Source organism: Sitophilus oryzae, unplaced genomic scaffold (genome assembly GCF_002938485.1).
Source record: "Sitophilus oryzae breed Bouriz unplaced genomic scaffold, Soryzae_2.0 scaffold_1203_pilon_pilon, whole genome shotgun sequence".
In the NCBI taxonomy this organism is placed as follows: Eukaryota; Metazoa; Arthropoda; class Insecta; order Coleoptera; family Curculionidae; genus Sitophilus; species Sitophilus oryzae.
The window spans coordinates 615,124-687,212 of record NW_022145842.1 but is presented as its reverse complement, the minus strand read 5'-3'; the positions used below and the strand labels follow the sequence as shown (position 1 = coordinate 687,212).

General features: G+C 34.4%; 2 protein-coding genes across 3 annotated transcripts; one reads left to right on the top strand and one right to left on the bottom strand.

Moving 5' to 3' along the window:
* Positions 1-12,434: 12,434 nt before the first annotated feature.
* Positions 12,435-13,106, bottom strand: LOC115891942 (protein GVQW3-like). Its single transcript, XM_030912552.1, has one exon. It carries the CDS (start codon positions 13,104-13,106, stop codon positions 12,435-12,437), a length of 672 nt encoding a protein of 223 aa, XP_030768412.1.
* Positions 13,107-47,744: 34,638 nt separating this feature from the next.
* LOC115891935 (protein fem-1 homolog C) lies at positions 47,745-71,066 on the top strand. 2 transcript variants are annotated; one of them, XM_030912547.1, is made up of 10 exons: positions 47,745-47,839; positions 47,940-48,233; positions 48,571-48,909; positions 48,969-49,228; positions 50,223-50,397; positions 52,719-52,972; positions 53,024-53,289; positions 53,344-53,469; positions 69,527-69,812; positions 70,912-71,066. In XM_030912547.1, the coding sequence occupies exons 2-9, from the start codon at positions 47,941-47,943 to the stop codon at positions 69,758-69,760; spliced, it is 1,947 nt and encodes a 648-aa protein (XP_030768407.1). In that variant the 5' UTR covers positions 47,745-47,839; position 47,940; the 3' UTR covers positions 69,761-69,812; positions 70,912-71,066. The 2 variants fall into 2 exon arrangements, with proteins under 2 accessions (XP_030768407.1, XP_030768406.1); XM_030912546.1 differs by having other exon boundaries at positions 47,749-47,839; positions 47,897-48,233.
* Positions 71,067-72,089: the final 1,023 nt, after the last annotated feature.

The following is a 72,089-nucleotide window of genomic DNA, read 5'->3' as shown; positions in this document are numbered from 1 at the left end:
GGCAACACTTTCAAGATTTAATGAACAAAATCAACGAATAAATTCACCACAAATCGCTTTATGGCTGTGAAAAAGCAGAGACAAATAACATTTGATTTTGACGCCAAAGCATAACCTCGAATTAATAGACCACCACAGTAAAATACTAGGCGATAGAAACCTTCCTGTGGGCTTCTCTCGGAACGTAATGATCAAGTTTTGGTGAACAAATCATAGATGGCGTTTCTAAATCCTTAATTATGGGGGTCCCGTATTACCAGCAGGGGTGGCCTACAGGGGGCAGTTATAAATATACAGTTGACGCGCTAGAATTTTTTTTTTTTTTTCATTCTAAAAAGTTGACGCGCTAAAATTCAAAATAAATGCTTAGTTATAAATCGTTTGTAAATAGTTCTATAAGTCGTTTATCGTTATTATTTTTGTTAATTAGTGTTAAATAAATAGTGTTTAAATAAATTGTAACTTTCTATCCACACGGAACCGACGAAAAACGTAACAATTGGTGTCAGGTGTGGGGTGTGTGATAGATTAGAAGAATAAAAAGACTGACCATGGCTCTGAAAAAATTGTTGAAAGACTTGAAAGTGTCCGAGCTGAAATGCATATTGGAAGAGAGAGAGTGCGAAACAGATGGAAAGAAAAGCATTTTGCAAGCTAGACTGAGAGACGTTTTGGTGGAGGAAGGTGAGGATCCTGACACATTTTGCTTTGAGTTGGAAGGTGACCTTGACTCGTGCCTACACAAATTAGACGACAACTTGAACAATTTGAATAGTAAAATGACAGAGAATTCTAAAAATTAGACGACAACTTGAACAATTTGAATAGTAAAATAATTGACTTGGAAGTTAATTTAGAAGAGAAATCAGTGATAAAATTAATATTTTAGAAGATAAGATCGCAGAAAATTCTAAAGACATACAGGCCAGCTTTAATAATAAAATACTTAATTTAGAAGAAAAGATAACAGAAAATTCCAGGGAATTAGAAGAAAAGATTATAGAGAATTCTACGGAGCTACAAGACAAAATAACACAAATTGAGGACGATGTAAATAAAAAAATCGAAATTTTAAAACAAGAAATAGAAAAGGCCAATTCACCAAAATGTCAAGAAATATCGGAGGCACCGAAACTAGTCGAAAATAAGTATATCTCAAAGTCAGTTATTAAGCCTCCACAGTTTGACGGAAAAACCGCTTGGGCCAATTATTTTTGCCAGTTTGAGGCCGCTGCGAGAGCGAACGGATGGACAATCGCTGAAAAGGCTACTGCTTTGACTGTCGCACTGGGAGATGCGACTGATATCCTGCAGACACTGTCACCATCGGAACAGGGAGATTATCAGCAATTGGTACGACATTTAGAAATGAGGTACGGCCAAGCTCATTTGGAACATGTCTATCATTCACAGCTAAAAAATCGCATTCAAAAGTCAAATGAGTCTCTGCAGGAGTTTGAAGCCGACGTAGCCCGCCTGGTTCGCCTTGCGTATCCTGCTACGCCCGAGAATGTTATGGAGCGGTTGGCAGTACAGACATTCTCCGATGGCTTACGTGACAGGGAGACAAGGCAAGCGCTTCTTCTAGCCCACCCAACGCGCTTGGTGGATGCTTTAGCACGTGCCCTAGAATTTGAGGCCGCGAAACAGTTCTCGGTCTCTAGTGAGAGTACGGGCGGTCAACCAATGTTCCGACAAATCCGTGGAAAGCATTGTACGGAAAGTCATGGAGGAGTACATGGGCAAGAAAGGACCGACTTGTTGCTGGAATTGCGGCCAGGCAGGACACGTAAGAAGTCACTGTCAAGAAAAAGACGTGGACTCGGTTTCGCCAAGTGTCGAATCAAAGGGACACATATGGAGCAGTACCCAACAGGTTCCAACGAAAACTGTTCAAGTCGCATCGCTACAACACAAGTTCAACAGCATTTTTGTGGCTAGTTTCGTGGATGGAGAGTTACGGACCATGCTGTTGGATACGGGTGCGACCAAAACGATCATCAGGCCGGATATCCTTAAAACATCAAAAAGGATTAAAACAACACAATGGCGACTACGTACAGCTACAGGAAGCTGCGCTCTCATCCATGGAGAGGTAGATCTTAATTTTGTTATCGGAAGCACCTGTTTTAATCATCGAGTGTTAGTAGCAGACATCGAAGATGAACTTATTCTCGGAATGGACATCGTGACCACTAGAGGTTTTGAACTAAACCTCAAACAAGAAATTTTGAAAATAAATGAAGAAGAAGTGGTTCTACATCGAAAATGTGAGGAGACGCTTCGCGTGGTAGTAGCAGAAGATGTTTCGATCCCTGAGCGCTGTGAGATATTTTTGGATGGTCGCCTGGAAGGTAAAACGAATAATGGGAGTATTATTCTGTTGGAGCCAAGGAACCATGACAGCGAAATAGGACGAGGGGTCGCTGTTGGAAAACCCCTGCTACGAGCGAAGAAGTCTGTACCGGTAAGAGTAATGAACACGAATTATCATTCTGTATCCTTGAAGAAGGGAACCCTGTTAGGGTACTGTTGTTCGGCCTCCTCAGTCATTCGAAGCGTGGAAGCCTCCAAAGTTTCGATTTCAAAAATTCCGGACAAAATGGTTAAGGAGTTAGTAAACGTTAAGGGATTATTTCCCGAAGATAGTAGAAAATTGAGAAACCTGATAATCAAGTATCAAGATGTGTTTGATAAAGGAGAAGCAGGACATAGAGGTCGTACCAATTTAGTACAACATAAAATTGACACCGGAGATGCACGACCAATCAAACAAAATCCGAGTAGACTGCCGCTCGCCAAACGTGAAGAAGCTGACAAAATCCTTCGAGAAATGAAAGAAGAGGGTGTCATCGAACCATCTAACAGCCCGTGGACATCGCCGGTAGTACTAGTAAAGAAGAAAGACGGTACCACCAGGTTCTGTGTTGATTATCGGCAACTTAATAATGTTACCAAGAAGGATAGCTATCCCCTGCCGAGGATAGACGATACTCTAGACAGGCTGGCGGGGTCAACGATATTCTCTACGTTAGATCTGAAGAGTGGATATTGGCAAGTCACATGGCGCCGAAAGACAGAGAGAAGACAGCGTTCTCGGTGGGCACCGGACTGTGGCAATTTACCGTCATGCCTTTTGGATTGTGCAACGCGCCAGCTACCTTTGAGAGACTAATGGAGTCTGTGTTAAAGGGTCTATCCTGGACTACCTGTTTAGTGTACCTGGATGACATCATAGTGGTTGGGAAATCCTTTGACGATCATCTGAAGAATTTGGAAGAAGTTTTCAAGCGACTAGGGAGCTCTGGTTTGAAACTTGGGACATGTAGTCTCCTCCCAAGGAGTTGCGGTAGATCTACAGAAGACCAAGACAGTGGAAGAGTGGCCAATACCTAAAGATAAACATGAACTACGAAGCTTTTTGGGACTATGCACATATTATCGCCGCTATGTACAGGGTTTCGCCACCATCGCAAAACCATTGACCAGACTTACCGAAGGCGAGAGGCGTTTCTCTTGGGACTCAGATTCTGACGAGGCATTCCGAAAATTGAAGAAGGACCTGACTAGTGCGCCCATACTTAGCTACCCTCTTGGCAACGGAAACTTTATATTGGATATCGACGCTAGCAATGTTGCGTTAGGCGCTATTCTGTCTCAGATCCAGGATGGTCAAGAAAAAGTCATTGGATATTTTAGTAAGACCTTGTCAAAACCGGAAAGGAACTACTGTGTAACCAGACGAGAATTACTAGCAGTAGTTAAAGCAGTGGAACACTTCTACAAGTATCTCTATGGAAGAAAGTTCTTGTTAAGAACAGACCATGCTGCTTTGAAATGGGTGTTGCAGTTTAAGAATCCTGAAGGGCAGGTAGCTAGATGGATTGAACAATTACAAGAATTTGACTTCGACACAGAACATCGAGCTGGGGCAATCCATCGGAATGCCGACGCACTTTCCAGAAGACCTTGCGCTAAGGACTGTAAGCATTGTTCCCGAGCTGAAGAGAAAGAAGTGAAACTCCTAAGAACAACTGTGGTTAATGATAGTTGGCAACCCGAAGATCTTGCAAATTACCAAACCAATGACCCAGAATTAGGTTTAGTAATTAACTGGAAAAACACAGGCCAAAGACCAACGTGGGAAGAAGTTTGCAGATATTCGCCGAACGTAAAGTCGTACTGGGCCCAGTGGAATTCCTTGGTAATAGATAACGGACTACTTCGCCGTGTGATCGAGAGACCGGAGGGACAAGAAGAGAGAAGGCAAATCGTCATTCCAAAGAAGAGGGTCCCAGAAGTCTTGGAGGAAGTTCACAATGGAACCAGCGGTGGACATCTTGGTGTTACCAAGACACTTGGCAAGCTGCGTGAACGGTTCTACTGGGTGAACTGCAAAGAAGATGTGAGGGCCTGGTATAAGAAATGTGACACTTGCGCAGCCCTCAATGGGCCATAAAAGCGTGGTAAAGCCCCTATGCGCCAGTACAATGTTGGCAGTCCCTTCGAACGAATACCGATCGACGTGGCTTGTCCTTTTCCGGAGACGAACGATGGCAACAAATACATTGTGGTACTAATAATGGACTAATAACTACTAATGGATTACTTCAGCAAATGAGTCGAGGCCTACGCGTTGCCAAATCAAGAAGCGTCCACCGTTGCTGATGCCCTTGTTAAAGAATGGATCTGCAGGTTTGGTGTTCCCATGGAGCTTCATTCAGATCAGGGAAGAAACTTTGAATCCAATCTGTTCCAAGGCGTCTGTGAAATCCTGAACATCCGAAAGACCAGGACGACTGCTCTACATCCACAATCCGATGGGATGGTTGAACGCATGAACAGAACTATCAACCGTTATCTGGCCAAAATAGTCTCTGACCACCAAAGAGACTGGGACAAATTTCTTCACCTGTTCCTGTTGACCTACCGTTCATCCATCCAAGAATCTACAGGGCAAACTCCAGCCAGCATCGTTATGGGACGGGAAGTGCGCCTACCTTGTGATCTGAAATTTGGTTGCCGACCGGGAGAAGAAGTCGCCGGAGAAGATTATGTCCACACACTACGTCAAAGGATGGACGACATTCATCAGAGAGTCCGCCTAAATATTCAAAGTGCTAGTGACCGAATGAAGGAACACTACGACATTCAAGCTGAGCATGGAGGATACCAACCAGGGAAGTTGGTGTGGCTATATAACCCGCAGAGACGTCGTGGGTTATCTCCGAAGCTACAATCCTCGTGGGAAGGGCCATACGAAGTCATGGATAGAATTAATGACGTCGTATACCGTATCAGAAAATTGCCAAAAGGAAAACCGAGGGTAGTCCATTTCAACCGTTTGAGCCCCTACCAAGGCGAAATAGAAGATCGTGCTGGGACCGTGAGAACCTGCAGCTTTGATCCCCCTGATTCGGAGATGTCCTTTGACGATTTCATGGCCCGATACAACAGCAGTGAGAAGGCTCGCTATGGTGTAACCAAAGAAGATCAACGAGACCTCTTTTCCGTGCCTCCTGATTATTCGCTCGCTCATTGTGTGGCTCGAGATTTGCGGATGTCCAGAGGAATCGCTGCGACGTTCAATGAGAAGTTTGGGCGTGTCGGAGAACTACGCCGACAGGATCCAGAGGTTGGAAGCGTCTTGAGGCTAACCGACAATGCACATGGTCAAGCAAGGCACATCTTCTACCTGGTCACCAAGGAATGGTCCCCGAGTAAGCCGACTTATCTCAATCTATGGAAGACCCTGATTGAACTGAGAGAAGCCCTGCTAAACAACAACATTGCACGATTAGCCATTCCGAAGCTGGCGTGTGGACTCGATGGCTTGAGTTGGCGTACAATCCGGAACATAATTGAAGTCTTGTTCAGATTTACGGGAATCGAGATCCTCGTTTGCTGTTACAACCTAAAGCTGAGATCGGGAGAGAAAATTGTAAACTGCTATTTCTATCAGACTTCGCAATGTACCAGGGGCCAGCTTTGCAAATACCTTCATTCACCGTATACATCTGGGACGAGCATGTGCCTAAGAAGGGGGCAGTGTTGCGGGCCGGTGTGGACTCGACCTAACCTCACAATATGGCCCGCCCTCGGATGACCTTAACATCGCATAGACACCGCAATGATTCATTCGTTCGAGAAGAATCGAGTTCCACTGGAATGGACTAGTACATACGAGAACATTCGAAAACCTTCTCTACGCACCTAACGATCTATGGACTATTCTAGAGTTCTTTACCTGTCGGTATAAAAGCCGGCGGCGGTGGCCTACAGGGGGCAGTTATAAATATACAGTTGACGCCCTAAAATTCAAAATAAATTCTTAGTTATAAATCGTTTGTAAATAGTTCTATAAGTCGTTTATCGTAATTATTTTTGTTAATTAGTGTTAAACAAATAGTGTTTAAATAAATTGTGACTTTCTATCCACACGGAACCGACGAAAAACGTAACAGTATTTAAATATTTTAAAAATACTTTTACTGCTTTCGATTTAATATTTTTGCATCTCTATTTAAATAAGATGAGCTTAAAGTAATAATTAATAATTATTAAAATAAATTAATTTATTGCATATAAACTACTCAAAATAATTATGGTATATTTTCTAAAAAAATATTAATTTGAAAAACAAGACACCTTGAATTCTCTGACTTTCGTTTTTAAATAGTTTGATATGCAATTCTTAGTCGACTGACTATTTAGTTGCAGATTTGTAACCAATAAAATTCTTATGGAGCCGTGCTCACATGCAATCGAATAGACGGCCGATCGGCTCCATAAGTATGTATTGTTTTCACTTTTTACAACAACTAATCTTATTTAAATAGAGATGTAAAAATATTAAATCGAAAGCAGTAAGTACTTTTAAAATATTTAAATACTTTACTCGGAAACGCATAGTTTTCCCGCGCTCATTATTTTCTGCTTAGGGTATTGCGTAAAATTCTCTATAAATCTACTTTTGAAAACATATACTCACATTATTTTAATTTCTAGGGTGGTCCAGTGGTTGGTAAAAGTTCAGTTAGTTTAACTAAAATATTGTTCTACTTGATTTAATTCTAAAATATTTACATTAAAAACTTACCTACATAAACTAATATTGAAAATGTGTTTCTTTTTAGTCTAAGATTTCTTTAGCTTGCTTGCTAATGCACTGTGTAAACTTTACCTTAGGGCGCTTATCAAAAGATACACAGCGGTAAAATGAGAAGATTGTAAAAGAGAAACCCTAACTAGAGCGGTATTTTTATAAAGAATAATTTGTTATCATATATATAACATCCTTGAAACAAACATCAACGTAGACCTGCACATTAGGGCATTAGGGTGAGCCAAAAAAACTCGCCTATGAAATTTATGGTTTAAAATGAACCTAATAACCGAGAAAAAAATATCCCCGGAAGGCAAGATTTTTAGCTCAATTTTAAAAGGTGTCGGTCGGTGAACATTCAAAGTTTTCCAGTTAAATAAACCGTAAAAAAATATTTTTCCAGTAAAAGTACCATAACTTTGAAACGGTTTACGATAAATTTTTTTACATCGCGGATTCTTGTAGAGCATAACATTTTCTAAAAAATCTATCTGAAAGTATTTTTTTTCAATTCAATAATTCGTATATTTGAAAGCTTTGAAAAGTAAAAACAAAACAAAATATGCAGTTTTAGTATTTATTTGGAAAAACAACGTTTATTAGTTATAAAGATTGGCTACTTAAAGGAAATAATTATTCCCATGTCAATTTGCTTGCTGATTTAAAAGTTGACAAACAGGATTGGTTTTTGGAAAAGAATAGACGAAGAAACTTACTTAGAACTATTAAAATTTATTTTCGCATCATACATGCACCAAAGGACTTTCTACAGTTTTTACGGCGGTGGATGAGATAAATGTTGCTAAACTGCTTAGTGTTGATGCTTATGCTTGACGAACCGGTGAGTTATCACTCGCCTGGGTCTTTTCTCTCCTTGCCGAGCAGAGGTTCTCGCTCTCTCTCTTGCCCTTTAGTGGAGATGCGCCAGACTGTTTCTTAAGTGAGGGAAGTTAGCAACTCATTGAAAGCAGGAATTATAAAATACGATTCTGCTTGGGCTGCTACGATCCTGCTTTATCCTGCTTCAAATCCCAACAGAGCAACACCTCAGTGGCGGACTAAGGGGGGGGGCGGAAGGGGCGGTCCGCCCCGGGCCCCTTCTTCTAGGGGGCCTCCAAATCTTAATAAGTAATTTTTTATTCAACTGGCAAACAGGCCAATATGTGTTCAGTAGTTATAAAGCAATTTGTAGTTAGAGTATGCAAACCATAAGTATACGCAAACTAAACAGTATAAATGGAAAGACATATTTACTTAATTATCAATTATTAGGCCCCAGTAATTGTCAATGGCATTTTTCTATTTACGAAATTAAATCAAGGGGTAATTTCTATTGTTTATTCTTTGTCTAGAATATCGAATAATTATTATTTATTCTTGGACCTATATAGGAGTATACAGCGATTTTGTAAGGGGCCCCTTACAAAATCGCGGTATTTACCTGGAACGGTCGCGAAAGTAACGCGGCTTATATGTGGAATCTGTATTCTCATCACTTTGTCATCATATATTGCCATTAAATATACTCAAACATTCGCTCGGGGATTGTTTTATTACGTCAAATTGCATTCGTTTATCAATTTAAATGTATTATTATAAGCTTTAAAAAAATTGATGTTATCGTTTTTGAGGTCTTTTTGGAACTGGGGCCCTTAATCCTCTGGTCGGGGTCCGTCGGGTCCCTACATAAAAACGGCACTACCGATGAATAAAATATTTATATCTACAGTATGTTCGCGGATTGTCTTCATAAAAATTTTGCTTGTTTTAAAATGATAATTCCTGTTTATACTTTTCAAATTTCCATACCGTTTTAGACTTTCAGTTTTAGAGAAAAATAAAAAAAACATGAAAATGTAGTTGAATTTTTGAACTAGTAAAAATAAAACGCCTTTCTATGGTAATATAATGTCGTTCTCATTTTTTGATAGATTATTATTGACAGAATTTTAATTAAAGTTATATTTTTTGCTGTTTTAAAATGTTAAAGAAGCACAAAATTTATTTAGTTCAATGCTACGGAAAGGGTGATAATAGTTATCGGAAAATGTGATACTTTAACATCAAAAAATATGACGTTAATCAAAATTAATTATAAGGATTTATCAAAAAATGAAATCGAAATTATATTACCATAGCCTTTTAATTTTTAGGACTTTTAGTTTTTTTAGGATTTTTTTTGGGGAAAAATTACGTTAAAAAACTACATTTTATGTTTTTTTTTTATTTTTTCTAAAACGGTATGGATATTTAGAAAATTATAAACGCCATTTTACAACTAGCAAAAATTCTTATTAAGAACGCATTTTTTCAAAAAGTCAATAATTAAAAAGTTTTTCCTCTTGTAATCTGTGTCTGTCTTTTCCTGTGGGTGTCCCAGAAATAAGTGCTAGTATTTTCACTGGTAGTATAGTTGAACCTCAGAAACACGCATATGAGTTTTTTTTCGCGAAAAAAAAATTGAAAAATTTTCGAAATATTTTTTGGGATTTTTTTTTAATTTTTAGTTAAAAAACATAATTTCTTGTTAATATGACAACATAGGTATTAGATTAAATTTACAAGAAAAAAAATCCAGAAAAGATCCAGTGGTTCTCAAAATTTTAGCAAATTTTCGAAGTAAAATAACTCCGTTATTTTGGACTTATTTGAAAAATGATAAAGAAAAAATATGTTTCTTTTATCTACCATCCCATAAAATACTTGCACTTATTTCTGTGACACCCTGTATATATATCGATTTTTATTACAATTATTACAGTATATAAATACTTGAAATTTGTCAACCATTATTCATACGTCATTCAATCTTAACAAAATGTGTAGACCGGGGGCCACATTTAGCTTTGCCGCCCCGGGCCCCCGACAGGCTTTGTCCGCCACTGCAACACCTACCTATTTTGCGCTATAGTTCTATTTTGGTTGCTGACTTCCCAGTTGGCAACACATAGGAAGCAAGATCGCCAAAACTAGTTCCTGCTTGCGCTGTTATACCCCTGTTGCATCCTGCTCTAAATTTCACCCCAGCAACACTTGCTGTTTTTAAGATACAGCAAATTTAAGTCTGATTGGTGACGTCACCCATACCAACAAAATAAAAGCAGGATGGCTGAGACAAATTCCTGCTTTGGCTGCTATAATCCTGCCTTATCCTGCTTCAAACCCCATACCAGCCACTCTTGTCGTTTTTATAATAACCTAACGAATCGATTCCTGGTAATCAGTCGCACACTAAGATTAGTAATGATTTTTTTTAACTTGATAAGTTTCAGCTTAGACTACTATTTATTTGCTATATTTGCCTAAAATATGTATAAGCTTCCAAACCATAAATAATTATTCCGAACAGTTGAACAAAATAAGGCAGGTTCAGTGTTCTCATGAGTAACTTTAGAGTTTTTAGTGTGACATCCGAAAGCGCCTTAACCTACCCGCGAACCATAAACTCAAATTTTCCAGTTTTCTACTATGAATTTGAATGCACAGTTCTCACAAGTGTGATTTATGTTATTTTGTGTTTGTTATTAAGAAACATCAGTATTTTTGACGGTCAATCTATTCTTAAACTTTTGTTTCTTACTTTTCGTTCCGTGCCCCAGCGGACAACTCAGCAACAAGCTTTTATATCATATACATTGTGTGATGACATTATAACTAATTATAATAATACTGGCAGTATACACTGGCAATCTCATTGTGAAAGGAATCATTAGAACCATTTTATATTTGATCTTTTACAGGTTACATGATTGGAAAACTCCAATTCCCCAATCCCCGATTTCCAGTAATCAATTTTGCTGTATTTCAAAACAAGAGTGGCTGGTATGGGGTTTGAAGCAGGATGATGCAGGATTATAGCAGCAAAAGCAGGAACTTGTTTCAGCCATCCTGCTTTTATTGTGTTGCTATGTGTGACGTCACCAATCAGACTTAAACTTACTGTATCTTAAAAACAGCAAATGTTGCTGGGATGAAATTTAGAGCAGGATGCAACAGGAGTACAGCAGCGCAAGCAGGAATCAGTTTTGGCGATCCTGCTTCTCATGTGTTGCCAACTGGGAAGTTAGCAACCAAAATAAAAGTAACTATAGCTCAAAATTGGTAGGTGTGGCTGGGTTAGGATTTGAAGCAGGATAAAGTAGGATTGTAGCAGCCCAAGCAGCATCGTATTTTATAATTGCTGCTTTCAATGAGTTGTTAACTTCCCCGATCTCTGTTTCTTGGTTCATTTACTCTCTTCTTTGTCGAGGAGTGTTTTCGCTTTTGCTGGAGCAGGTCCTTCATGGAGCAGTCGGAGATATCTCCGTACTTCTGCTTCGCTACTGCTTCCTACTCTCAGTGGATCGTCTAGCGCGCCTGGTTGACCCAGGCCGGGCAGGCGAAACGGTAGCTTCTGGGTCTAGAAGTAGGCAATAGGCTCCCGACCCTTTCTAGAGAGGGTAGTAGCTTGTATGCCACTTGTGGAGGCTGGTCTCGTGCAAGTGTCAGCCGCCTCTCCCTTTAGGATTGGTCCCTTGGAATTTGCATTAACAATGTTCCCAATGTTGGAAGGGTGTTTCCCCACAGCTTCACCGGTGGTATTTTTTTATACTTAAGTTCATAATGTTCCCACGAGTTGGGTTAGTCGCCTTCTACCGAGCCCCACATGTACAATATGATCGACAAATGGCGTCAGCGATAGCTACGAAATGAAGATCGCTGTCAATTGATATGTAAAATTATATAGGGAATAGGGAATGTCGTCGATCGTCATTTCCAAACCAACTGGACGCCATTTTTTCGATCATACGGTAGAAGTAAGGAGTGAATACAACGGGGTGCCCCCTGGTGCCCAAGTGTTAAGACCAGTGCTCTACACGAGGGTGGTCTGTGAAAAAAAAAGTGTCTGTGAAAAAAAAAGTTTCCGACCTAACAAAGATACAAGATATTTTTTCTGAATATTTGTTTTTATTTTCCAACATAGTCCCCTTGTAACTCTACACACTTTTCCCAGCGATGCTCCCATCTCTGTATCCCGTTCAAATAGTACTTGGCGTTTTTCTCTGCAAAATAGTGGTTCACGAAGGTGATTGTCTTTTCATTTGACGAAAATATCTGTCCTCCGAGCGCAATTTTTAAATGAGGGAACAAAAAGAAGTCGCTAGGGGCTAGATCTGGTGAGTAAGGCGGATGGTCAAGCAGTGCAAACCGTAATTCATGGATTTTCGCCATGGAAACCGCTGAGGTGTGAGACGGTGCGTTATCTTGATAAAACAGGATTTTCTTCTTTTGTAAATGTGGCCGTTTATCCGCAAGTTCTGCTTTTAGCTTGTCAAGTAATGATGCGTATCTAGTATGCTCCTGTGATGGTTTTTCCTTTTTGAAGATAATCAATTAAAATAATTCCATGACTATCCCAAAAAACAGTCGCTATCACTTTCCCAACCGAAATAACAATTTTTGCTTTTTTTGGAACCGGTTCTCCCTTTGCCGTCCACTGTTTGGACTGTATTTTTGTTTCTGGTATGTAGTGGTGTATCCAACTTTCATCTACAGTAATTAATCGACGCCAAAACTCGCATTTATCGCGCCTAAACTGCGCCAACATAACGTTGGAAATGTTCATTCGAACACGCTTTTGGTCTAACGTGAGCAAACGCGGCACCCAACGCGCGGACAGCTTTCTCATGCCTAAATCTTGATTTAAGATGTGACAAACACGTTCTTTTGATATGTTCATAATCTCTGCTATCTCTCTCACTTTAATTCGGCGGTCGTCTAGCACCATTTGGTGAACTTTGGCGATATTATCGTCGGTAGTTGCAGTTTTTGGACGTCCCGAACGTTCATCGTCTCCCAAGCTCTTACGGCCACGTTTAAATTCAGCTGCCCAAAATTTCACTGTGGTAAATGATGGTGCAGAGACCCCATACACAGAATCCAACTTATGTTTATTTTGTGTAGACGTATTGCCTTTCAAAACCAGATATTTAATGACAACTCGATACTCGATTTTGTCCATTTTCGCAAAAACACTCACATCAACTCACTCAAACGGCTGTTACATAACAACTGCGCATCCAAAATGGCTGAAATTTTGGTAAATAACTGTCAACAGATGAACAATGAAAATTCACTAGCTTTTATCTACGAGTGCTGCCATCTTCACGTTAAGGTCGGAAACTTTTCAGACCATCCTCGTATATCTAGCCAAGCATCGCTTTGACCTGGTCTCGCCATCATAGGATTTAGATTTTTGGTGAGGTTGTCTCCTCTTGGTCCGGGCGGTTAGGTCATCAATACCTCCCCTACATCCTCTCGCCTTGATGCATGAACACACACACCAGAGGATGCCTGGTATGACGGACAGGATAGTCCCATTATAGGTTTTAGTGCAATTCCCTTGTCACGACACTACAGCCAGGGTCAAGACAGTGAGATGCTCCTTAAACCCAGCCAAAATACCAGAGGGAATTCCCCTTAGAACCTGACTAGGAGCTTCCCCACCAACGACAAGGTTTCGCATCTTCTAGAGGAAGAAAAAATATTATGACTTATAACTTATAATGTGATATTAAATACTAAAAACAAAGAAGTTCACAGTTATAAAGTTTACATTAAAAGCCATGAAATAGAAAATAAGACACTAACACAAAGAGTCGCAACAGCAACTATCCAAAGATCAAATCTGAAAGAATTGTTTTGGAACTGTGTTTTGGAAAGTTCTTTTTCGTTTTTTACTTCCTCATTTCTAACCGAATACGTATGTTAGAATCCATCCAGCATTTCATTTTTTTAGGTCATATTTATTTTATATTACAAATTCAATTTTAGCTGCTTACTAAACTTATTAAAATCACTTAAATTAAGTTGAATAAACAAACTTTTTTCACTGGTAGTATAGTTGAACCCCAGAAACACGCATATGAGTTTTTTTTCGCGAAAAAAAATTGAAAAAACTTTTGAAATTTTTTTGGGATTTTTTTTTAGTTTTTAGTTAAAAAACATAATTTCTTGTTAATATGACAACATAGGTATTAGATTAAATTTACAAGAAAGAAAATCCAGAAAAGATCCAGTGGTTCTCAAAATTTTAGCAAATTTTCGAAGTAAAATAACTCCGTTATTTTGGACTTATTTGAAAAACGATAAAGAAAAAATATGTTAAAATATGTCTTTTATCTACCATCCCATAAAATACTTGCACTTATTTCTGTGACACCCTGTATATATATCGATTTTTATTACAATTATTACAGTATATAAATACTTGAAATTTGTCAACCATTATTCATACGTCATTCAATCTTTACAAAATGTGCAGACCGGGGGCCACATTTAGCTTTGCCGCCCCGGGCCCCCGACAGGCTTTGCCCGCCACTGCAACACCTACCTATTTTGCGCTATAGTTACTTCTATTTTGGTTGCTGACTTCCCAGTTGGCAACACATAGGAAGCAGGATCGCCAAAACTGGTTCCTGCTTGCGTTGCTATACCCCTGTTGCATCCTGCTGCGAATTTCGTCCCAGCAACACTTGCTGTTTTTAAGATACAGCAAATTTAAGTCTGATTGGTGACGTCACACATACCAACAAAATAAAAGCAGGATGGCTGAAACAAATTCCTGCTTTGGCTGCTATAATCCTGCCTTATCCTGCTTCAAACCCCATACCAGCCACTCTTGTCGTTTTTAAAATAACCTAACGAATCGATTCCTGGTAATCAGTCGCACACTAAGATTAGTAATGATTTTTTTTAACTTGATAAGTTTCAGCATTTTACATTAAAAGCCATGAAATAGAAAATAAGACACTAACACAAAGAGTCGCAACAGCAACTATCCAAAGATCAAATCTGAAAGAATTGTCTTGGAACTGTGTTTTGGAAAGTTCTTTTTCGTTTTTTACTTCCTCATTTCTAAGCGAATACGTATGTTAGAATCCATCCAGCATTTCATTTTTTTAGGTCATATTTATTTTATATTACAAATTCAATTTTAGCTGCTTACTAAACTTATTAAAATCACTTAAATTAAGTTGAATAAACAAACTTTTTTCTAACAGTCTAACATAAACGATTATAAAAAGGTAATAAATAACTTGATGGGCAGTACGAGATAATAAGAGTTAACATTTTTTTATGATTAATTAGCAGTAATTGAGATCACTGAACACCGATATCCATATTTAATACTTAAAAGGACATAATCTCTCTTTCATGGTAATTAAAAACATAAATATGTATGTAAGTGTTTCCTCTGTACCCGGTGACACTTTGATCTTTTTTTCTTAACTCAGACCTGTATGACTGCTGTACGGAGACTAAATCAATATTTGTATTTTGCATTTATCTTAAAATGTAATATAGTACCTATACAGGGTGAGTCTTAAATAAGTGCAAATATTTTTGGGGGTGGTATATTTCGACTCCAGAGAATTATGAGGTTTTTTATTAGATTAATAATATACAGGGTTGTTCACCACATACGACACGAAATATTGTAGCTAAACGATTAGATTTTTACAAATTGTAAGTTTTGGGTTCGTTGAAGGACTATTAGAGCTACAATTCAAAAATATTTTTTACAAGATACAGAGTGTCCCAAATAAGTAAAAAATATTATAGTTGTATTTTTTTAAATGGAACACCCTTTATATTATTATATTTTTGTATTCTACGATTGAAATAAAGGTAAGTTTGATTAAGATTTGTCACACTTAAAACTTACCGTTTTTTAAATATTTTCAATTTTATGAAATTGCAGTAAAAAATTTGAGGCTTCATTTCTCCAAGGGTGTCAAAGTTTTTAATACAAAATATTTACTGAAGGTTATTTATTGATCAGATGTTATGTAGCAATAATAAAATTTTTACTACCTTATACAGAGTGTCCAAAAATTTATATTAAATAATTACTAACTTTAACCCTGCAGTACACTCGGCGGTTCTGTTAGATACCACACTCAATGTTTGTTTATTTTATCTGGAACGAACAAAAGCAGAGCCACGTCCCCTGAGCTATCTTCCCAGAAGAAGTGGCTACAGCTATCAGTATAGTATTGACCGTTGTGGTGTATAGATGTTTGCAAATATTAATACAAATTATCTAAGGGATACCCGCGTGTTGGCAGGTAATTTTTCATAAAATCAATCGTTACGTTCTATAATGCAGTTGATCAAATGTGTTCTCTCTATAATGTGGCTAGGATTACTAAAAGATGGCCAATGGTCTTCAGTATTTTGAATATTGCCGGTATAAATAGTCAAATTATTAATACTGGAAATAAAAATAAAGTTGAAAGCCGTCGAGCTTTTTTGCGTACACTCTCCAATGAGTTATTATCTGAACACCTTTAACGCAGACAGGCAAATAGAACAGGACTACTAGGTCCTATTACAGATGGAATAAGCAGAATATTTCCACTTCAAGAATGCTCTAATGCCGGGACAAACACTGATGAAAATTATGTGATCATTGCAAAACAATCAAAAAGAAAAGACTCATAAAATGTTCCTGTCATTTCTGTAATTAAAGATTATGTTTAGAACATTCTAATACTATTTGTCAAACTGATTGGTATAAACATAATTTTGAAAGTGATTGTGATAGTTAATTATGTGAACATATAAACGATTTGAAAAATTTTATAAACATTATATACTTACATCTGAACGTAAGAATAGTGATGTTTCGTTAGAATATTCTTTACTTTTTTTCACTTACTCAATAAAATTTACAATATCAAATGATGTTTCATTTTACAGTCACTCAATTTTTAATTTACAAACAATAAGTATCTCTCAGATAACCGCGTTTACCTTTGGTACTTTTTAGCCCGCGTGTACTGCAGGGTTAAACGACAATAACTTGTTTAATTTAAATGGAACACCCTATATATTTTAGGAGAATTAGATGTACAATTTAATTGTCTATCAAATTATATTATACCATTTTTTACCTATCTCTTCAAGTTTTCGTAGAAAATGCATTTTCTTATAATTTAGACCTCATTTATCACTATACCCATGGAATATTGATATTTTAGATTTTTTTAAAGCAACATCTATATGTACAAAATATACAAGTGGTAAATATTGCAAGGCTATTGGTATACAAAAAACTATTTAAATCTTTGTAAAAGAGTATACCAATTAAATATACTACCATTATTTCCCACCAAAAATTAGTTAATTGCATACTTTTAAATTGTTTTAATTATTGAAGTATTATAAATAAATGTGGATTTGGCTCAGAAATCAATATAATAATAAGTTTTGAAAATGAACGTCTCTGTTTTTATAAATTAGCATTCGTGAAAAAATCAAATTAAACTTATAAAGTGTTACTTTTTACCACTGTGTCTAATACACACACAAAATTCAGTTTTTCAATTTTGGAGCAATTATTATTAATCAACGTTAACAGTCAATTAATGTAACTTAAATACTGGGATCATCATATTAATTGGTCCTCTTTAACAAAAAATATTTAAACAGTTTTTTATTTTATTTTTTAATGAAATAAGTGAACTATATCGACAATATTGGTGTCTGTACTCTTTGAAAATTTGTTACATCTTTAAAAATAATCTAAAATGTCAATATTCCATCGGTATAGTGATAAATGAGGTCTAAATTATAAGAAAATGCATTTTCTACGAAAACTTGAAGAGATATGTAAAAAATGGTATAACATAATTTGATAGACAATTAAATTGTACATCTAATTCTCCTAAAATATATAGAGTGTTCCATTTAAATTAAACAAGTTATTGTCGTTTAAAGCTAGTAATTATTTAATATAAATTTTTGGACACTCTGTATAAGGTAGTAAAAATTTTATTAATGCTACATAATATCTGATCAATAATAATCTTCAGTAAATATTTAGTATTAAAAACTTTGATACCATTGGAGAAATGAAACATTAAAATGTTTACTGCAATTTCTTAAAATTGAAAATATTTCAAAAACGGTAAGGTTTAAGTGTGATAAACCTTAATCAAATTTACCTTTATTTCAATCGTAGAATACAAAAATAGAATAATATACAGGGTGTTCCATTTAAAAAAATACAACTATAATATATTTTACTTATATGGGACACTCTGTATCTTGTAAAAAGATTTTTAAATTGCAGCTCTAATAGTCCTTCAACGAACCCAAAACTTACAATTTGTAAAAATCTAATCGTTTAGCTATAATACTCCGTGTCGTATGTGGTGAACAACCCTGTATAGGTTTTTTTCTCGAAAAAATAAATTTGATAAGAAAGAAATAGCAAAATAAAAACACTAAATCACCACAATACACCAAAACACTTTTACTTTTACACTGGACGCGCGTTTCGCTAACCATGTTAGCATCATCAGCAGATGATTATAAACTAAAGTACAATCTACAAGTTGAGCGTTTATATACACGCTCAGTGGGCACCGAGTGGGCGTGGCAAAATCTAGCCAAACCGAGTCAGAGCCAACTGAGCGTAACAGTTAAATTTCCGCCACTAGAGTAGTAGGAACAAAGAACTTGAAGGAATTGGACCGTTGACTCTGTTCATACTATCTTTACATTTATTAATTCTGATGCTTTCATATGCATCTAATTGCTTGTAATTTGAGACTTGTTTAATTAATTTTAAATTATTAAGATCTATACAATGTTCTTTATCAACAATATGTTCGGCAACGCAAGATTTATCCGGTCTACCATATCTTATCTGAGCTAAATGTTCTTTAAATCTAGTTGATATTGATTACAATCTTTACAAGAAATTTCATAAATACCCGACCTTTCCAGTGGAGGTGTTTTATCCTTTGGATGACCTAATAATTATTGTAATTTATTATTAGCACTATACACAAGTTTATAATTGACATTCTTTTAAATTCCTTTTAGACCACGGGATAGCTGTCTATCAAACGGTATTGAAAAAAATTTAGACGTATCTTTCTCCACTTGAAAAGTCGAATTTTCAGAAATCATATACCTACGTTTTCTAATTAATTTATCAACTAATGAAGGAGAATATCCATTACACTCAGCTACATTCCTAATGTAATCTCTTTCTATTTCATATCTTTTGTTGGAAAGTGGGAAACTAAGTAATCTATGAACTAAGAAATTTAAACTAGCCATTTTATGTTCAACACTATGATGTGATTCATTAGGAATATATCTGCGTGTGGTGTTATTTTTCCTATAGATATCAAATTCCAGGTAACTATTAGTATTTCTAATAACTAATACATCTAGAAATGGTAATCTGTCGTTGTTCTCAATTTCATGCGTAAATTTAACGGAAGGAAAACGATTATTTAACTTAGAAATAAAATTATCTATGGTGTCTGAATGTGTGTCAAAAAAAGCAAAAATATCATCCACATACCTAAACCATACTCTTGGAAAATACTCAAACTGATTCTTAGCCTCCACTTCAAACCTGCTCATGAATAAATTAGCCAAAAATGGAGACAATGGATTACCCATTGCTGTACCTTCCCGCTGTCAAAAAAGTTGTTATTAAATTGAAAACAATTTTGTTTCATACATAACGATGTAAGCTCAATATATTCAGTCACAGTTTTGTTGTCGAGACCATTTGCGTTCAGTAATTCCTTCAAGTAGCCTAAAGTATGTGGAATTGGAACACTTGGGAACAACGAAGATACATCAAAGGAGATCAAAATTTCACCTTTATTCAATGTTATATATTTAATTTTGTTAATGAATTCAATATTATTTTTAACTGAGAAGGAAGGTTCATGATCAGGTAAATCTTGGAACTCCCTTGATAACCATTTTGCCAAATTATAAGTCCGAGAACCTACAGCCGAAACAATTGGGCGCATAAAGTTCTCCGGTTTATGAATTTTTGGCAAAGCATACAATTTTGGTAATGAGGGATTGGATACTTGCAATTTCCTCTTTAAAGAAATATCAATAAGGGTGTTACATTCTTTTAGAGATTTTTTTAACGTCTGCTACCATCTTAGACAAAGGATTATTTTTCAAATTTATGTAAGGGCCATTATCGATTAAGTTGTTAACCTTATCGTAATAGTCTTTTTTATCTAATATAACAACCTTATTTCCCTTATCAGCTTTTAGGTAGAAACAATCTTTGTTATTGACAATATTGTGTGTGCTCCTTGTTAGATTTTAATCATTTATTTGAAACGATATTTTTTGATAACTGATTTCTACAAACCTCTCTTGTAAATACTTTAGAAGCCTCGGGCAAGTGCTGAATAGCAGTTTCAACACCAACGACGATTTCCTCCAAAGCGCTACCAGAGTTGGGCAATGCAAACTTTATACATTTGTTTAATAAACTGAGCTCTTGTTTATCAAAAGTCTGCGAAGAAATATTCTCTACTATGTTTGTCTCTTTGGAAAACATGTTTGTTTTTAGAGCTTTTTAATTTTTTAAACTTACTATTCAAAATGGACATTTTCTTAACGAATTTTGAATTGATAACCACAAACATATTTCTCTGAAAGAGACACCAACATTCATACTCTACATTAGTTAGCTAAGAAAGCTTATAAGTAAGTTTTTTGTAAAGTCCATAGGCTTCAATTTCAAGCATACTTCGTTTACTATACAGAAATTTGATTTCTAGAGCAATGTTAGATAAGGTAGAGAAAAATTGCAAACAAAATGGCTTGATTTAGAAATCAAATTTCTGTATAGTAAACGAAGTATGCTTGAAATCAAGCCATTTTTGTTTTACAATTTTCTCTACCTTATCACTAACGTTACTTCTAGGAATATCAACTTTAATAAAACTAGGATAAACCGAATTGGCTTTGCATGATTTAAGAAACCAAATATCTGCTCCTAATAACCTAATCTTAGTACTAAACTTACGATAAAAGATTCAGTTCCGTTGACCGTAAAGCCATCGAAGATTACAGTTGAGGTTGGAACCTTTGGTGTTACACAGCAAAATAAAAACACTAAATCACCACAATACACCAAAACACTTTTACTTTTACACTGGACGCGCGTTTCGCTAACCATGTTAGCATCATCAGCAGATGATTATAAACTAAAGTACAATCTACAAGTTGAGCGTTTATATACACGCTCAGTGGGCAACGAGTGGGCGTTCACTGAGCGTGTATATAAACGCTCAACTTGTAGATTGTACTTTAGTTTATAATCATCTGCTGATGATGCTAACATGGTTAGCGAAACGCGCGTCCAGTGTAAAAGTAAAAGTGTTTTGGTGTATTGTGGTGATTTAGTGTTTTTATTTTGCTGTGTAACACCAAAGGTTCCAACCCTCAACTGTAATAAAGAAAGAAATAATTTTAAAAATAAATTTACAAGAAAGAACGCCCAGAAGAGATCTAGTGGTTGTCAAAATTTAAGCCAAAAAGTATTTTTTTGGTAATTTTCAAAATAAAGTAACTGTTATTCTGGACTTATTTGAAAAACGGCAAAGAGAAAATATGTTTCTTTTATCGAGATGTACCGGCCCTGAAAACATTTGCACTTATTTAAGACTAATCCTGTTTAACTTAAAATCTGGTATCTCTAATCGACTCAGAATCTGTTAATCTTTATACCGGGTGCGTCTCAAAAGTGGCTCACCCCCTATAACTTTTTTATTTTTTCAGATTCCAGAACGAGATTTGGTATGTTAGTATAAGACATAAATTAGGATTTATTGACGTATTCAATTGTTTTAGGTCCCTTCCTGTTTCACCGGAAATTACTCCAACTTTTGATTTTTAAATGGCACCTTTGGTATTTTTTTACTTTATTCGATAAAAAATGACACTCTGAATCGAATGACATATCATATGTCAACTTTTGGAATATCGTCTCAAAAACAAATTGTATTTTAAATTTCAATTTAGAGTGCCATGACTGTGTTAAGAATACTAATTTTTAATTAAGAGACCTTGGAAAAATAGATTTGATCGTCTAATGTTTTTAGTGTCTTGTCCTGGCCGGTTAAAAGATGTCCAAATCGTATTTTTAATCATATTTCATTTTTTTCAAATGGAACGAGGGTGGCTCATTAGCATATTTGGAAAAACATTTTTTTACGAATAATTTGATACCACACACTTGATATTTCGAGTCAAATTGTCGTATGAACCGCATGTTACAATTTCAAATATATCATATGCGAAAATGTCAAAAGTTGACATATGATATGTCATTCTATTCAGAGTGTCATTTTCTATCAAATAAAGTAAAAAAATACCATAAGGGTGTCATTTAAAAATCAAAAGTTGTAATCATTTCCGGTGAAACCCGGTAGGTGTGTAAATTTTATAATAATTACTGGGGATACTTTTCATCACAATTTGCTTTAATTTTTAAACTGTTCATATTTTATTGTTGTAAATGTATGTTTATTGTAAAATATATACCGGGTGCGTCTCAAAAGTGGCTCACCCCGATAACTTTTTTTACTTTTTCACATAAAATAACGACATTTGGTATGTTAGTATATGACATAAATTAGGATTGATTGACGTATTCAATTGTTTTTGGTCACTTCCTGTTTCACCGGAAATGACTACAACTTTTGATTTTTAAATGGCACCCTCGGTATTTTTTTTCTTTATTCAATAGAAAATGATCAAAGTGTCATTTTCTTTCTTCATAGAATTACATATCATATGTCAACTTTTGACATTTTCTCATATGGTTTATTTGAAATTGTAACATACGGTTCATAACGATCATTTGACTCGAAATACCAAGTGTGTGGTAACAAATTATTTGTAAATAAATGCTTTTTTCAAAGATGCTAATGAGCCACCCTCGTTCCGTTGGAAGTAAATGAGATATAGCCATGGCACTCTAGATTGAATTTTAAAATACAATTTTTTATTAAACGAGAATGTCAAAAGTTGAGATATGATATGTCATTCTATTCAGAATGTCATTTTCTATCGAATAAAGTAAAAAAATAGCGAGGGTCCCATTTAAAAATCAAAAGTTGTAGTCATTTCCGGTGAAACAGGAAGCGACCAGAAACAATTGAATACGTCAATCAATCCTAATTTATGTCATATACTAACATACCAATTGTTTTGTTTTTATTTTGAAATTATTGTGCATGAAACTATTTTCTAAAAAGCAAAATCATGCAAAAAATTATTTGGGTAGTTTAATCAATTAAATTTATAGGTTGAGTGATATACGGCTAGATTATTTCCTGAATGACTTTGAATGAAGCGAATGACTTAGGATGAAGCAAATAAATATAAGAATTTTATTAACTATGAAATTTAACATTTTCGGACACCATTTTTGGAAGTGACCAAAAACAATTGAATACGTCAATCAATCTGGATTTATGTCATATACTAACGTATCAAGTCTCGTTATTTATCGCAAAAAATAAAAAAGTTATAGGGGTGAACCAGTTTTGAGACGCATCACAGCACTTAAATATCACAGATTTGTGGTTACAGAACTGATATTTTACCACTTTCTCCATTGGTATCATGGAAAGATTTGGCTGAGTAGAGTTTTAATAATATTATTCAGTTGGAATTAATCCTTAGTCAGGCTTCTCGATACGCCAATGTATGTACCTATACTTACTACAGTTTGCGTGATCCGTTATGCAAAAAAGAGACCAAGTGATTTTAAACAAAAAAGTACAAATTTTAAACTGTAATATGGGGTTTCGCTCGGAGCGTTCAGTCACGATTTTGATTTTTTCGATACAATTTTGTCATATCACTGATTTGTACCTACGTGTACTACCGATGATGATATACTTATACTTATATGCGAGTACCAATTGACGTAAATATCGCCGTCTCTGGCGTACTAGATTATAATATTTATGTTCTTGGGCTTGAGATTATAGTGAAAAAACGTTTATATTGACTCTTTCTTTTATAAAACGTAAGTAAGTTTTTAATTACATATATATGAAGAAAACAGAAATAGAGGTACTATAAAACCGCCGAATTAAAATAGAACGAAGAGATTATATTAAGAGCGTATTTCTCCCATGCATAACAAGAGTAAAAAAGGTAATCGCGTACGAGTTTTTTAGAAAAATATACCAGTAACCCATATAGTATCTGGTAAAACTGTCGACACATTTTTAGCATTAAAACATAGCACTACTTATACTATACCGGATGCGGTCTCAAAATAGCTCACCCCAGTCACTCCTATACTTTTTTTTTCAGATAAACAAAACGAGATTTGGTACAGATTTGGACATTAGTACATGACATAAATTAGGATCGATTGACGTATTCAATTGTTTTTGTCACTTCCTGTTTTACCGGAAATGACTACAAATTGTCTGAAAAAATAAAAAAGTTATAGGGGTGAGCCACTTTTGAGACGGACCCGGTATATTACATTTAATCTCAAAATGTCTTTCGAATCACCAAACGTACTTGGAAGGAAAATGATACTTTAATCTCACTAGCTACGAAATAAGGCGGAATCTATGTTGATATAAAAAATATATATTTTAAATAAATAAATAAATGGAATAAATTTTTTTAAGAGTAGAATCTGCTCTCCAGAGAGATTACACATGTTTTTGAAATATTCTGTTTATTAAAAATTTAGAAACTTAATTAAACCAAACTGGCATGAACTCTGAGAATAAGACTGATAAAACCAATAATACTGAGATCAATAACATCAAAGTCTCTAATAACATTAGTGCAATGAATATGAGTTAACAAGTACCGTATGATCGAATAAAAACGGCGTCAGCGATGACTATGAAATGAAGATCGCTGTCATTTTATATGTAAATTTATATAGGAAATGCCATCGATCGTCATTTCCAAGCCAACTGGACGCCGTTTTTATTTGATCATACGGTATATACTTCAATATTACATTGAATTGTACGGTCACAGTATCTATAAGTGGGATGGCACTTTATAAATCAAAAATGTAGTGGCAATTTTTTTAAGCCATACATTATCTTCACTATCATAAGTTTTTCAATGCCTGACGCTCAATTCTACAAAAAATATAAACAAAAAATAAAAGAAAAAAAACGGGCGATTATACAGGGTGTTTCAAAAAACATGTGCCATCTCTCGTGGGGAGATTCCTCATATAAAAATAAGATTTATTTTTCATATCGGCATAGGTCCGATTCTGCTTTGTTTCGTAGTTACAGGGTGTTAAAGTCTTAATAATCTTTCGATTTATTATAATTTTCTTCCAAGTACTTTTAGTGATTCGAATGTAATTTTGAAATTAAAAGTTACTATAAGTGCTACATAAATTAATGCTAAAAAAGTATGCCAAACCAATTAAAAAATACCATTTAAAAGTTATCTCTTGATATTTTGTCGAATTCGGCCTCCTTGATGAAATAAAGGCAATTTTATTAATCACGATTAATAAAATAAAAATAAAATTAAGAAATTATATATCTTAACTAATTTATTATTAAATATTATTACTACTAGCCCAACCTACAGCAATTTCAAATAAAAAAATAATGGTATTTAAGATTATTACAAAAAATCTAACTTTAAAAAGTTTTATCCTGTAACTCTAAAACTATGCATTTCTATACCCACGTTTATAGGAACTTTTTTTCGTATTTTTTGATGAGGAATCAACGAGTACCTACTAAAACTTTCGCAAGTTAATGATATTAAACATTTTTAAATGTTGCTATTAGACTTGGATCAAGGCAAATTAATAAAATTGCATTTATCTCATCAAGGAGGCCGAAATCGACAAATATCAAGAGACAACTTTTAATCGGCGTTAAATTGCTTACACTATCTCACTAACAAGAGAAAAAAAGTCTGTGGCGTACATGTTTTTTCTTAGAAAAATATTCCAGTGATAACCCATATGCAAGTCCCTGGTGAAATCGACTCATTTTTAGCTTTAAAATATGTCGCATTTATAGTAACTTTTACCCTCAAAATTTAATTCGAAACGCTAAAAGTACTTGGAAGAAAATTAAAATAAATCGAAAAAATAATATTAATACTTTAACATCCTGTAGCTACGAAACAAAGCAGAATCCGACCGATGTTGATATAAAAAATAAATCTTATATTTACGTGAGGAATCTCCCAACGAGAGATGGCACATGTTTTTCTAAACACACTGTATAAGAATAAGCTCGTTTTCAATTATTTTTAGGAGATATCAACAGTCACATAGTAAAGAAACCCCACTGACGAGGAGGAAAAGAATATAATATCGTTTCGAAAATTCTAATAAAATCTAATAATCCTTATATAATATCGTTTCGAAAATTCTAATAAAATCTAATAAATCCTACTTTTACGTGAGGAATCTCCCCACGAGAGATGGCACATGTTTTTCTAAACACACTGTATAAGAATAAGCTCGTTTTCAATTATTTTTAGGAGATATCAACAGTCACATAGTAAAGAAACCCCACTGACGAGGAGGAAAAGAATATAATATCGTTTCGAAAATTCGAATAAAATCTAATAATCCTTATATAATATCGTTTCGAAAATTCTAATAAAATCTAATAAATCCTATTTTTACGTGAGGAATCTCCCCACGAGAGATGGCACATGTTTTTCTAAACACACTGTATAAGAATAAGCTCGTTTTCAATTATTTTTAGGAGATATCAACAGTCACATAGTAAAGAAACCCCACTGACGAGGAGGAAAAGAATATAATATCGTTTCGAAAATTCTAATAAAATCTAATAATCCTTATATAATATCGTTTCGAGTTCTAATAAAAGTTTTATTTAATTATCCTTATCCTTATCTAATAAATCCTATTTTTACGTGAGGAATCTCCCCACGAGAGATGGCACATGTTTTTCTAAACACACTGTATAAGAATAAGCTCGTTTTCAATTATTTTTAGGAGATATCAACAGTCACATAGTAAAGAAACCCCACTGACGAGGAGGAAAAGAATATAATATCGTTTCGAAAATTCTAATAAAATCTAATAATCCTTATATAATATCGTTTCGAAAATTCTAATAAAATCTAATAAATCCTATTTTTACGTGAGGAATCTCCCCACGAGAGATGGCACATGTTTTTCTAAACACACTGTATAAGAATAAGCTCGTTTTCAATTATTTTTAGGAGATATCAACAGTCACATAGTAAAGAAACCCCACTGACGAGGAGGAAAAGAATATAATATCGTTTCGAAAATTCTAATAAAATCTAATAATCCTTATATAATATCGTTTCGAAAATTCTAATAAAATCTAATAATCCTTATATAATATCGTTTCGAAAATTCTAATAAAATCTAATAAATCCTATTTTTACGTGAGGAATCTCCCCACGAGAGATGGCACATGTTTTTCTAAACACACTGTATAAGAATAAGCTCGTTTTCAATTATTTTTAGGAGATATCAACAGGCACGTAATAAAGAAACCCCACTGACGAGGAGAAAAAGAATATAATATCGTTTCGAAAATTCTAATAAAATCTAATAATCCTTATATAATATCGTTTCGAAAATTCTAATAAAATCTAATAAATCCTATTTTTACGTGAGGAATCTCCCAACGAGAGATGGCACATGTTTTTCTAAACACACTGTATAAGAATAAGCTCGTTTTTAATTATTTTTAGGAGATATCAACAGTCACATAGTAAAGAAACCCCACTGACGAGGAGGAACAGAATATAATATCGTTTCGAAAATTCTAATAAAATCTAATAATCCTTATATAATATCGTTTCGAAAATTCAAATAAAATCTAATAAATCCTACTTTTACGTGAGGAATCTCCCAACGAGAGATGGCACATGTTTTTCTAAACACACTGTATAAGAATAAGCTCGTTTTCAATTATTTTTAGGAGATATCAACAGTCATATAGTAAAGAAACCCCACTGACGAGGAGGAAAAGAATATAATATCGTTTCGAAAATTCTAATAAAATCTAATAATCCTTATATAATATCGTTTCGAAAATTCTAATAAAATCTAATAAATCCTATTTTTACGTGAGGAATCTCCCCACGAGAGAAGGCACATGTTTTTCTAAACACACTGTATAAGAATAAGCTCGTTTTCAATTATTTTTAGGAGATATCAACAGTCACATAGTAAAGAAACCCCACTGACGAGGAGGAAAAGAATATAATATCGTTTCGAAAATTCTAATAAAATCTAATAATCCTTATATAATATCGTTTCGAAAATTCAAACAAAATCTAATAAATCCTATTTTTACGTGAGGAATCTCCCCACGAGAGATGGCACATGTTTTTTTTTATATTATATTCATTCGACACTTAATTTTCCGGAAATAATGAAATAAAATTTATTCATTATTCATTTATTTTATAACCAATAAAACTGACGACTGGTCAGTTTACTACATAGACAGAGTGTGGAGATAAATATAAATCTAGATTAACTACGACAGATAGCTGGGTATTTATACCAACACTTGTACTGTTATTATAAGTTATTCCATGGCGACTTGTATGATAACGTTCTAAAAATGACCATTATACTCCGGGCCGGTTGAGACGATTACTCTACTTGGAAAATCACCAGCTGACGTGCATATTTTCAGTCAAAGATTGCTATATAAGCTTGCTTGAATCCCTACCTATAAAAAGTAAATTACTTTTTTGTGGCGACCTAAATATTGACTTTTTCAGTGTGTGTGCAGCTAGGGAGTCTCTCCGTCCATTTTTGATTCTTTTGGTATACTCATGCATATTGACTCACCAACTAGAATAACTAAAACTGAATCTAGTACTATAGACTATGTCGTGTCGTCTTTTGACCCGGGATTCGTTGACTGTAGAGTCCTTCACTTAGGTTTCTCTGATCATGAGGCAGTATTGACAAAATTTTTGCCAAAATCCAAATGCAAAAATAATATATATAAATACCTCGCGCAAATTGGGCCGTATTTTTTCGGATAAAAATTTTCTAAATTTCCACCTCCTATGTCTAACAACTGAGTGGGTTGTCCTCTCGGTTGACGTCGATTCCGAATTTTCTAGATTTATAGATACCTTGTCTAATCTGGCGTACAAAGCGTTTCCTCTTAGGCCTATCAAGATTAAACAAGGTATACCCTGGTCTACTACAGGCTTGCGTATATCTGCAAAGAGCATGCGCTCATTATTTCACCTTAAAAAATTCACGGACAGCGTCTTTTTTCATAATTACGTGAAACTTTATAGAAGGGTTTATCGTAAGACTATAAAAGCTGCCAAGGACATTTATTATAATGGGAGGCTAGCCAAATCCGGTAACGTTGCTAAGGAGGCTTAGGCTATTGTTAAGGAATAAGACTTCTTCATCTGGCACAGTCTTTAATTCACCTGAAGATTTAAACACTTACTTTGTTAATGTGGCTAAAAATTTTGTGAACACCATAACTCCTTCCCATGATTCAGTTTAATACCTCCCTAAAGCAAATGAGAATTTACACAGTTTCTTCTTCACGCCCGTAGCATTAGATGGTCTCCGTAGTACAATTAAAAATATTAAAAACAAAACCTCATCTGGGACTGATGGGCTTATTCTCAAAATGTTCTCTAAACTTCCGGAATGCACATTAATCTATCTTACCACTTTCATTAACGAGTCATTCCAAAAAGGAGTTTTTCCAAACTGCCTTAAGACAGCAATAATTATTCCTCTGCATAAAGGAGGAGATAAAGATCAACTATCGCCCAATTGCACTCCTTCCCACATTTTCTAAGATCATCAACAATCCACTTAGGAATGCTAAGCACGATCTTTATCTGCCAACCCCGAGCTCAGAACTAGTTAAAGGCGCAATACTGTACAATGCCAAAAAAATGTACAATCATCCGCCTTTGGATCGTCGCTTCCATTGGATAGTCGCTTCCATTCTTTCCCGCATTTCGCAAAGCTCTGAAATCATACTTACTGGAGAGAGCCCTATATGCAGTAAACGACTTTTTTGTTGGTGTTTAATTTTGAATTTTGCAATAAATTGTATGATTTGTATTGTATGATATTTTTTTATTATTTGTATATTTTTGTGCCTTTGTTTGTTTTTTAAATGCTTTGTCGATGATGCCATTTTGGCTTTTTATACAATAAAGCTTTATTTATTTATTTATTAGAGAATTTTATTCAACGAAGCATAATAATTTTTCGACTTTTCAATTTACCGGCAATCGGTAATTTAAATCATGGAATTACCGGTTTACCTTTATTTTACCTATTATTTTTTCCTCTTCAGAACTAGCGGAAGATTTTAAAATATAAAAGTAACCTTTATCAAATTAAAGCAACATACTCAAATATTTCCTCTAGTTCCTTCTTATTGAAAAGGTTGCATTTCTGTTTTCAATAATTAAATAATTTTCTTCTACCGTATGATCGAATAAAAACGGCGTCAGCGATGGCTATGAAATGAAGATCGCTGTCATTTTATATGTAAATTTACATGGGAAATGTCATCGATCGTCATTTCCAAGCCAACTGGACGCCGTTTTTATTCGATCATACGGTACTTCTGGATGGTTATTTGCCTGTTGCCGTAATAGTTATTTTACAAATTGGTATTTTTGTTTAATAGCAACTGACGATTATATTGATGCAAATTGATTAGTCAGTTATGCAGTCACTAAGAATCCTACGTAATTTTAATTAGATTATTTCCCTCATCGTGAAATGGACCAATCAACTAATCTAATTTTTTGAATAAATTTTGTTTATATAAGTGATTAAATCCGAAGACCAGTTTAACCGCGATTATTTTTTCGGCTTCCTTTTGGGTTTTCTTTTTGTCGTTTATCACTAATTCTGAGAGATTTTGGCAACAGTTCATTTAAAAACATTAATTTACAACTCATATGCATGACTTAATAACGTTTTTAATCGGTGAGAACCCCTTATTCGATATTATTTTGAACAAATAAGTGGAGAAAAATACGTCAGAATTTCATATGTTGACATGCGAAACGGTCTTCGATGCATTGTTGGGATGCGTAACCAAGGTAGCAGAAGCACAAACATTACTTGCGAGGCGTCATTTTGTCCGAAAATGTTAAATTTCATAGTTAATAAAATTCTTATATTTATTTGCTTCATCCTAAGTCATTCGCTTCATTCAAAGTCATTCATGAAATAATCTAGCCGTATATCACTCAACCTATAAATTTAATTGATTAAACTACCCAAATAATTTTTTGCATGATTTTGCTTTTTAGAAAATAGTTTCATGCACAATAATTTCAAAATAAAAACAAAACAATTGGTATGTTAGTATATGACATAAATTAGAATTGATTGACGTATTCAATTGTTTCTGGTCGCTTCCTGTTTCACCGGAAATGATTACAACTTTTGATTTTTAAATGGGACCCTCGCTATTTTTTTACTTTATTCGATAGAAAATGACATTCTGAATAGAATGACATATCATATCTCAACTTTTGACATTCTCGTTTAATAAAAAATTGTATTTTAAAATTCAATCTAGAGTGCCATGGCTATATCTCATTTATTTCCAACGGAACGAGGGTGGCTCATTGGCATCTTTGGAAAAAGCATTTATTTACAAATAATTTGTTACCACACACTTGGTATTTCGAGTCAAATGATCGTTATGAACCGTATGTTACAATTTCAAATAAACCATATGAGAAAATGTCAAAAGTTGACATATGATATGTAATTCTATGAAGGTAGAAAATGACACTTTGATCATTTTCTATTGAATAAAGAAAAAAAATACCGAGGGTGCCATTTAAAAATCAAAAGTTGTAGTCATTTCCGGTGAAACAGGAAGTGACCAAAAACAATTGAATACGTCAATCAATCCTAATTTATGTCATATACTAACATACCAAATGTCGTTATTTTATGTGAAAAAGTAAAAAAAGTTATCGGGGTGAGCCACTTTTGAGACGCGCACCCGGTATATATTTTACAATAAACATACATTTACAACAATAAAATATGAACAGTTTAAAAATTAAAGCAAATTGTGATGAAAAGTGTCCCCAGTAATTATTATAAAATTTACACACCTACCGGGTTTCACCGGAAATGATTACAACTTTTGATTTTTAAATGACACCCTTATGGTATTTTTTTACTTTATTTGATAGAAAATGACACTCTGAATAGAATGACATATCATATGTCAACTTTTGACATTTTCGCATATGATATATTTGAAATTGTAACATGCGGTTCATACGACAATTTGACTCGAAATACCAAGTGTGTGGTATCAAATTATTCGTAAAAAAATGCTTTTTCCAAATATGCTAATGAGCCACCCTCGTTCCATTTGAAAAAATTGAGATATATATTTTAGGGCGCCATTTTTAACAAAAAAGCCTAATATTTAACACAATTTACAGATTTTAGGGGGGGCCCGGGCCCCATGGGCCCCCCTCTGTATCCGCCACTGCTGTATATCATCTAGGGTATGGTATTAAATCCAAGTCATCTTTCCTTGTAATAACTTCCACTATATTTTCAAAATTATCTGACAAGCGACACATCAAACATCACCATGTTAATATCCGAAATAAAATTTCCTTTCGAAAAAAAAACACACACCCAGAATACGTAGCACTTGGAGAGAGAGCCGGGTAATTAGTGGGGAAACGGAGTCTGTGTTTACGGAGGGCATTGCGTGTCTTGGCACCAAATTAGACTCGACTACGCCGACCGGCCATTGCCGGAAGCCATACTGAAGAAGCAAAGCATTCTTCTCTAATATCTTTTAAATCGTTCTGCCCTTGGACGAAAGGATTTATATCTTACCACTTAAGTTATCGGTGCATAAAGTAGATGGTCGGCTGCGGCCGGTTTCATGGACCAAAACGCCCGTCGGCTCAATTTTTTGGTTTAAGTTTTGTTTTCGTTTGGTTTCTTTTCGGATCGCACAAGTTCCCACAGTAATTTCGGTAACACGGTTCGTTGTATTATGGTTAAACGAATATATAGAAGGCTACATAAAAAACCTTATCATGATTACATGGCTAATTTTTCTTGTAAAGTATCCTTTTATATAGCCATTATGAAATAGTCATGTCTGCCAGCGCGATCCCGGGGCTTAAAGCGGGGGCGGCCAATCGAAAGGGTAAAGTTTTGACACTAAAAATATTATAAGGTTTGAAGAGTTTGCCAACTAACTTTTATTGCCAACTAATTTTTATTTATTATTAAGAAACGTGGAAAATTGTTGGCAGACATTTTTCTCGTGCTAGTAGCTTTCCTCCTTGTCAAATCCTTTGTTCTTTTTGTGCCACTTTATATGACCTTGTTCTCGCGTCCCGTAACCACTGACGTAGCTGTATAGTCGTGGTCTATAACTAGGTAAAGTATAGTCGTGGCACTCGCCATAGTTTCACAGAGATGTATTTAGGAAAATATGAGTTCACAATAAAATAAAATAAAAAAAATTGATCGAGTAAAAATTTGCTAGAAAACAGAATATTTTCACATTTCGTGTAAGTAACAATTCTTCTGTATCTGAAAATCTTCTGATGGGAAGAAATGCGGAAAAAATATATAATGACATATTTTTATATTATGTATTATCTATTTCAAAGATTTTCTACAACTTGTTTTTTATTTAAAACAAGGTTAATTTTAACATTGCTTGTTTTGTAGTAATATACTGGTTAGGTGATTTTCATTGGATAACTAATACATTGAACAACGCATTGTACTAAATAATAACATATTTAAACTTCAATAATTACTAATAAACATTACAGAAATTTCAAAAGAGAAAAGAAGCAAGAACAATGAGAAATAGCATCACTGCGTCGTCACGTAATAAAAGAATAATGTTTTAGTTATTGTTAGAGTAATTCTACATTCTACATTCTAGTTATTGTTACTGAGTCCCGAAGGTACCGAAAGAACCAAGTAGTGAGTCCCGGTTCTTTGATATCTCAAAAGAACAGGGAATTTTTGGTTCTGAACCCTAGTTACCATATTATCAAGAAATTATGTTTTTAACTAAAAAAAATTCCAATTTTTTTTTCAAAAAAAATGCGCAGAAAAATCCACATATTTCTGGGGCCAAAATAGACTACCCCTAAAAATATTTGCACTTATTTAAGACTCACCCTGTATAGGGCGATTCACGGTTATGGTACGTTATAGCGTTTCCGGAACTGTAGCTGTTTTTCGGAACTAGTAATTTCGGTACCATGCCTCTAAGGAACCGGGATTTCCAGTTTTTTCGGTACTTTCAGTACTAACAAAATTTTGTTCAATGATGGTGCAGTTCCTTAAACAGCAAGCAAGGGATGGTTGTCAAAAGTAAAATCGATAAAAAATTGAGGTTTAAATGGAAATAATATCAAATTATTAAGTAGTAATCAGTCATGAGAAAATTAACCTGAACACAAACATAATCACAAATGGCTCTCAAAAAAAACTCAAAACTCAATTTTTGAATTATTACTACAACCAATAGCAGCACACAGTAAGGCACTCATTTTTTGTCAATCCGTCTCTGTGCTGGGACGCAACGCTCGAACCTCGCAGGGCGACGGACGACGGACGGAACTCAACTAAAACACTTGTGTCTAGCCCCAGCAGGCTACTATTAAGCCCGACCAATCACGTTAGAGTTTTTGACAAACACAAATGAATTAACACCCTCCAAATAACCATGCTAACCAACCTGATTGGTCAAGCTTAATAGTTGCCTGCTGGTGCTAGACACTTCTACTGAAACGCTCTGCAATCTGCCGATATTCGACAGATTGTAGAAACTGGCAAAAAATATTTGGGGGAGTGCAACTACTCTTTTCCTTCTACTATGATATTACTTAGGTACTCTAGCGCTTTCAGGGAACGCTCGCCTCCTCATCCATTTTAGATAAATCATGTTAGGTGTGATGAAATATAGGATTATATGAATAAAAAAATTAGCATTTATTATTTAACATTTTTTATTAACATTAAACCTAAAATAGAGCAAAATAAACATTCTAAAAATTAAACCATTTTTATTCTTCTGTATTAATTTTTATTCAATCTAATATTAATGAATGAATTAAAGAATTAAGAATTGCACCCATTTCATTCTTTAAAATGAACCAAAATCATTTAAAGTACAGCCTATTTTGGTTGATATCATACGGTATCTCCGTTATTAGTAAAAATAAGAGGATGCGGTTTACAGAAACCTGTCAAATCGAAAAATCTGTCAATAAAATTTACATAGCTCTCTTCGTTTCTGAGCTACAGGGTCTATTTGAAAAATTTGCATTTCAGGATAACCCCCATATCTTCGTTGAAAGAAAGTATATCGTTGTGAAAGGTTTCGAAAAGATGAAAACTGATTCTTGTAGAACTTTTTACGCAGAATACCAGTGGTGTAGTCTGTTTTTCTACAAAAAAAATAATTTTAAAAAAAGGAACTGAAATTATGTTGTTTCAAATGGAATACTATGTATATTTATAAACCATATGATCCGTCTTGCTACGAGCTTTTCAAAAATATACAGAGTGTTCCAGAAATAAGTGCAAGTAATTTTAACTCGTAGTAGAGTTCAACCCCAGATACACGCCTATGAGTTTTTTTTGCGAAAAAAAATGTTGAAATTTTTTTATTTTTCTTGACATTTTCCGGAAAATTTTGAAAAACTTTTGAGTGTCACTGTTCACTCTCCGGAAATACGTCTACCGTGCGCATTTATACATTCCGTACATGTATACGGCACCTAGCACAATCCCATTGGTCACATTTGAATTTTAAACCAATTAAACTCCGAGTGCCATACGCTAGTATGGAATGTAAGACGATGCCATGCGCATTTACGGAATGTACCTGGTAATTATGCTTGCAGCAGAAAGTAACGCCTGGCTGTATAGCTAATCTTGCAAGAGTAGGTGTGGCTCTTTGACTGAGGCCATCGCTTCGTGAACTTTATACATAATTATCCCCTACATATTGTAAATATAATAAAATCCTATCTCCAAGGTCGTTACTTCCCGAGTGAGGGTGAGCAATTCTCCGTCTTCTCAAAAACATATACGCGCTGGTGTCCTACAGGGCACAGTAATCGCACCACTACTATATTCTTTATATACCGCTGACATTTCCTCGATATCCAAATACAAATTTTGGACAATACGCAGATGACACTGTTTTATATGCTTCCTCTTACTACGTGAATATTGCCAATAAACAACTGAAGTATCATCTATTAAGACTATTGCCTTATTTCGAAAAATGGAAAAGAAAGATAAATTCTACTAAAACGGAACAATTACTTCTTACACAGAAAATTAGTAACATAACTGTCCATGAACCATTAAAAATTGATAGTACAGCTATTCAGCCAAACTCCTGTGTAGAGTATCTTGGTATTAAAATTGACAAGCGGCTGTCATTTGTATCAAATACGACCTATAGGATACAACAGACTTACGCAGCATTACAGAAATTGTATTCTTTACTGTCACTTAGATCGCATATGACGGTAGATAATAAAATAATTGCTTTATAAAACTATACTAAGGCCTACTCTAACATACGCGTACCCAATATGGATTAAAATCTCAAATAAACAAAGACTGCGACTACAACGGTTACAAAATAAGGCACTAAGGAAAAACACTGGATATGACAGATATACTCCTATAGCACATTTACACGAAAATACTGGATTAGAGACAATAAACGAATTTATCGACACAATAGGACAAACATTTTACAAGACGCAAATTTATAATTCGACCCTTACGTCAATTATAACACAACAAAGGCAGCATAATATTATAAATATTAAACATTTGCCGATATACTCACGGCTACCCATTTATAATGAGTAATGTTCTAACTCAGAGCATGAATTAAATAATTATAGACGCTGACAACAAAGACACACAAAACGTAACATCAATTACTCCTAAGATTCAGACTACTCTCAACCGTGTACATAAAATATATGTACATCAGTTGCAGAATAGACTGAGGGCTACTACATCACAACTAAACATACAAACAAACAATAAAATTACCGAAAATCTACTAGACATTACGAAGGCTTTTTAAGAGTTTTTTCCTTCGATTCTACGGATCTGATTTAAGTAAACAACACATTTATTAAAGTCAAGCACGACGGCATTGCCTCTATACTCCCAATGCATGTGTGAGCAAAAGCGGAACATGCAGTCCTCGCCCGGTCAATAAAAGAGCTACCTAGGGCAAACATCGGCCCCCCTGTTCACAGGGTTCACTTAGGTGGTTGAGTGCTTCGTCAGAAGAACAACATACCATCTTATCATGTTATTTTATTTATTGTATATAGCACCTTTGTATTTAAGGATACATTCTCAATAAATGCTTTGAAATTGAAATTGCTTCGTGAACGAGAGGTCCGTGGTTCAAATCTCACGCCGGGCCATACCTTTTTTATTTTTGTTTGCAGCAGTTTTTATTTTTTAAAAAAAGCTGTAAATATTTAATAGCAATCAAAATACGGATTGCGTTGGTTTCACCCTTTTCGGTGGGGTTAGATTGATTATTTGGTGGAGTTAGTTGCGCACTGAAAAAAAGGATCTCTCAGTCGAAATGAATATGACTTTGACCCAAAAGATTGGCGCTTTTCAATAGGGCCAAGAACGACATTTCTTTGCACAAAGCATTAACTATCTTTTCATAAGCTTTAAAAAATTACTTTAGAGAATAGAAGAATCTATCTGTCCAAATTATTTCACTCTTGACCCAAAATGAATATGTAAAGAAGTTCTTGCTACAAGAACAATAGTCTCTTTGATTCATGCAAAAATTCTTGATTGAAAAGGGACATTTCTTGATTAAAGAGACAGTTTTCTTAAACCAATAGCGAATACTATTGACTCAACTAAAATTTATTTTGATCTAAGAGAAGTCTATACATTATATACATATTCTGATAAATTTAGGTTTTCCTGGTCTGTAGTAAGTAAAGTGATATTATTTTCCTCGATAGTAGTTATTTCTGCTTCTTCACTCATTGGTATTTTTTGGGGTGGTTCATCACTCTACAAATTACAAAAAATGTTACATCACGATTAATCAAAGTAAAGCAAATAAATTATTAAAATTATAAGCTTTGTTCACTTTGAATTTTTTAATACGACTTGAAATTCTAAAATTTTTGTAATTATTTGCATAAAAAAATCGATACCTATATTCTTATTCTATGTCACGCATGCATTATCTAAACAGGTGCATTAGGTAAATGTCTCTTACCTTCAAATATAGCAAATAAATGCTCTAATTTCCATTTTTCAGAAACTCCTTTAAAGAATCCATATATCCTAAAATTTGTCCATAAAAAATGACAAATGCATGTTAATAACCATCACTAATTTGTTATACGATAGGCGTTTAAAAAGCAAATTATGCAAAATTCCAAGTGGAAAATTCCAAGCAACAAAACCCGTGCGTACTATGATGTGCGACCTATGAAATGCGACATACGACCACAGCGTACGACTGACCGAACTGCCGACTGATTGTATATACCGATTACAGTTGAGGGTTGGAACCTTTGGTGTTACACAGCAAAATAAAAACACTAAATCACCACAATACACCAAAACACTTTTACTTTTACACTAAACGCGCGTTCCGCTAACCATGTTAGCATCATCAGCAGATGATTAGAAACTAAAGAGTTTAACTCTTTAGTTTATGCTAACATGGTTAGCGAAACGCGCGTCCAGTGTAAAAGTAAAAGTGTTTTGGTGTATCGTGGTGATTTAGTGTTATCTTAGTGTAAGCATCATCAGCAGATGATTATAAACTAAAGAGTTTAACTCTTTAGTTTATGCTAACATGGTTAGCGAAACGCGCGTCCAGTGTAAAAGTAAAAGTGTTTTGGTGTATCGTGGTGATTTAGTGTTTTCACCACAATAGAGTTAAACTCTTTAGTTTATAATCATCTGCTGATGATGCTAACATGGTTACCGAAACGCGCGTCCAGTGTAAAAGTAAAAGTGTTTTGGTGTATCGTGGTGATTTAGTGTTTTTATTTTGCTGTGTATACCGTCATCGTCTTGGCGTGTCGTTATTATATTTCATCAAAAGAGTATTTAGCTATTGGAAAAATGGCCATGTTTCTTGAATGAAGTACTTCCTAGCATATTTTTCTTATTATCTTAAAACAAAGTAACTTGCACTTGGTTAAATGAAAATAGATTCAAGAGAAATTTTCGAATTTTTCAAGAGAACCAGTTTTCTTCAGTTAAGAGAGTTTTTCTTCAAGCAAAATATTTTCTTTTACGCTAAAATAAATTCTCTTGACACTACATTTTTTTTTCAAGAACGCTTACGACTTTGGTTAAGTCTATCTTTTTTATCAGTGCGTTGGTTAAGATGATTATTTGGTGGGGTTGATTGCGTTGGTTCGATTAGCTATTTGGTGGGGTTGGTTTGGTTTTGGTTGGAATGCTCTATAACAAAGCGTTAATAGTAATGTCTAAGGTACATTCCGTAAGTGCATATGGCACTGTCTTACATTCCATACTCGCGTATGGCACTCGGAGTTTAATTGGTTTAAAATTCAAATGGGATTGTGCTGGTGCCGTATACATGTACGGAATGTATAAATACTTGAGGTGGCACAGAGGGAATCTCGGACAGAATGTTGCCACTTTCTAGCATATCCACATTCTGCATGTTTATAAATTCACAGTAATTTTCAGTTTCTACAGAAAAATACGAAAACTAATTTGTAACGTTTTCTTGACACAATGCAAACGGCAGCTTTTCGTCTTTGCAAGCAGTAGGTTCGTTTTTTTTTTATTTTTTTTATTAGGTGTTATAATTCATCAATTAAACAATAATTATTGGGCGCCAGGACATTCACTCAGAAATAATAGATCTCTTTACCCCAAATTAAATTTATTTATAATTAAAAAAAAATATTAGACAAGGACAGTAATTGATGTGGATGAAGTTAGGTTTTTAAAATGAATTAATACTTAAGAAAAATAAGTAATCAAAATTTAAATGTATGACATAAAAAAATAGTATCACTTGTTCTGTTGATTAAAAATCATTGACATATTAATATTAAATTACGCAAAATAAAAAGTTAAATAAGTACCTCAAACTAACGCAGTTCATGAACCTTGTCGTATGCGCACATAATTCCGTAAATCAATCAAAAGTTAATTAAATAAATATGTCAAGTGACACCATCACAAAATACTTGACAAGATATTAAAATATATAAAAATTTGTATTGATTTGTATATTTAAAATTAAGAAAATTATATTTTAATAATGAAATTCAAAAATGATATCTAATAATTACATAATTAATTACGCAATTCGTCAACGGTAAGTAAATAGATTTGAAATGATTTAATAAAAAAATATGAAATCTGGCCTGATTATCCGGTGCAATTCCAGGCTTTGGCTCGTCCTTCTGGATGGTGTGTGGACGTTAGGTGTGGGAGCTCATCCCCAATCTACCACAGCCTCGAACAGCCCCTTACAATACCACCAGCCATGTGGAAATCAAACATGGATCAGATACAGGCTCTCGTACCTCAAACCACCAATCACGACATATAACTCGCCATGTAACTGGACGGTAAAACCCTGGGAACGACACAACTTATGCACAAAATGCATTTTAGCAATTTTAGAATTTACCTCATGATGCTGAGGGTTTACTCAAAAATTAAATTCAAACAACCAAAACTACGTTTAGAAAATCTGTAAAGAGATAAGGTTGAACCAAAAGAATAAAAATATGAAGATCAAACTTACCACAAAAATACCCATGAAAACTTAAAATTGGTTCCTTCCCCAAATGCCAGGAACCATTAGAACTACATTCCAAAGGTTAATAGAGTAAAAAGGTTGAAACTTTTTCGGATGACTTCAGATAAGTATGTCGATGTTTAAGCCACGAAATCTGAATCCAAAATGGTGACTTCCGATAGTCAAAAAGATGCTCTAGTTCTGCGCCAACAAGGGCAAGTACGATCAACAGAGTGTCCGAAATTAGTCAGAACTAATTCTGTAGGGTGTATGTTGGGTTGCCAATAGTATCGTTTTATTAAAACGTTACAAATTTTATTCATATTAATGGCTATTGCTATACTAAATCTAGGGTGTTGTAGTATTGCTATACTAAATGCGCAATGTTTTAAGTAGTTTTTACAGTTGAATAAGCTGAAACAGTAAATCTTAACAATTATTGGAGTTTTGTTTTTCGCCATATTAGGAAATGTTTTCGATCGTTTCAATCAATAATTGAAGGGCTTATTCTAATAACATGATAAGCGCGTATAATAACATGATACTCAAATAGAAATAGAAATTATTATGTTATTAACTAGTAACTAGTGTTTTTCTTGCCTTTTATCCAACAAATTGATGATCTATTGCATATTTATATTTATATGATAAATCGATAATCCCTGCTATGGGCTTCTCAAAAATATATATCACTCTATATTTATGTTCACTATTTACTGCAATATTTAAAAGATATCATTTTCTTATTAGTAGGCCGTGATACATAACAAAAAAATCAATATGGTATTTACTAGAATAGTCATACAATAAATTTTTATTTGGGACTGAAATATTTTACTTTTAAACTGTTACCGCTGAATCTCTCAATATGTTTCTTTTTCCTTCTTTTTTTATACCTAACGGGATTTATTATTATAATTTAATAATTGTTACCTTACAGTTGAGGGTTCCTCAGGGTTGAGTATGTTACCTGTTCGGTTTTAAGAACAGGTAATAATGCAAAACCAGTCAATGTCAATATACGTTAAGTTGTCAACCTATTATTTTGTCATTGTCAAATGATTGTCAAATGAAATTTGCCTAATGCATTTCCCCATGCCTACCCTACATCATATTTTTACCCGTTTTGAACAAAATTAGAACGGCACTGATAAACCCAAAGATATTTAAACTCGGGGTTATTTAAACTTGAGTTTAAATATCTTTGGATAAACCGGAATTTAAGTCGACCACTCTAGGACCCCATCGCGGTCGATCTAAGATTTTTGATATGCTCCTTCCTTAATCCTTTTATTCAAAGTTCTCAATGAACAAACCGTTTCTTTTCCGTCTTTAACCATGTACTTAAGACCTTTACTTCGCTTTATTTAAACATTTTCACACGCAATCAAAAAAGAATATCGTCAGATCGAAAAAAATATCAATTTAAAATCAATTTAATGCCCGATATTTTTTATTTTTAATTACCAATTTGGCTGAGAGTTTTACTTTTTTAATGTTAACCATATCCGGTGATGGTCGGCACTATTTCTGCCATATGTGGTCACAAAATCGTAAACACAGTCGTATTCCGGTCCTGGATTTATAAAAAATAACGATGGAACAGGTTCGCCAGGATATAAGGCAAAATTTATGATTAAATTTTCATATATTATAGATACGCCTGCTTACAAGAAACAGGAACTGTCTGTCTAAATCTAATAAAAAGAGACATCTTACACGTTTTTCCAATAATCAATACCTAGATTATTGAAAAAACTTTCAATATATGCTGTTTTTATTTAAATTATTGTTTAAATAGGTAGGGTATAAGTCTAGTGTTAAAATATACAGGGTGTCCCATTTTGGATGAAATCATACGGTAGGTATCTCCGTTATTAGAAAAGATAGGAGAATGCGGTTTGCACAAACCTGTCCCACTTTTTTGTGAAAAGGAAGATGCTGTTAATAAAATTTTCATAGCCCTCATATGGTGAAAACTACCTCCACCCCTACATAAATTTTAGTAGGTATAAATATTTTCCAACTCTACCGACGACAGATTTTCTTTTCGTAAAATGATGCTTCTAATAAGAGGAGACAACCTCACCAAAAACCTGAATCCTACGATTATATCATAAATCCTACGGCCTTATGGTAAAATAGGCCCTGACTATGAGATCTAGTACTAAAAACACCACCGGTGAAGCTGTGGGGAAGCCCCCTAGCGACACTGGGAACATTACAAATGAAAGTTCCAAGGCACCAAATCCAAAGGAAACTACAAGAGGGGCGGCTGACACTTGCTTGGGAGCATCCTCCACCAGTGGCACATAAGCTACCACTTTCTCCAGCAAGGGTCGGGAGCCTACTTCTAGACCCAATAAGCGATACAAGCTACCATTTTGTCTACCCGACCTGGGTCAACCAGGCGGGCTAGACGATCGTCTAGAGAGTAGGTCTTAGCGGAGCAGAAGCACGGAGATACCTCCGACTGCTCCACGAAGGGCTTGCTCCAGAGGAAGCAAAAGCGAAAACACTCCTCCGAAAAGGGGAGAGTAATGAAACCAAGAAACAACCATCACTCATCTCATCAAAAAGGACTCATCTCCATCAAAAGGCATGAGAGGGAGCGAGAACCTCTCACCTCTTCTCCGGCAGGGAGAGAAAAAAGCCAGGATGGAAAGCCGTCCAAACCGGGAGGCAAGCAGGGACGTATCGCCAGCTTTGCAGCTATTGCTGGACAAGTGAAAATGGCGGTGCTGCCAAAGAATTTCCCTGAGGTTGCTCTGACCACCGACCAGCAAACGTCTCTAGAAGAGGCTATACCGGACGAAGTAGTGGCGATCGGATCGCAATACAACGATCTACAAAATGTGGGTCAGTTGTGTTTTGCGGGGATACACTTTCGTGTGGGCACGATCCTCATAGATTGTGTATCTCAAGAATCGACAAATTGGTTGGTGGAAATCGCACCTAAGCTTAAAAATTGGCAAGGGCCGGAACTGGTTGCAGTGAAGGGAGAAAACATCCCTAAGGGGGTGGCCATCACGGTCTTTTTGACGAGGAGCAAGGGGAAAGACACCACCGAAAGACATCGAGTTGGCGAGTCATCAACTCGAGGGAGGAGGGTCATGGTTAGGTCCTCACAATATGAATTGACCTCAAATCCAAGGAGGCAATAGAGAAAGAGGGGCATATCCTCTATTATAGATACAGGACAACACCGGTCTAAGGTCAATCAGGTCTAAGAAGAAACCAACTTAAGGAGGTGGAGAAAATGGAGTCAGATCCTCCAGCCTCCACCTCACGGGTACATCAGTCGGAGGCAAGCTCCTTGACTGTGAAGGGCACGGAGGACCAAACTCCAACCGTGGAAGGGTGTGTACCCTCGGAGGAAGAACATCTGTTGTCAGAGGAGGATGGAAAATACTCTGTCCCCTCTACAACAGAGGTATGATGGGTTATAGACTGTGTAATAACTCAAGGAAGGGGGCACAATAGATCTTTAAGTTCGCAGTGATTAACCCCCCCTCTCACTCATTCTACATTCTACATTCTACATGCTTCTAATATTTACAACATTTTTTATCTTTAGTAGAAAAACGTTACATCGCATATAGTTTTTGAGAAAATTTTTTTTGGAGAATTAATTTTTCCTAAGCAGACCTACAAAATGTACCGGGAGTTCTAATATTCCATTGACATAGAACAACTACGTGTTTTTTGGATCAAAATAAGTTAAATGCACATAATTTACTTTATACAAAAGTGCTTCGTTTGTCCGTTAGAGGGCATAAATCAAAAATAAACCCAAACATTAATTAATTTAAAAATTATTAATTTTTTAAAGTTTTGATGAAGCTTATTGTCAAATATGAAGCACAAATAAAGCACTTTTGTATAGAGGTAAATTGTATCCAATGCACTGATTTTGATTCCAAAAATATGTCTCTGATTACAAAAATATAGCAGTTCTATGTCCAATGAATATTGGGACACCCTGCTAGCCTAACCTAACTGTATTCCGGAAACTTCGGCAGCATATTCTGCAGATAAAAATAAGTAAAAAAAGTTCGTATAAATGTATGTCCTAAAATGTCCTATGTCCTATGTCCCAATAAGACTGACAATGTTATTTGTGTATAATGTTTTGTATTCTCTTTTGTTTGCTTGTTTGTTTACTTTACCTTTGTCTACAAATTGTAAACATTTTTGACAATAACGGCATTTATTTATGTAATGCTTAGTTTTGGAGATAAAGGGTGTAGAATTCTCATTTTTATTTCGATTTTTTCCAGATAATTCATGAAGTAACGTCAATATTTGGATGAAAATTGGTATCTGGCAGTTTTTTGGCATGAGAAATTTGATTTTGAAGTCAAATGTCAAATTTACACCTACTTGTAGGGGGCGCCACCTACATATTTTTTAATTGGTTTGAAGAGTAGGTATTAACTTTACGTCCGTACCTTGTATAAAACTACTGGGTAAAAAATATACATTACCGACATTTTTTACGTAAAAAAGGCCTCTTGGAAAAAATCGCTACGAGTAAGGACTCTCGAGATACCGTATGATCGAAAAAAACGGCGTCAGCAATGGCTATGAAATGAAGATCGCTGTCATTTTATATGCAAATTTATATGGGAAATGTCACCGATGTTCATTTCATAGCCATCCCTGACGCCGTTTTTTCTCGATCATACGGTATTTGGAATCGCAATTATCAATACCTGTCATCATGGACATAAATTAAACATGTTGACTAAATGCCGTATGATCGAATAAAAACGCGTCAGCGATGACTATGAAATGAGCATCGATGACTTCCCATATAAATTTACATATAAAATGACAGCGATCTTCATTTCATAGCCATCGCTGACGCCGTTTTTATTCGATCATACGGTAGTTAGTAGTTAGTACAGAACGATTGTTCTTCTCTGGTTATAGTAGTTACTAGACTGAAATCGTAAATTTGAAATGTTTTTGTGCCAAAGGTTCAACAGAAACTGTTTTATTATGATTTTTGCGCAGAAAAATTTATGATTAATTAAAAAAAATAAGAATTTCCCGAATCTATTATTTCAGTCAAATAACTATCTACTCAACATGTCAATTTTTTGTTAATAATGACATGTATTGACTATTTCAATTCTAAATATCTTGAGAACGGTTGCTCGTAGAGATTTTTAACAAGAGACATTTTTTACGTGAAAAAGCCACGGAAAATGATATTTTTTCACTCAGTAGTTTTATACAGGAACGGATGAGAAAGTATTACTCTTCAAAATAGTTAAAGCATGTAGGGATGTAGGTGGCGCCCCCTACAAATAGGAGTCATATTGTCAAGAGCAAGAATTTTAGATTTATCATTAAAATAAATCACCCAATATATTAAATGGAATATATTTTTATAAACATAATATTTGCACAATAAGAATTAAACTAGAACAAGTTGACGTCAGACTAAGATCTGAAGGTGATATGATATTTAAATAATGCATGGAAATGAAAACAGAAAAACCCATGCAACTAGGAACACATGGATTATAGGCAAGGGTAGAAGCTGGTGTGTGCATTGCTTAGCTGATAGAAGCACCCCAAGAAAGTTCATTGGAAGATCCCAGCAGAAAATTTGCTCCCAACAGTACAAAATGGTATCAAGATTTTTTTTATTAATGTAAAGGGTTAAAGAGTACGAGAAATTAATTTAATTAATGTTTCAAGTTACAATCCCACTAAATATTATTTTCATTGTTTTATATCACTATATTACATTGCCTCTAAGAAATATTATTCTATATTAGTCTATTTTATGAGTATTAAGTTTTATTATTTTATATGTATAAAAAAACACAACACAGTTTTCATTTATTTATTGCATTATTATTATATTCACAGGTAATTTATTTTAATATCTATATTTTCTTTATATTTAACGCTGGGGACCAGCTTTTTCAGGACCGGGGGAAATGTCAAGAGCAAGAATTTTAGATTTATCATTAAAATAAATCACCCAATATATTAAATGGAATATATTTTTATAAACATAATATTTGCACAATAAGAATTAAACTAGAACAAGTTGACGTCAGACTAAGATCTGAAGGTGAACTTTGTTTAATTCTTATTGTTGTAAACATCAATATGGGAGAATAATTAAAAAGTAAATCAGAGGAGAGTCGAGGGCTCTCTCGGGGAGAACGAATGAAGAAGTCATGCTGTTCAGTTGAGTTGAGTTCTCCAAGTATCATAATGACAGTAAAGTAAGTTTATATTTTTTATATATTTTCTCTAAGTATATTTTATTGGTCAAAAGGTATTCTGCTTGACATTTCTCCTACCTAAAACCTAAATTAATGTATTTAATTCTTTAATAAATTTATATTTTGTTTTTATATATATATTGATTGTTTTAATGATCTTCGATACCTAAAACGTCCCTAGCCGCAACCCTCTAAAACGGGGTCGCGACAATATTGACATCAAAATAAAATTTCTCATGTCATAAAACCCCAGACACCAATTTTCATCCAATTATGGACGTTGCTTCAGAAATTATTTGGATAAAACCGAAATAAAAATGAAATTTCTACACCCTGTGTCTCCGAAACTAATCATTTTAGGACATATATTTATATGAACTTTTTTACTTATTTTTATCTGGAGAATTTGCGGCCGAAGTTTCCGGAATACAGTTCGAACCACCCTGTATATGGGAAACTGCAATTTGACATTATCACTACATTACAGAATATCATTGTTATAATTCATAAATAACTAAAAAATTGATATAGACAATTCATTTGTAATAAATTATAGAGGTGGAAGATTATTTTACTAATTGGTTTTCTAGATCTTTGTCTATTTTTCTGATTCTTCGAACAGTGTTTATTTGGTTGCATAAGGTTACTGTTATATTTTGCAGTTTTGACGTTAGGAAAAAAATATTGATCGCCTTCTTCAAGGTGACAGAAAACAACTGATGTTGACAGTTTGGGAGGTTTGCGATTGGCGATATGACGTTTCTGTTTTCCTTCGAACAATTTCAAGTTTTGTAGATAAGGTAAGAGAAGGACGATATTTTTTCGAATAATTCATAAGACACGCATTGTCAAGATAGAAAATTTCAAGTCAATCAAAATTTCGCTTTTACGCAACTTAAGCATGTGGAAGCACTCCAAAACTGATCCAGTTAGCGAAAAGGATGCAATATTCCACGAATTAGTAGATGAAGTGAAACATTCTACCCCTGGAGCGAAGATATCGTTTGTTTTGCGAAACAAACTAGAAAAGTTTTCATTTGACGCACGTAAAGAAATTGTAAACAGAGTAAAACAAGGGTGTTCTCCATTATTCATTGCATGCAAGAAAGGACAAGTGGAGATCGTAGAATATTTAATTCAAACTTGTGGGGCTGATATCGAACAGAAGGGGCTATATGAGGTTCAAGAGGATAGGTAAGTTACCTATAGTTTTTTGTTTATGTTGCATATTTCAATTGGCCTTAATTTTATATGTTACAATATTATGTTATCTTATATTTCATATATGTAATAATTGATAATTTACCATTATCTTTCTAGTTTTATGTTGCTTTCTTTATTGACATTGACCTTCATTATTTAAACATATTTTATATGATTTTGCATAGTAATATTTATCGTTTAATAGATAATTTTGCTTTTTTTTCAATTTAAAATTGTTAGTGTTCATTTGATATCTCTGTTCCTTTGATTATGTTCTAAGCAAATTATATTTTTTGGAAAACATAAGTATATTGAATATTTTTTCTAGATCCACTCATGTTGTAACTCCCATATGGTGTGCAGCTGTCTCAGGCAAGCTTAGTGTGGTAGAGATTCTACTTAAAGCTGGTGCAGATATAAATTCTCTCTCAGATAGTGGTTCAACTCCAATAAGGTCGGCTTGTTTTATGACTCACTTTGAAGTTGTTAAATATTTAGTAGAACATAATGCCCATATAAATAAACCAAATTATAATGGTGGTACTTGTCTCATAAACTCAGTTCAAAGTGCTGTACTCTGTGAATTTTTATTAAGACATGGAGCAGATGTAAATGCCAATGATATTCAAAACAAAACTGCATTACATTATGCCATTCAGGAACATAGGTTTGCATACAAAATATTTTTTTGGTATAGGTATATAATTTATAACTGTAAATTTTTAGATTAGAAACTACAAAACTACTTTTAAAATATGGTGCCAATTACAATGCAGTGTCACGATACGGAGACGATGCTCTTCAAATGGCTTGTCTTAAAGGAGCTTCAAGAATTTTTGAATACTTAACTCTGAATATATCTTATCATCCAGAACGACTTGCTAATTCTCATGAACTTATGGGAGCAACATTTCTTGACGAGCACAATGATATATCAATTTGCTTAAAACACTGGAAACAGGCACTTATAATACGACAACAAAATGGTAAGTATGGTTTAGTTTTAATACACTTTAGATGTTTGAAGGTGCTCCTTTTAGCGGCACAAATTTGGTTTGGCTTGCACTTGCTCTTTTTTTTTAACAGTTACAATTTAGTGGTAAGTACCTTATACTTTTATTTGCCAGCATGTAATTATTTACCTGTTCTTTATACTCATAAGGACTATGTTTGATTATTATAGGCTTGGTGCATTTCAGTTAATGTCAAAAAATTCAGACTGCAGCGCTGTATACAGCTAACCTAAACAAAATTTTGTAAATAAACATACACAATTTTCAAAAAACATTAAGACAAAATTATTACATTTTACGTCACAAAATTGTTATATAATATAAAATCACAGAATCGCTACAATCGCTACACAGCACTAAAACATTAACGTTCTGCGTGATAAGCTCAGATTAATAACTGAATACCAAAACTCATAGGTATAAAAAGGCATTTTGCATAAGTATATTTTTGGCTTTGAATTTCAACCTTGAAAGGGGAAGTTCTCTGATATCTTTAGGAAGAGCATTAAAAAAAATTACTGATTACTATTTTACTATGAAAGGATAAAATATAAATTGCAATATCAATGGTATACTTTTTTAATCAACTAGTGATTAAATGTTTGTATGAGCATTTTCTAAAATTATAATTATGTACCAACCCCACTAACAAAAACTATGCGCGCTAACGTAGTTCTCTTCTAAAAAGTTTTTTTAGCTGGAATAATAAATTATAATACAAGTTAAACCTTCTGAAGATATCAAAATATTTACTTTGTTATTTTTAGTTTTAGAATTTTTAAAAATTACACTTAAACCCGTGTATTTGTATATACCAGTTGTTTACGATATTCTCCAATGGTGGCAGCACCAATGGAGAATGCACCAAGCCTATAGCTTAACTTTATGTCTTACTAATAAAAGCTTGTGATTCTAATGAATGTATTAAGATATTGAAAAATAGTTTAAGAGGTACTTATTTTTATAGGATTGCTGCCAAAACAACCACAAATGGTTCCAAACGAGGCATACCGATATCAGAAAGAATTTGATACCTTGGAAGAATTAGAAGCTCTTTCGGGTGATTTAGACTCTATCAGACTTCAGAGTTTATTAATTGCTGAGAGGATTTTGGGATCTCATCACAAAGATTATATATTTCGGTATGCATACTTTTTGGTTTATTTACCCTACCTACCTATTATTTTTGGTTATTATTACCTACATACAGTTCATACCAAATAAACTCTTAGTAACGTAATTAAGCTTAACCGGCACAGTGTTGCCCACTTTTACATATTTTCTTTTAATCAAATTATTTTAGGAAACAAAAATAAATGAATTATAAATATACAGGGTGGCGCACCTCATTCGCCTCGGTTGATTATACGAAAACGGAAAGATGTAGAAACAAAATTTTTTTTTTTGTTACAAAAAATATATAGTATACAGGTCAAAGAAACGAAACAAAAAAAAATATTTTATGGGTATATGTGGGAAAGCAATGTGCATAATTCAAAATTAGTTTGAAATGTACTGGGTGTGTCAAAACTAAGATCCATACCAAAGTTATATTTTTTCATATGGAACACCCGGTATTTTATTTCATTTTTGGGTTCTTGGACATAAAATAAGGCATTTATTATAAGGGTTTAATATGTTCAAAAGCTTTGGTTTTTGAGATATTTAAATATGCATGCTATAATAAAAAAGTTTGTACATTCCTTTTCAGAATTAATTTTTGTGCTGATTTTCAAGCCAGAAGCCAGAAAAATAAACTTTACTAAAAATGTTTATTGCTTCCGTAAATGTATACAGGGGTATCAGAAATTGCTATATAAATAATAATTGCTAATAAATATTTAAAATGCTATTTTAAATATTTATTTTACATAAAAACTTCGTTATTTCAAATGCAACACTATGTATTTTTTTAAATAAGTCGAAGCAGAGTTAAGGTCATACCTTTAAATGGTCTTTCAGACTCTGTTAGGGTTTCCTATACCTATCTGGTTCAGATTTTGAATAAAAAGCGATTTTTCAATAAAACTGTAATCAAGATGGCTGGTGTCGTCATGGCAATTTTCTAGTGACACTTAGTAGCTATTTTCAAAATCGACATTAGTTTATGGACTTTTTGTGGAAAGTTTAAATTTATAACAGGTTATTTTTATTTAATTTACCTTCAAAGAGGTTAATTAATAAGTATTTATTATTTTATGAAGAAAAATGAAGCAGTATATGCTGGCGGAAAGAATGGATATGCTAGTGATTTTATTTTGTGAGGACAGTTGCTTGTTGGCCTGAAGGGTTTATGCTCAGAGATATTCAAATAGGAATTCTCTTCACAAGCATTCTTTTGAAAAACTGCTTTTCCTATTTCGCAGAGCTGATAGTGATGTATATGAAAAATCTATTAGGAAGAAACTTGTCGCTGGAAGTGAAGAAAATGAATTTGCCTTAATTGGTTCTTTTATAAAAAATCTAATATCTATAAGTCATCGTAATATAAATTAAAGAACTACTTCTTTATATTTCATGATAATAAATACTTACTGATTCAACTAATGTAGGTAAATTAAATAAAAGTAAACTGTTATAAATTTAAATAAAGTCCATAAACTAATGTCGGTTTTGAAAATAGCTACTAACTGTCACTAGCACTTTGCTAGTGACCAGCCATCTTGATTACAATTTTATTGAAAAATCGATTTTTATTCAAAATCTGAACCAGATAGGTATAGGAAACCCTAACATAGTTTGAAAGAGCATTTAAATCTGCTTCAACTTATTTAAAAAAATACATATGTATATGTAAAATAAATATTTAAATTAATTAAATAGACCAGCAATTTTTAATACCCCTGTATACATTTAAGGAAGCAATAAACTTTTTTAGCAAAGTTTATTTCTCTGGCTTCAAAGTCAGCACAAGAATTAACTCTGAAAAGTAATGTACAGGATGTTGGAAAACTTTTTTATTATAGTATGCATATTTAAATATCTTTAAATATCTCAAAAACCACAGCATTTAAACAGCTTAAACCCTTATAATAAATGCCTTATTTTATGCCCAAGAATCCAAAAATGAAATAAAATACCGGGTGTTCCATAAGAAAAAATAAAACTTTGGTATGGATATAATTTTGTTTTTTAGTTCTGACACACCCTGTACATTTGAAAATAATTTTAAATTATGCATATTGCCTCTCTACATTTACCCATAAAAATTTTGTTTCTACATCTTTCCGTTTTCGTATAATCAACCGAGGCGAATGAGGTGCGCCACCACAAGAGTTACTATTTACATCAACAAAACTCACCTTCTTAACAGCACTTAAAGGACATAAAGGGCCATTACTACCATTTTCCCGTTCAAAAAAAAAATGGGATGGGACGCCCACTATTACGTAACTAAAAGTTTAATAATTGATATCAAATATATTATTTTAAACACTAATTTTCACTTACATCTAAATTTAAGGCTTATGTATAGAGGTGCATCTTATGCTGATGTAATGCGATATCAGAGATGCATAGATTTATGGCGAAGAGCTCTACAAATTCGAATAGAGAGAGATACCATTTTATATACGGATTCCTGCTTTACTGCACAAGCTTTAGTCAGACTGATGGTTGATTACAATATTAAATCTATTCAAAATAAAGTCCCCAACATCCAACAAAGATTTCATGATGTAGTTGAGACTTTCAAATTATTAACTTATGACATTCTAGGTAAGTGTAGTATGATAGTTTTATTTTAATTTGTATTAATATAATTTTTAGAGATGAGAAATTTATTAGCTATTAAACCCCAATATAAACGACAGTTAGAATGTTTTGAAAAAATTGTAAAATGTATTACTCATTTAATCTATCTTATGATTGAGACTGCTGATACTCCTGAGAACAACGAAATAGTTAAGAGCTTAGTTACAGAATTGTTGAAGAAAAATGTCAAGTGCATTGTAGTTGGCGATTCAGTTTTACATTTATGCGTTTCAAGGCTTAATACTATAAAGTCCAGTTATTTTATTGATGAAGAAGCAATTGTAAGTGTGTAAATAGTGCGTAATTTAACATTAACTTTTTATTAAATATTCTAGATTATTTTTCCCCGAGAAAGTGTGATAAAGGTATTACTGGAATGTAATGCGAATGTCAACGCCAAAAATGAACGTGGATGTACACCTTTACATATAGCAACAAAACCCTATAATTATGACAACAATGTAAGTGCAAAATATAATTATTTATAGGCCCTGATGGTAAAGGCTGGCAGCCCTGATTATTTTGTCTTTGTATATAAACATTGTAATATACAGAGGGTGGCGCCTCTCATACGCAGCGGAGGCTCCAAGGAGAACGACAGTTTGTATCGAAATGAAATTTTGTGAGCATATGTAAGTTAATTCAGAGCACTTTTTAAAAATATCGAGAGTTCTACAGGATGTCCCCAAAAAAAGTTACATATCAAAATTATGTTTTTTGTAATGGAACATATATTAATTGATTTTCGGATTCTTGGAGAATAATAAAGGTTAATTATTCAATTATTGGAATTTACCCGGTATAGCCTAATATGTAGTTAAATTAATTGTTGTACTTTAAATCAAATTAAAACTTGATCCAAAAAGTTATACAGAGTGAGACAAAATTAATATGGGACATTATTCACTTTTAAAAACATGTTACTCTTTTATTTTAAATGGAATACCCAGTATATTATTGTACCAATATTCAATGGAGAATTAATTTCCCTTCAAAATACTATTATGGTTGCCTACCCGTCAAATAAAGATTTTCCTATATATTTTCATTTACATGATTTGATCTGAGTAGATATTTATTATTTGGTACAATCACAGACTAACCTAAATAGATGCGACAAACAATGCAAATGTGAAAATTACATTTTGGCGAATGCGCCAGGCAAATTTTTCCGTTAGATTTCTCATACAGGCGAATTTTACAGCGGACCAGCAAAGTAACCTCCATTCGTTTACTAAGAAGCCACGCCTCCTTTGTGTAGAAAATAGAGAAGGAATTTTGTAGTTCGGAATCAAATAGAGATGATTTTAATTTCATTAGTTTTTTTTTTCAATTTTTGATACATTCACCATCTATACCTACTAATATATAAAATTCTTAAGAGTCCATTTGCGCTACACCGCTCGGGTCGGTCTCAGGGGTCGGGTAGAGCGGGTGTGCTGTGGAAGGCGGTCCGTTCACGATCCCCCACCGCCTGATTTTTGGTCGGACGCATTCAGTGTAAATCACATCTGAATATTTCCCATATTATTTCAGTGGAGTAAAAACGATATCAAAATGTGTCAAAAATTTTTTTGGAGGTATAACTACATGATATCTATACAGGATTATCAGTTAGGCCTTTGTGCATGTGAAATAACTAATTACGACCTTTTTGGGGGTGTCAGAAATTTTTTAACTAGCAAAATGTCAAAAATGTATAACCATGTTTTTTTATCTTTCCTACGCGATAACTCCTAAACTAATCAACTTATTCACAAACTCTTTTTTTTAATCGATTGAGAACACATAGGCGGTGATAGCTGAGGTAATTAAAATTCCATAGTGAGTGTATTTTTTTTGGAAAATGGATTAAACTTCAAACATTAACTTTATTGTATCATGATTTTCGGTAAGCGAGAAACTTTTTTATTTGAAGGAATTTTTACATAGTATCTGCGTATGAAATAAAGTAAAAATATTGAAAAAGTTTTTGAAACTTGGTACAATTTTCTAATGCTAATACTTTTCTTGTTATCCTAAATTAAGTTTACGAATAGGCCGCGCGCGAGACCACTCGGGCCTCGCCGCCCGAGACTTTGATTTTATATGGCGACACGGCGGACGCGATGTTCCGTAGGCCTATTTCTGATTATTTGTATTGTACCTGCAGTTTGAAATTTAGTTAATTCAGTACGTTATAAATTATTTAGTTATCGACTCTTTAATTTGCAGAAAAACTATAAACAAAAATGATAGGCTTTTTAAATCCTATTATAACGAAACCTAAAAACTATCATAATCATAAATGCTGCGGAAAAAGGCAAAATGATGTATGCTTAATATATTAATTAATAATTGTATATATATTATATTAACAATTATTAATATATTATATTAACAAAAAGAAAACTAGATAAATAGAACGGTTTTGATATTATAATATTTTTGATATGTGATAAAATAGGAAAAAAGGGCAAACATCACAAATTAACATCTAGACAAACAGGTATCTTATGTTGTAACCTATTTTAATAAGATTTTTTAATAAATTCATTGATAATAAAATTGATATGATCGCTAAAATTCCATAGCCAGTATTTTTTTTTGCCAATAGAGCTGAATAATTTGTCATAAACCAGAATAATTTTAATTATTCTTATTTCCGTAAATATAAAAAAAATAATAATAATAATATAATTCCATTACATAAATAATTCTATATAATTCTACAGAATGTCCCCGGATTGTGGAAAAACAAGTGGAAAAACTTTTTTATTATTGACATTTTGAGAAAAATGTATTCTTCATAAAAAATTTTGCTTGTTCTAAAATGGTTAATCCCGTTTATACTTTTCCAAATTTCCATACCGTTTGTATATTGTTGAATTTTTTCAGTCTTAAAAATCAAGGGGCGTTTCTATGGTAATATAATTTCGATTATATTCTTTGATAGACGGTTATTATTAATTATTGTTTTATTATATGTAAATTTATATATGCATGGGAAATATTGTTGATCGTCATTTCCCAGTCAACTGGACGCCGTTTTTTTTTCGATCATACGGTATATTATGTATTTCAATAAAAGCGACAATACTTAGGCAACAATGTTTTCGATCTAGCGTGGTTTAATGACAAAAGGGGCTCCCTGTAATCCTTTTACCTGTTCAAATTAATTGATTAGTATAATGAGACAAGTCGCTGATTCCTACTATTTAGTGGTTTTCATATTTTATTGCAATGAAAATCGCAGTTTTACGTACACAAAACGCAGATTTAATTTAATTTTTTTTTAAAAACTCAGAGCAAAATTTAAAATGTCATATGTCAAATAGAAAAAAAATATTACAGTCGAAAGTGATAAAATATCCGATTTTTAAAGAAAAATCTCAATGCAATCGGTAATATTTGCCATGACTACCAACATAAAGCTTTTTTAATCTGCCAATTCGTTTATTTAATCAGGAAAGTGTGCTCAAAGGTTTCAAAAAAAAGAATTTTTATTCATTTCCGATAAAGACAATTAAAATAAAAATTCTCCAGCTTTGGCAACATTTGACTTTCAAAGAAATTTTTGTCTATTTTAATTTCTACACCGGGTGCGTCTCAAAAGTGGCTCACCCCTATAACTTTCTTATTTTTTCAGATAAAAAAACGAGATTTGGTATGTTAGTATATGACATAAATTAGGATTGATTGACGTATTCAATTGTTTTTGGTCACTTCTTGTTTCACCGGAAATGACTACAACTTTTGATTCTTAAATGGCACCCCCGGTATTTGTTTACTTTATTCGATAGAAAATGACATTCTGAATATAATGACATATCATATATCATATGTCAACTTTTGAAATTTTCGCTTAAAACGAAATTGAATTTTAAATTTCAATCAAGTAGCCTTGGAAAAATAGATTTGATCGTCTAATGTTTTTAGTGCCTTGTCCTGGCCAGTTAGAAAATGCTCAAATCGTATTTTTAATCATATCTCAATTTTTTCAAATAGAACGAGGGTGGCTAATTAGCATATTTGGGAAAAGTATTTTTTTACGAATAATTTGATACCTCACACTTGGTATTTCGAGTCAAATTATCGTTATGAACCGCATGTTATAATTTCCTTTATAATTTCAAATAAACCATATGCGAAAATGTCAAAAGTTGACATATGATATGTCATTCTATTCAGAGTGTCATTTTCTATCGAATAAAGTAAAAAAATACCGAAAAAAACTAAATATGCCATCAGTTTGCTTAAATAGAACAAGTAACATATAATTTACGCGAAACTGACGATATGACCACAGACAACAAATTGCAGAGCTTCACAATTCAGCATAAAAAATATTTATTAAAAAATAAATTAAATATAACTGTAATCAGAAAACCTTAATTTATGTCTGTATTGTAACGGAATTTTAACTTATAATACTCTTTCCAATATAGACATGTCTTATAAACCTTATATTTTTAAATGACGTGTTGAACGATGTGGGGTACCGATTAATTTTGAAGAAAAAAATATTAAACCCTGAATTTAAATTAAAATTTATTTTTAAATTATAAGAAAGTATCGCTTATAATTAAATTAACTATTAAATTTATTTCAATCAATATTTTTTAAGTATAATAAATACAACTTTGTTTGACCATCAAAATCTCAAAAGTGGTAGATAACAACCTATTCTCAGACCTATTGAATAGACATATAAAATTTAATCAAAATCGGTCAAGCCGTTACGGAGAAGTATGGTAACAAAAAATTAAAAAACAACGCCTATTTGAAAGTGAAAATTTAGTGTCGTATGTATTTTTTAATGCCACATCGTAAAAAAACAAAAATTAAAAATTTTGTCCAAAAAAAAAAAAAAAATTGGGGTGGGCCCCCTTGTCACTTAAGGGTATAAAAATAGATAACAGCCTATTCTCAGACCCACTGAATATACATATTAAATTTCATCAAAATCGGTCAAGCTGTTACGGTGAAGTCGGGAGAAGTATGGTAACAAAAAACAACCCCTATTTGAAAGTGAAAATTTAGTGTTGTATGTATTTTTATTGCCACATCGTAAAAAACAAAAATTAAAAATTTTGTCCAAAAAATAAAAAAAAATGGGTGGGCCCCCCTTGTCACTTAAGGGTATAAAAATAGATAACAACCAATTCTCAGACCTACTGCATATGAAAAAATTAAAAAAAAACAACCCCTATTTGAACGTGAAAATTTAGTGTTAAATGTATTTTTTAATGCCACATCGTAAAAAAACAAAAATTAAATATTTTACCCAAAAAATAAAAAAAATTGGGGTAGGCCCCCTTGTCACTTAAGGGTATAAAAAATAGATAACAACCTATTCTCAGACCTACTGAATATACATATAAAATTTCATCAAAATCGGTTAAGCCGTTATGGAGGAGTACGGTATCTAAAACTGTGACAAGACAATTTTTTATATGTATTAGATTTCAGAAATCTGCCTAAACCTTAGCCCGATCCTGTCGTGTTAAGCCACACCCATAATTCCAAACGCACGTGCTTTCAGCGAAAAAATATAATTTTTAAATTCCTTAGATTAGGGCTTGCAGAGCTTCAGCATTTGCCATAAAATAGCGAGCAATTTGTTACAAAACCATATAAATTATATATCACTGTAATCACAAAACTTCAATCTATATCCCTCCTGTAACAGAATTTTAAATTATATTTTTATTTTCGAGAAAATTTAGTCCAAACATAAGGTTTATTTTGTTGATGTTTGACCATCAAAATCTTAAAAATGAACAAGTTATCTAAAAATGTGCCACACGACGGATTTAGTATAATCCTTTATCTTTAATTTTCTTCTTCGTTTGTGTAAAAATACCTAGCCAGTTTGACATAAAACGTTAAATGCCGAACGCTTATTTTGCTACTTTTTCGGACTAGTGAAATGGACTCTTAAGTGACTGACTCACTGATTAATCACGATCCTGCTCAAACCACTCAACGTAAAAAGCTCACTTTTGGCATTCAGGTTAATTCTAGGGCGTAGAGGTTCGATAAGAAGAGATTTTTCGAAATTCCAGTTCCAAGGGGGTGAAACCACAGTGAAACCATCCTTCAAATATTACAATTTTTTTTATTTAAAAAACGGTCAAGTTTCCGAAAAAACGCTTCAACACGTATATTTTATTTTGTTTTTTTACATAATTTAAGATTTTTTAAAAATGTATACAGGGTGTTTCGAAAAATCTGGTCATTGATTAATCACGATCCTGCTTAAAGCGCTTGACGTAAAAAGCTGATTTTTGGAAAACGGATTGACTTTAGGGTGTAGAGGTTCGATAAGAAGGGATTTTTCGAAACTCGAATTCTAAGGGGGTGAAACCACCCCTCAAATATTAGAATATTTTTTATTTAAAAACCGGTGAGTTTTTCGGAAAAACTCTTAAAAACGTATGTTTTATTTTGTTGTTTTACATATTTTAAGATTTTTTAAAAATTTATACAGGGTGTTTCATAAAATATGACCATTGAGTAATCACGATTCTGCTTAAACTGCTTGACGTTTAAAGCTGATTTTTGGCAAACGGATTGACTGTGGGGTGTAGAGATTCGATAAGGAGGAGTTTCTTGAATCTTAAATTCCAAGAGGGTGAAAACGCCCCTCAAATATTACAATATTTGTTATTTAAAAAACGGTTAGTCTTTCGGGAAAACGCTTGGACACGCATAATTGATTTAGTTTTTTTACATATTTTGAATTTTTTTAAAAAATCATACAGGGTGTTCCAAAAAGTTGGGTAATTGATTAACTACGATTCTGCTTAAACTGCTTGACGTAAAAAAAAAATATTTTTGGCAAACGGATTTTTCGAAAGTCAAATTCCAACGAGATGACCGTCAATATATACACGAGACCCGTCAAATATTACCAAGTTATTTAATAATATCGCCATATTGTTTTTTCTCAGGCTCAGGACATAAATGTGAGAACATTTTATCCAGTTTGTATGTTAATGGAAATTCTTGCTTTGCTTTATCATCACCATTACAAATGATTAATTCGACGCGAGCGAAGTCGCGGCTACACGCTAGTAATTAATAATAACTAAAAGATATTAATACATTTTAAAAAAGATTTTTTACTATTAGGTATTTTTATGTATTTCTTATTTTATATTATATAATTTCTAACTATATAATTATTAGAAAGTGACTCCGCTGCCGGCGCCGGTTCCCTTAATGGTTGCCGGCTCCGGTTCCATTGACGGCTGAAAGAACGGCGGAAAGTAACGCCTGGCTATAGCCAATTTTGCGAGCAGCTGTGGCTCCGTTACTGATGAGTAACGCAATGACTATATGAGAGGCGACTATGAAAATTCATCCCCGAGGAGGGTAAAATGAGGGCTGAACAACTATAAAGCAAAACATAAAATAAAAACCTGTTCATTCAAAACATTACACAATAAAGGTTTCTCTAGGGATTCAATAAAAAAATCCATCTCTTAAAATAAGGGAAAAAATGATTGCAAATATTCGTTAATATTTGGTATAGAAGTATATTTCGGTGTGGCATACTTACGAAGCGTTTTCTCGAAACTCATTTCCTAAAGGAGTAAAATTAAGGGCAACATTTTATGAAAATTCGTTACCTCTATGTGGTTTAGAAGTACATAATATTTATGAATTAAAATTTGGCCAAGTATGCTTAAGTATAATTGGGAAGCAATAGTATAGAGTAGAAGAAACGATTTTTGAAAATTCCTCATCTCGGGGATGATAGGGGTGAAAGTTGGCATGAAAATTTATTACTACCTGGCATAGAAGTATAATATTTTTACAAAGTTTATGTAGTTAATAAGTCGATTATTTGACTTTTTTCGTATTAGAAAATCTAGGTATTTTCGGAAAAAACACCCACAGTTTTTGATATAATTTAGTCCTAGAAAATCTAAAAAATGTATCTTCTTCAGTTTTTAGTGAAATGTTTTCTCATCCATTGAAAGCACATTTTTTTTAAAGCATTTTAAATAAAATCAAAACAAGAAACTTAAACTGAATTAACTAAAACAATACTAAGAACACCGTGAACTAACTAAATGTAAACCAACAAAACCCAACAGAAAATTAAAATCGGAAACAGCTAATAATAATGATGTATGTAATATCCTTGTGAAACAACTGAAGAAACTGACTTAAAAATCCTCTGAAAACCTTCAATATTCCCATCTTAGATTCCCATATTCTTTTTCTAGGACACTGTTGCCAATTCTACTTACCAGTTTGTATAAACTATATCAGTATCACGGCACAGGCAAACAATATGCCGTGTCTGTATCATAAAAGTACCTATTTGCTATATAAAATATCAGCTGCTAAATTTTAAATCAATTTAAAATATCAAATAAAATGATGGTAGTGCATAAAACTATTAACAAGCAGGATATAAAAATAATTAAAGATAATTTAAGCTGGCTAATAGTAGATAGACTTTAGATTAATATTTGAAATTAACAGCTGGAAGTACAGCTAAATACAAACGGCAAGCTGACAACAAAGATCCTATTTAAGAATTTTATATTTCTGATATTTTATATCATTTTTAATTTTAAAGGAATCGTCATTTTCTTTATACATATGTATTGATCTTAACCCATTGTTAAAGTTTGTAAATTTTTCATACTTTACAAATAAATATTAGCTGATATTTCCTAACATCATGTAATTATAGTTATTTATTATTATCCAGGAAAAAGCGCTAATACAAGTACATATAACATTTAATTCTCACATAAAAAAAGTTCAAGCTGGTAATCTCGCTTTGACTTTATAATCGTGCGGCGGCTGCGACGGCCAGACGAGACGGCGCGGCGCGGTGTATCAAAGGCAAGGTTAAAGGCGAGAAAGAACGAAAGAAATGGAAGCTTAGGGAAGGGGGGAGTGCGGGAACGATTTGAAGTCACCATGGCTGTTTGTTTGGCCGAATATTTTGCCTTCATCGACGGTATCGCCGCCCTGTCGTCGCACTTCCGAACATAGGTCTTTTTGAACACAAAATTTCCCATAAGGTGTCGCATCTGTTTAAGTTAGTTTGTGGTACAATTTAGGTGGCTGTTATATTGGCTGACGTTATTTCAACTTAGCTGTCTAATTAGTCCAATTTTAACAACTAGTTATCATTTTGTGTCAGTTAAAACAAAAAATTTCTCAGAAATTTGACGAAAATGCAAACATATCCTACATCAGAGAGAATTGATATTGTCAAGGTCAAGGGCTAAAATGTATTACTGGTTGCCTGCACAACCGCAACGTGTCAAGAAAAATGGCGTATCCGCCAGAAATTAAAAGACTTTTTCAGGTTGCGTGCACAACCGCAACGTGTCAAGAAAAATGGCGTATCCGCCAGAAATTAAAAGACTTTTTCAGGCGCCATCTCTTAGTCAAGTCGAGAAGTAAGGGAATCAGACAATGGAATTGTCTGGTATGAAGAAGTGCGCTTTCCGAGAATTGGGGAAATTTCGAGAAGCAGTCAATAGAGTATATAAGCCGGAGCCATCGACCACTGAGACAGTTTTTTGAAATTTGAATATACCGCGTGGAAATTGAAAATCGGACAATTTGGTGAAGGAATCTTATAAATAGTTAGTTGTTGTGTGTTATAAGTTAGTAATTGTGTATAAAGTAAGAAAAATAAATTCGTTAAGTATTTTATCGTGAGTTTAAATTAGTGGACCCACGGAATCCGTAACAATTGGTGTCAGAAGTGGGATTCAAGAGGATTTTAAGAAGAAATTAAGTGGATTGGACGATTTTTACACCGAATTTGGGAATTTTTATGGTTGGTACGAGACAGCAAGCGAAGAAAATGGAGGAAGTAAGCAAATTATTGGGCGATTTTATGGAGAATATGAGAAGAGAAAAGGCAGAAGAACAAGAGAGGCTGCGAAAAGAAAAAGCAGAAGATCAAGAAAGACTCCGTAAAGAACGAGAAGAAGAACGAGCCCGATTGGAAAGAGAAAAAGAAGAGGAAAAACTACGACGTCAAGAAGAACAAGACCAACTACAGAAAATGCTTATGGAGAATCAAGAAATTAGACAAGAACGGTTGGAGAAAATTGTAGAAAATCTAGAAGTGCGTCGCCAGAAAGAAAAACAAGAAGAACAGGACCGGCTTGAAAAAATTTTCCAAGATTTGAAAATTCAACGACAACAAGACAAAGAAGAAGAACAGGACCGGCTTGAGAAAATTTTAGGCAATTTAGAAATTCGTCAGAAGAATGAATGGAGGGAAATTTTAGAAGATATAGAAACGCGCCGCCAGAAAGAAAGACAAGAAGATCAGGACCGTCTTAAGAAAACTTTAGAAAATCAAGAAATTCGACTTCAGAAAAGCTTGGGGGAACAGCAACAAGCAATGTTGGAAGTACGTTGCCAGGAACAGCAGAACCACTTCCAAGAAGCCGTAGAAGATCTGGAGGAGCGCCTTCAGCAGAAGATAGAAAGGTTGGAGATGGACCTACAGAAGACCAAGGTACAAGTAAAGACACCTGGCGTTCAAGGAACAGCGAACCTTAAGGCCCCGACCTACGATGGACAAACGACATGGACAATCTACCACCGTCAGTTTGAAGCAGCCGCCGCTGCCAACGGATGGACTGACCAGGAGAAAGCAGCGGCACTTGTCATCGCGCTGCGTGGCCCTGCTCTGGAACTGTTGCAAACTATTCCTGCAGCCCAACAGCAGGAATACCAAACTTTGGTCGCTGCACTGGACAGAAGGTATGGCGACCAACATCGACGCCAACTTTACCAGGCCCAGATCAAGACACGCCTGCAGAGGTCCGAGAGAGTCTGCAGGAATTGAAGCAGACTTACGTCGGCTGGTACACCTGGCATATCCAGAAGCACCGGAAGGATTTAGGGAGGAACTCGCTGCTCAGTGCTTTATCAGCGGACTGAGGGACAACGAATTAGAGAGGGCGCTGCAAATATCCCGATTTTCTACCAGCAGCGAAGCACTGGTCAGGGCGCTGGAAATCGAAGCTGCTTTTAGCGCCATCCCTAGACCGAAGATAAGATCGGTAGCGGTCGAGGAACAGCCCGAAAACACTCACAGAGGTTTGGAGGAGATGTGTAAGAAAGTCGACAAACTATGTGAGCTACTAATAAACAAGGGAGTCAGCAACACCCAGACAGAAAACCAGAGAAGATTCCAGGACATAAGGTGCTTTAGAGGTGGCAGGAATGGCCACATTAAACGGTATTGCCGCGTTCAAATGCGATCCCGTTCACCATCCAGAGAACGTAGGCACCAGGAAAACTAAAATCAGTCAATACTAAGGGGCGAGTATTGACTGGGGAGAACAGAGCCCCAAGGATTTTTTCCATTAGAAATCTAGGAAGAACCGCTGACAGTTTGGTGATCGACGGGAAAGTCAATGGAAAGGGAATCCGAATGACAGTGGACACTGGCGCTATGGTTTCGTTGGTGCGGGCTAACTCAGTGCAAGGATTGAAGCTGGTGCCTCTGAGAAGAAGAGTGTGTTTACGTACAGTTACGGGGGAAATGGCCGTTGTACGGAGAGGCTATCGTCGAACTGAAGTTAGGAAATTTGAAGTTCCAGCATAGCGTTTTAGTGGCAGATATTGAAGATGACTTCATCTTGGGCATGGATGTGATTCGTCAACATGGATTTTCGTTCGATCACCAGAGAAATATCTTAAATATTGGAAATGAAGAGTTCATGTTATCTCCAGACGAGGGACCAGGAAGAATGGATGTAAGATCAGCGGAAACTGTGGTGATACCTGGTAATACCGAGAAGATCGTATTCGGTAAAGTGGAGAAAATCGCTGGGTGCTGTGTTGGACTGGTACAAAGTAGCGACAAGAAACAAGATAGGTACTTAGTAGGAAAATCATTGGTGAACACCGACAAGAATATACCGATCAGAATTGCGAATGTGTTCCCGAATTGTGTCAAGATCCAAAAGGGTGACAAGATAGCCATCTGCGAACCTGTAAGAAGTGTCACCCGATGTGATGAAGTGTCGTCAGCTGTTACACAAAAGGCATCCCAAGAAACACTAAAACATCTAGAACAGCCATGGGATCACCTAACACCTGAGGAGAAACAGAAGGCTTGTGAAGTTCCTGCTAAAGCATGGCAGTATTTTTGAGAAGAACAACAGTGGAAGAACGGATTTTGTGAAGCACCGGATTAATACTGGTCATGCTCAGCCGATTCGACAACGTCCTAGAAGGGTGCCCTTTCCAAACAACAAGAAAAATGGAGACAATGGTAGATAAGATGTTAGAAGATGGAGTAATCGAAGAATCATCAAGTCCATGGTCATCTCCTGTTGTTTTGGTGACGAAGAAAGATGGTAGTACACGATTCTGCGTGGATTATAGGAAGCTCAATGACGTCACTAAGAAGGACAGCTACCCACTGCCCCGTATAGACGACACGTTAACCACACTGGCAGGTTCGTGCTGGTTTTCCACTCTCGACTTAAAGAGTGGATACTGGCAAGTTGGTCTGGACGAGGAAGACAAAGAAAAGACGGCTTTTTCTACAGGAAACGGACTATACCAATTCAAGGTCATGCCGTTTGGATTATGCAATGCCCCAGCCACTTTCGAACGTCTCATGGAGGTGGTGTTAAGAGGATTAACTTGGAAAACGTGCTTGGTTTACCTCGACGATGTATTGGTTATGGGAAGAACTTTTGAGGAGCATTTGCGAAATTTAGAAGAAGTCTTCGGCCGCATACGGAATGCTCACCTGTACTTGAACCCGAAGAAGTGTAGCTTATTCCAGCGACAAGTGGAATTTTTGGGCCATGTAGTCTCAGCAGACGGAATTTACACTGACCAGAAGAAAATCGCTGCAATCAAGGATTGGCCTAAACTCGCGACAAACATGAACTTAGAAGTTTTCTGGGTTTATGCACCTATTACAGAAGATTTGTCAAGGGATTTGCCAATATAGCTGCACCCTTACATAGACTTACAGGTGATGAAGTCGGCTACGAATGGAACACCGATTGTGATGTAGCCTTTGGAAGACTTAAGGCGGCTTTATGTTCAAGTCCTATTCTAGCCTACCCGCAACAACAAGGGAGGTATATCCTGGATACCGACGCCAGCAATATCGGCATAGGTGCAGTGCTATCACAAGTGCAAGATGGCGAAGAACGAGTGATAGAATATTACAGTCGAGTTCTATCCAAACCAGAAAGGAATTACTGCGTTACCCGGAAGGAGCTGCTAGCAATTGTGAAGGCAGTTGATCATTTCATAAATACCTGTATGGCCAAGAATTTTTAATTAGGACAGATCATGCGGCTCTCAAATGGCTTATGGAGATGAAACAACCTGAAGGCCAAATAGCACGATGGCTCGAGAAGCTCCAGCAGTATCACTTTACCATCCAACATCGTGCTGGGAAGATGCATGGTAACGCAGACGGTTTATCCAGAAGACCCTGTCAAACCGATTGTAAGCACTGCTGTAAAACGGAACAACGTGAAGGCACTGTCATGATAAGGAGTTTTAAGCTTGGAGCTGATGAACAGTGGACGACGGCACAGTTGAGGAAAGACCAAATGGAAGATCCAGACATCGGAGCAATACTAGGGCTCAAGGAAGGTAACGGCGAGAGACCACCGTGGCAGGATATTGCGGACAGAGGGCTAGTTTTCAAAGCTCTCTGGGCTCAGTGGAATTCACTGGTTATTGAGAATGGATTGTTAAAGCGCATGTGGGAAAGTGCGGATGGCAGGACAGTAACAACTCAGTTACTGGTACCAAGGAAGAAAGTTACCCAGGTATTGGAAGAAATTCACGGTGGTAAAACTGGAGCCCATCTTGGGGTAAACAAGACCTTGAGCAAGCTGAGAGATCGTTTTTACTGGGTGGATTATTGCGAAGATGTCAAGAAATGGTGTCGACAATGTAAAACTTGTGCAGCCAGCCAAGGACCAAGCACTCGCTCTAGGGGAAAAATGAAACAATATAACGTTGGACTGCCATTCGAAAGAATCGCTGTTGACATTGCAGGCCCATTCCCTGAAACGCACAAGGGCAACAAGTACGTTTTAGTAGCGATGGATTATTTCAGTAAATGGCCAGAAGTTTTTGCCATTCCAAACCAAGAAGCATCGACTGTAGCTGAAGTATTGGTCAATAATGTCTTCAGTAGATTTGGAATTCCCTTAGAGCTTCACACTGACCAAGGAAGGAACTTCGAGTCAAGACTGTTCCAGAAGATGTGTGATCTGCTTGGTATTCACAAGACTAGGACAACAGCTTTACATCCGCAGTCTGATGGGATGGTCGAAAGATTCAATAAGACCATTGAAGAACACCTCTCGAAAATGGTGGCCGAACATCAAAGAGATTGGGATCAACACATACCGCTGTTCCTAATGGCGTATAGAAGTGCAGTTCACAACACCACCGGACTTTCACCATCGAAGATTTTATTTGGTCGAGAATTACGGTTGCCTTGTGACTTGGTGTTCGGATCACCAGACGACGGCACCACAAATGTAGAGGACTACGCGGATGAACTGAAGGAAAGGTTAATGGAAATTCATAAGGCCGTAAGAAGTAAGATTACGCTAGCCAGTGACCGGATGAAAGCTCGTTACGACCTCAGAGCCAATTCTACGGGATTTCAACAGGACGATATGGTATGGTTATATAACCCACAGCGCAAGAAAGGGAGGTCCCCAAAGTTAACTCCAGCATGGGAAGGTCCTTATACAGTCATCAAGAGGATAAATGATGTTGTGTACCGGATTCAACGCAGCCCTAGAAGTAAGATGAAAGTAGTTCATCTGGATCGATTGAAGAGATACCAGACAGGGAAACCTTGATCGGGACGATCAAATTTGAGAAGGGGCAAATGTCAAGGTCAAGGGCTAAAATGTATTACTGGTTGCCTGCACAACCGCAACGTGTCAAAAAATGGCGTATCCGCCAGAAATTAAAAATGTATTACTGGTTGCGTGCACAACCGCAACGTGTCAAGAAAAATGGCGTATCCGCCAGAAATTAAAAGACTTTCAGGCGCCATCTTTTAGTCAAGTCGAGAAGAAAGGGAATCAGACAATGGAATTGTCTGGTATGAAGAAGTACGCTTTCCGAGAATTGGGGAAATTTCGAGAAGCAGTCAATAGAGTATATAAGCCGGAGCCATCGACAACTGAGACAGTTTTTGAAATTTGAATATACCGCGTGGAAATTGAAAATCGGACAGTTTGGTGAAGGAATCTTATAAATAGTTAGTTTGTTGTGTGTTATAAGTTAGTAATTGTGTATAAAGTGAGAAAATAAATTCGTTTAAGTATTTTATCGTGAGTTTAAATTAGTGGACCCACGGAATCCGTAACAATATGATTCTATTAGTTGGTGAATGCAGTGTAGATTCATCAATTAATAAAATACTTAAATGCTCCTGATTTTATCTAGTCTGAGCTTTTTACGGGGATATGTTAAAGACAGTGTTTACAAAACTATTGTCGACAACATGAGAGAAATTATTGTAGCTGCTTTTTAAAATGAAAAGATCCTTTTGAAAAGACAATTATTTTATGCAGTTAACAGGAAATGAAGCATTTTGAGCATTTTATTTCATCTAGCTAATTTTTGTTACATAATTATAGGTTTATGTCTAGTTTTAATTCTGTAATAATTAAAATGTTTTAAACGTGTATCTTTTTATTACCGTTGAGTATTTTACTCTACAATCTTTAATTTTTGATAAATTAACAAAAGGTGTATCACACAGATTAGATTGTACCACCCCTAGATTTTTTCAAATAATAAAGCTCTATAAATCATAAAAATTAAAATATCCAAGAAAATCTTTGTCTAAGGGGTAGGCAACCTTAATAATGTTTGGAAGATATATAAATTCCTCATTGAAAACCGGAAAAACATACTGGGTGTTCCATTTAAAAGAAAGGAGTAACTTGCTTGAAAGTGACTAAAGTTCCATATTAATTTTGTCTCACCCTGTATAACTTTTCGGGTCAAATTTCAATTTGGTTTAACATACAATGATTACTGTAATTAAATATCAGTCTATACAAGGTCAACTAAAATTTAGGTAGCTATTATCGAAATTTAAAATTTAGTCTTCATTTTCACAAAATGTGAAATATGTCAAAATCCTTAGATTTTAGGTATATGCTTCTTTAATAAAACTCACCTTAATTTTTTTCCTAGAATCCGAAAATCAATTAATATATAGGGTGTTCCATTAGAAAAAACACAACTTTGATGTGTAACTTTTTTGAGGACATCCTGTATAAATCAATATATTTTTATAAAATGCTTTCAGTTAACCAACATAAGCTGCCCAAATTTCATTTTGATATAAACTACCGTTCTCCTTGGAGCTTCCGCGGCGTATGAGAGGCACCACCCTGTATGTAGGTACAATCTTTGTCTCTCTCTCTCTCTTACTCATTAAAATACAGATCACCAATTTAGAATGAACAGGAGAATATAACAATGAAAATTTGTGTTTTCTTTCCATAGTTGGTGAAGCTACTACTTGACTACGGAGCTCATTTGGATCAACCTGACTGCCAAGGAAAGACTCCATTGGACTCCATTTCCGATTTGGTTCGACATAATCTCGCTTACATTTCCCTTATCAACTACACAAACTTAAAATGTCTATGCGCATCTCTGATAACTAAAAACAAGATTCCTTATGAAGGCCAAATACCCAAAACGTTGGAAAATTTTGTCAAGTTACACGAACCTTAGCATGAGGAATACGATAAGACAAAAATCGTCGTGAATCATCAACAAGTATTAGGTAAGATTAGGTATTTATTGCACATACAGTGTCACAGATAAAGTCTGCATCATATGGAATTTTATTTTATTTATTGATTTGGGTCAAATCTGACTTTGGCGCAAGTTTTTGCTTTAAAATAGATTAAAAATGATAATAAGATTCACACTGTTGCTATCAGGTGTCTGTCAAATTTTAATTGAAGTGAAACTTCTTACTAACAGCTATTAATTTGAACGATTTGAAGGACATGTTTGAAAAAGTGACATATACAAAAGACAAAATACACACTTTATGCAAATGAAGGATGGAACTGATACGGAACGGAAGCTTACGTATAGCGTCAATACAATAAAAAATACGGAACGGATATGGAATGGAAAAATAAGCAGTATCTGCTGGAGGAACGAATGGATATGTTACAAGTGACTTTATTTTGTGAGAAAAATAGCCTCTTAGCCTCAAGGGCTTATGCTCAAAGAGATCCAAATAGGAATTTTCCTGATAAGCGTTCCTTTGAAAAACTACTTGTCCTATTTCGTAGAGCTGGTAGTATGGTTTATAAAAAACCTATTAGGCAGAAACCTGTCGTTGGAAGTGAAGAAAATGAATTTGTCTATAAGTTATCGTAAAATAAGTCAAAGAACTACTTCTTGGTATTTCTTTATAGAATAATAAATACATATTAGCGTAGGTAATTAAAAGTTATCTAATATATAATTATTATCAGTGTAGGTAAATTAAATGAAAGTAAACTGGTATGAATTTATATAAGTTCATAAACATTCTGCTTTCGAAAATAGCTACTAACTGTCTAATAATTGTTCTTTATTCAAAACTTGAGCTAGATAGGTATAGGAAACCCTAATATAGTTTGAAACCAATATTTTAGCCATTTATTACTTTAAATGTCAAATTTGACATACCTGAGGGCGACGGACGAAATTCTCTGATGTAGTTTTTAATATAAATCAAAGCATAAACTATTGCCGAAGTCAAATTTCACTTAAGTCAATAAATAAAAAAATGTTCGGTATGATTCGGACTTTATCTGCGACACTGTATAAAATAAATTCGGCTTTCTATAAGAAATTTGTAATTTCTATAACTTTTTTTTCAGCTTGTATAATCCTTACCAGCGGTGAGAAAGAATCGAAAGTTTTAAATAAAATCTTGATAATCGCAAATCACTAAGATTAAATGGTTGTATATATAATTTGTTAAAATTTGTGTCAGTGCAATTACGTGTTTTATAGAATAAAGAAAACTTAATTATTTTTTAAGAATCATTATACACATGTTAACGTAAACATTTGTTTAACATTTAAAACCCATTTTTTAGTTGTACACTTGTCAAATGTATGTTTTGTGTAACACGAACGTTACAAAGAATTACTAAAGGTTTATATGCATACGTCATGTGTCGTCCGTTGCGCTAATCGTGTTGAGGACGAGAGGTTAAATCGCCCAGGCTCATCAACGTTGCCAAATGTTCACTTTTACTCGGTCGGATATTTCGCCTGTAATTTAAATAAAAACTTACACGAGAAACTAACCAACGCAATCAAAACACGCACAGCAATTTACGGCGTAAAACAACGCTAAACAAATATAAATTAGTAAAAACCAAACCAACCCCAAGAATACTATAGAGATAAGGATAGTTCGATTCCTATCACTAGATAGTTATATTCCTGCACTGTCAGTTTTTTTACGTCATCTGGGGACCGAGTTGAAGTTGGCGCTAAAGATTTTAGACAGTGACAGTTATTTTTGCATTTGACTGACGAGCGCACAGTGCGTTGGAAGATAAATTTAGCGGGACAAAAGCGTTTGGTTAGAAATAAGCCAAAAAATGTGTACTGATAAGAATAAATAGTAGACATTCCAATTGATACAAAAATACATGAATATTCTTTGTATTTCGATACATTTTTATCAACCAAATTTGGTCGTTTTCTGCTCAGCAAGGCAGAGATCATACGAAAACAAAGTATTTACAAGTGCTTATACATTTTATTAGAAAGCCAAATTATGTTGAAGATTGCCAAAGGTATGTACTTTTCTACTGTACGTATATTATTTGTTAAAATCTTTCGTGCCTTTGTTCTGCAGATATCAAACTTTCACTTTTTTTCAAATATCGATATATTGAATGATGTATAGATCTTTTGAGTTGTTTTTTATCAATTAGTTACCAACACAGGTAGTCACAGTCACAGGGAGTTCAAGCTTATAACACGTGAATGCCCAAAAAGATTCATTTCAATCGAATAGTATAAAAACAAAACAACTCCA

Coding starts and splice junctions, on each gene's coding strand:
- LOC115891942 (XM_030912552.1), bottom strand. CDS start 13,106: ATGGACAAAATCGAGTATCGAGTTGTCATTAAATATCTGGTTTTGAAA.
- LOC115891935 (XM_030912547.1), top strand. CDS start 47,941: ATGTGGAAGCACTCCAAAACTGATCCAGTTAGCGAAAAGGATGCAATA. Junction 48,234..48,570: donor TATGAGGTTCAAGAGGATAG/GTAAGTTACCTA, acceptor TATTTTTTCTAG/ATCCACTCATGTTGTAACTC. Junction 49,229..50,222: donor TATAATACGACAACAAAATG/GTAAGTATGGTT, acceptor TTATTTTTATAG/GATTGCTGCCAAAACAACCA.